General features: G+C 43.4%; 1 protein-coding gene across 1 annotated transcript; it reads right to left on the reverse strand.

Annotated features, from left to right (window-relative positions):
- Positions 1 to 20,004: 20,004 nt before the first annotated feature.
- On the reverse strand, positions 20,005 to 25,476 carry LOC112111483 (homeobox protein Hox-A1-like). Its single transcript, XM_024206917.3, has 2 exons — positions 24,573 to 25,476; positions 20,005 to 20,889 (listed from the first exon to the last, which is right to left on the reverse strand). The coding sequence occupies exons 1-2, from the start codon at positions 25,144 to 25,146 to the stop codon at positions 20,546 to 20,548; spliced, it is 918 nt and encodes a 305-aa protein (XP_024062685.2). The 5' UTR covers positions 25,147 to 25,476; the 3' UTR covers positions 20,005 to 20,545.
- Positions 25,477 to 72,089: the final 46,613 nt, after the last annotated feature.

Here is a 72,089-nt window from a genome sequence, read left to right on the forward strand (position 1 = left end):
AGGCCCTGCTTGGAATTTCTGTTCAAAGGCAAAGGGAATGTGCTACCCTGAATAGCCAATAGCTCAGTGACTAGGACATTCAGCTGAGATGAAGGAGAGTGTGATGGGGCGTCTGCCCCACACTGGCAGAAAAAGGGTTAAAAGCAGCCCTAGGGAGGCTGCACAGGAGGCAGCCAATCACAGAAGGGCTTCTAGGAGCAGCCAATCAGGGCCAGGCTGGCCCATATAAGAAGGACAGCAGAATAGAGGAGTTTCAATCACTCCTTGGAGCTAGAGAAGGGAGGAGGACTGGCTGCCTTGCAGGCGGAGGGCAGCAAGCACCCTGGACCGAGCAGTGCTGCAGGAAGAGACCCAGAGAGCTAAAGGCAGCTCCTGGTAGGCTGCAGGGATCTGCAGACTGAGGCCCCGATGCAAGGGCAAAGAGGGTGCTGGAGCCACTGAAGGAAGTGGCTAGACAGTGGACTGCAGTTTGCCATTGAAGGGAGTGGCCGGACAGTGGCCTGCAGGTCCCCCTAGAAGGGGGGAACATAGAGTGTGGCACAGCCAGAGGGCAGTGTTACTGGAGAGGATGCTGTGGTCCTGGGAGTAACGTGGGTCCAGGAACAGAGGTGACAGCGGGCGAAACTCCACCAGAAGAGGGCGCAGTGCTAATTCCCCGGACAGCCAGCAGGAGGTGCCGCAGTGGTGAGTTGCACCCTGTCACAGAGAGCTATGTTCAAGGCCCAGCTCTGAATCAGACAGAGCAGGGATTTGAACTTGGGTCTTCTGCTTGCTAGATAAGTTGTCCTGACTACCAGGCACTTGGCTCTCTGGGGACGGCAGCTTTTCTCTCTCTGGTTTTTCATGCAAAAGGTCTTGGTTTTGTCCTCATGCGGAACTGGACATTTTTACTTACATGGGATGGGAAAATCATTTTGCGCCCAGCTCTAGTTACGGGTTTGATGCAAGAATCCCTGGGCGAAATTCTCTGGCCTGTGTTACATAGGGCGTCATAATGCTTCCTTCTGGCCTTAAAATCGGTGGGTGAAATTCCAACCCCATTGAATTCAACTACAAAACTCCTACTGACTTAAATAGGGCCAGGATTTCACCCTATGACTGTCGGTAGTGGTTGGGTACCTAGCTCCCAGAGATCTGTCTGAAAATGCCAGCCGATAATATTTACAGATTCTGTGTGGCTCTGAGGATATCCAGGGCGGAAATCAGCACCATTTGGCATCAGTAACAACATTTGGCACCACTCAGGGGGTGCGCCACACCTCCCAGGATTGGGCCCATGCGGTATTTGCCGTTTTCAAAGGCCTTTATGCGCACCAAATTCCTGACTACTCTGGTGCCACTGATGTCAATGGAGTAGAACACCTCTGCAAGGCAAATATTCCTGTCCCCCTTTAAAAATGAGGTGAGTGACTTGCCCGAGGGACACAGGAGGTCAATTCCTGAGCTGGGATTGGAAGTCAGGAATGGAGCTTTTGGTTTGTTGGCAATTTTGACACTTAAAAAGTTGGACCAAAAATAAAAATGTTTGAAATTTTAGGTGAATTGAAAAGACCCCCACCCCAATCAGGTCCAATGAAATGTTTTATTTCGATTTTGACTTTTCATTTTTTTCCCCAATGAAACTAAAGGACATTTTGAAACAAAGTCGTTTCAAACCTCAAATGCAAATGTTTCATTTCAAACATGTTGAAATGTTTCAATGTAGGGAGGGGAATCCCTCCCTCTCCCCTTTCCCCCCGAAATGACCAGCTTGGCAAAACCAACAGAAATGTGGGAAACGGTTCGGTGCTGCTGAATCTTCATTTTTCATTAAAAATAAAAGTTTTGTCTGGGTCTAATCGGCAGGGCCGGCTCGAGCTTTTTTGCCGCTCCAAGCAAAAAAATAAAAAAAGGCGGCCGGACTGCCGAAGCAAAACAAACAAACAAAAACGGCAGCTGCAGGAGCGCGTGGAGGGCGGCCAAGGCGGCTCGCAGGGGGGTGAAGGGCGGCGCCCGCCCATTCCCTCTGCCCGTGGGCAGCCAGGCGCTGCAGCCCACTCGCAGCCGGGCGAGAGGGGCTCCCCCCTCCGGCCTTGGGGTGCCTCTCCCGGCCGGGAGGTGGAGCCCCCAGGGGCTGCAGGAGGTTCTGGCTCAGCCACTCCTTTAAAGGCAGCTCGGCCAGGCCGGGCTCAGAGCGGCATGGGAGCAGAGGCCGGTGCAGGCGGCGGGGAGTGGCGCATCCCGGGCAGCCCGGCGGCACGGTGAGCAGCAGGGATCGCTAGTTCCTGCCCCCCCGGGCCGGGGTCCATGCCCCTGCAGGGCTGGGCTGGGACTGGCGGAGCGCGGGGAGCTGGCCGGGGGTCGGGGGGCTGCCAAAGCAAAAAAAAAAAAGAACCACAGCAGGGTGGCCAGAATGTGCCACCCCAAGATTGGCCGGAATGCCGCCCCTTACAATGTGCTGCCCCAGGCACGGGCTTTCTCGTCTGGTGCCTGGAGCCGGCCCTGCTAATCGAGAAGCCCCCGGCTCTCAGGCCTGAGCCGAGACTGAAGGCCCAGAACATTGCCGTTCCCACCTCCTTTCAACAAAACCACTTCTGTTCCCACTTCTTACTGCAACATCACCCCTGGGGAGGCTATGGAGAGGGCTTGAACTTGGGAACTCTGGAGCCAGAAGCAAGAGCTCTCCGGATTCAGTTCTGTTAGCTAAACCATAGCTACGACTCCTAACCCTCTATGCAAGGTGGCCACTAGAAGTGGACAAAGAGCCACACTGTGATAGCCCTGGGTTGTGCAAGCTTTATCACTTACTTTGTTGCAATTGGGCTTGGCCCACTTGCCATCTCAGATTCTCACCACCTCGTATCCTCCAGCTTTGACAAACTCCCTTCCCTGTCCCACCCACCTTGCTTGTGAGGGTCCTTGGCCTCTGGTAGTGTTGCCAACCCTTCAGGATTGTCCTGGAGTCTCCAGGAATTAAAGATTAGTCTTTAATTAAAGACCATGTCCTGTGATGAAACCTCCAGGAATATGTCCAACAAAAATTGGCAACCCTAACCTCTGATGACTGGCCAGAAAATAGAGCCAACCAATTTCTAGTTAAAGCCCAGGGTCAACAATGATTCCAAATGCTCGTGAAGACACAGACACCGTGCCTCCGTGAGGACAGCGATGCTGAACAACCTCACGGGGGGTCTCAGGCTAAATTAATTCATGTTTGCAAAGCGCGCTGAGATCCAAGCCTTTATGGATAATGTATTTTGAAGGAGGTCTGCTGTCGGAGAAAGGCTGGTCTCGTAGCAGGTTGAAATTTTTTCAGCAGAATATTTTTCCATTGAACAAGGCAGCTTTGATGAACTTGAAACATTTAACAGCAATGTGCTTGTTTTGATGACATTTTCGATAATGTCAAAAAGTTCCGATTCAATACTATAAAATCATTTCATGTCGATGCTGTTGTTTCAACTTTAATATTGTATTAAAATAATAATTTGAATCACATATATTTATATATTGCATTTAATATGTTATATACTATTATTGAATATTTTACACTATACTAGTAGCTGTCACTTGGGTAGAGTTCGTAAATTCATGCATGTAAAAAAGCCAAAAATGGCTGAGAACTTAAAATTCAACGGTAGCAGACCGTGAATCCCAGTGATGATTGAATCTGGTGATATTCTGAACCAATGTAGCTCTCAGCCGTCGCACTGATTCAACAGACATTCTAGGCTTTAGAGTGCTGCATGGAGTTGATAATTCTGGAATCTTATTATATAGATTTTTATTGTTTCATCATTATTTAAATGAAATGGTTCCATGATCTGGAATCAAACATTTTCAGAATCTTCATTCCACAAGAAATGTTGACAGTTCAGCTCTTCATTCCAGTTTGGAACTAAAACCAAATTCAAAATATCAGAATTTCCCACAGAACTGAAATTTCTTTTCCAGATCAACTTTAGCCTGATGATCTGGTCACAGGCCATTTAGCCTGATGATTACAGGGCAGAAAATCTGCATTCAGCTCCCAGTTCTGACAGAAACTCTTGTGTTGCCAGCTCTCACCATTTTATCATGAGTTTCACAATAGCTGATCTTTTTCTTAAAGCCCCAGCTTCTGGAGTGATTACCTGAGAATCTCAGCTTTCACGTAAAAAAACAAATGTCTCGTCCTCATGGGTGCAGAGACAAGCTTGAAAACATGATCCCAGTACATCCTCAAGGCAAAGAAAAAGAACCCCACCTATATTATTTTTAAATAAAATGTCATGATTTTTAACCCAATCTCATGATTGTTTGGAGCCTGACTTGTGCAGACTTGCTGTGTGATCTTGGGCCAGTCGTGTCACTGCTTCGTGCCTCAGTTTCCCAAAGGAGGATAATAGTATCTCATGAGTTTCTCATGAGAATGAATTAGTGAATGTGAACTTCAGTTCATGTTAATAAGAGCTGGGCATCCGTATCTCTTTCAGAATCTCAGCCCAAGTGTTTGTCTTGAATGCTCAGATATTCACCCAAAGCAAAGTCCATGTGGTATTTTTGGTTGCAATAGTCAGTGTTGAGAGTGGCATTGTGTGGTTAGTTACATGCAGCCTACAGTCAAGGAATCATAGACAGTTCCCATCCCCACATGATTTATGTGTCTAGTGTGCACGGTGTTCATTGCAAGTGGCAAATACTCTCCCCAAACTCTTTACGCATGACCTGAGGACTACGGCTTTGATTCTGATTGTGCCACTGCAGCTTAAATCAGGCCCATTGGCTTCAATCCTCTGAGATCCTGGGATCACTTTGGCCTCTGGTGTAAGACAGAGCAGCCCCAGAGGCTGATCTAACTGATGCTTTGGTTGCCACAGTGCCCATGGGACCATCCAGAAACCAGACTAGCTGGAGTGCAGTGTGCTCTGTGGCCACACCCTCTTCAGCCCCTGCACCATGGAGTGTCTGGGATACAGAGGCCTGTTGGTAGTTCACAGCTGTGTCAGCCACTCTTGTCAGGCCTGACACACTCAGTGTGCCTCGCACACTGTTGTCATGATATTTATCGAAAAGGCAGCCTGTAATATATCATTGGCAATGGATAACTCCGTAATCATTAATATGCTTGCACATAGGCACCGACTTCTACTGGCGCCAGTGGGTGCTCGACCCTCCTCTACCCCCGGCCCCGCCCCGACTCCACCCCTGCCCCACCCTCTCCCGCCCCCATTCCAACCCCTTCCCCAAAGTCCCCGCCCCAACTCCGCCCCCTCTGCCCCTATTCCGACTCCTTCCCCAAATCCCCGCTATGGCCCCGCCTTTTCCCCGCCTCCTCCCCTGAGTGCGCCACGTTCCCGCTCCTCCCCCTTCCCTCCTGGAGCTTGCTACAGCTGTTTGGCAGCTGGGAGGTAGGCAGAGGAGCGGGGACGTGGTGCACTCAGGGGAGGAGGCGGAGGTGAGGTGGGGTGGGAGGGCGGGGAGCTTGGCCGCCAGTGGGTGCAGAGCACCCACTAATTTTTTGGATCAGAGAGGTAGCCGTGTTAGTCTGGATCTGTAAAAAATGACAGAGTCCTGTGGCACCTTATAGACTAACAGATGTATTGGAGCATAAGCTTTCGTGGGTGGAAATTTCCAGAGGCAGGTATAAATATGCAGGCCAGAATCAGTCTAGAGATAACGAGGTTAGTTCAATCAGGGAGGATGAGGCCCTCTTCTAGCAGTTGAGGTGTGAACACCAAGGGAGGAGAAACTGTTTTTGTAGTAGTAATTTTTTGGAGCACCCATGGAGTTGGCGCCTATGTTCTTGCATGACGTATGTACTGTTAACCTACAAAGAATTGTATAGAAGTGCCGGAAATACGTGACTAAATCTTGTTTGTGTAAACAGGGCACGTATGGAGAAGCTGATAAACAGCTTTTTCCAGACAAAGGAAAGGAGCTGACACCTCAAGCGAGGTGTGGCCAAGGACAGTTGCCTAATCATTTGTGATGGAGATTGCAGGAAGATCATTTGCATTGTAATAAAAGCACAATTGGGGGAGGAGCCAGCAGGACGTCTACACCAGACAGCATGGAGTCAGCACCAGACAGTATGGCGTTCACACCCAGCAGAGGAAAGGAACTGTACCTGCAGATACACTGCAGAAGAATACATTTCAAGGGTTTATTGGACTATAAAGAGACGGGGAGAGAATCCCAAAGTTACCCTTCACTTGTTGAGACAAAGAAAACCAAATGCGTTGTGCTCTGTGATTGGATCCTGGGTAAGGGCGAGCCAGGCATGCTGGAAGAAGGGCTATAGTGAGGAAATGTCGACCAAAAGACTTGAGTTTGTTAAGTTGAGTTTCAGGCTTAGTAGTGTATTTTCACTTTAGTTTGTAACCACTTCTACCCCTATTCCTTCTACTTGGGATCACCTAAACCTATGTCTCTTTGTTAATAAACGTGTTTTACTTTTACTATAAACCCAGTCAGTGCTGTGAGTGACGGGAAGGGTGCGTTAACCCCAGTTAAGCTAACAGGCTGCTGTGTACTGTCTCTTTAAAGGAGCAGCGAACTTGTAAGGTGTTGTGAGTGCTACAGTGTTGGGGGCGGGCTGAGCACTGCAGAAAGACCCTTTTAGGAGACAACTGGGGCTGGAAGGGTTGTCGAGGTCCCCCTGCGAAGAGTGGCTGGATGGTGGAAGCCAGGGGGTGATCTGCATACTTGTATGCTGGCTGTTGAGGTCAGAGCTGTGAGCCATGACAACATAGCATTTTAGCATCCACAATTGCAAGGCAGGTGGTGACTGAACTCCATACAGATCTGGGTGAACCCCAAAGCACCCCAGTTTCCACATAGGAAGATGACGCTGCTTTGGCCAAAACGACACTACAGACCTTATGCTAGCATAGCACTCAAGTGTAGACATAGCGGAAGCTGACAGAAGCTCTGCCAACATAGAACCACCTCCTCAAATGACATTAACCTCTGTCAGCATAGCTGCGTCTACACTGTGGTTTCCGTCGGCGTAGCTATGTGGGCTGGGTGCAGGTTTTCACACCTCTTGCTGACATAGCTAGGCTGGCATAACTTCATAGTATAGACCAAGCCTTTCCGACCCATAGAAGCGGCATTAAGGAGTTTATCACCACTATCCCTGAGCTGATCAAATCAAAAATGGCTTTTAAGCCGCACAGCCAGCCGTGTATTATCGCCTAGGCCGACAAGGGCCTAGGGCGGCAAATTTGCAGGGGCGGCAAATTTATAATAGCAGCATTTTTGTAATCGCGGCATCAGTGACACTGCGATTCTACCAATCATAGCGCGTATTGAAACCACCAATGACGGCGCGACGCCATTTAGTAAACATACTCGCGAGAATCCTAAACGTTAATAATATGACCGGAAGGAAGAAATTAAGCGGTTCTCAGTTTTGGATCCATGTGCGGTCCCGCGCTATAAGCGAAATTGCGCTATACAGATGCGCGTTCAAGCGAGGGTCTGCTGTACTTTGATATTTAGATTCATTTTAGTTCAAACGAATTTGTAAAAAAACTAAAACAAGTTCATATGGGGCCGGGGGCGGCAATTATTTCAGGGCCTGGGGCGGCAAAATCATCAGTCTGCCACTGCGCACAGCACACATATAAAATAGGGATGTTGTAGGAATGCATGGCCATCAGTCTCGGAGGGAGGCCACGCCCACTTGCTACAGAGGTATCACCCCCATTTTACTGGCACACAATCCCGAACGCAGGCAGGAACCGGGGCCTGAGAACTTCACAAAGTGTGTCAATAACAAATACAGTGGAGAACCTCAGGATCTGCTGGTGGGCAGTTCTCAAAGGGAGGACCAGGAGGAAAGTTAATCAAATCAAGGATTTCTTGTGAAAGATCCCCATGTTCTAGCAATGAAGTTGCCCAGGTGAGGACACTGCACTGGGAATCATTTCCCACCCTCCACTTTTTTTTGGTAGAAAATCTGTTACTCCTCGTTCAGGCCGGATTGGTGAGACTTCAGTGGGATTACCCATGTGAGTAAATGTTCTTTGTTAGCAGCAAGGGGTTCACAATTTGGCCCTTAGAACGAGGAGCTAGATTCTCCTCTTACTTTACACCTGATTCACATTTACAAGAAGGCCACTTTGCACGACTCTGGACGTGTAAAGGGGCTTTGAAGTGCCCTGAATAACTCTTGTGTAGCTCAAAAGCGGGTCTCTTTCACCAACAGAAATTGGTCCAATAAAAGATGTTACCTCACCCACCTTGTCTCTCTCATACCCTGGGACTGACATGGCTACACCACCCCTGCAAACAACCTTTACATGAGTGTTAGTTACATTTGCCCACTTTAAAACCCCGTTACTCCTGCCAAAATAGTGCAAAGAGGCAAAATGAGAATGAAGCCCAGGTAACTCCATTGATATCAACAGTTACTCCTGATTTACATAGGTGTGAGAGCACAATCAGGCCTACTAACTCCAAGTGGAGTCACTCCTGATTTACATCGGTCTAAAAGGGGAATTCGTTCTACCAGCTGCCGTGGAGCTACTGCTGATTTACACAGGCGCAAGTGAGATCCGAGTCAGTGCTACTGACTCCAGTGGTGTTACTTTTGATTTACACTGGTGTGAATTATATGGGAATTAGCCCCACTGACGACAGTGGAGCTGATCCTGATTTATGCTGGGATGAAATCAGAAGCAGCTGCACAGACGCCGCTTGGGTTACTCCTGGTTTACACTGGGAAGTTATTCCAGATTTGCTCCGGAATCAGGCCCACTGTTTATAGTCTAGTTACTCCTGATTTACACCAGGGCAAATGAAGTGAGAATGTTGTCCACATTTTTCAACAGCCCTAACTAAGAGTGTAAAATTTCCCAACCAAATTTTGGCAAGGCATTTATTTATCCCTCTCTATATTTTTATGTTTCTGTTAATTAGATAATTAATCTTTATGGGTTCCTTTTATTTTTTTATTGCTTGCCTCCCACCCCGTCCCAGATTCACGCCTATCCCCCTCTCTGCGCCTGCATCCCAGCTGCTAAGCAATATTTTTCTAATAGAGTGTTTAAAAAGGCAATGTAGCTATGCAAAAAAAAGAGATCTCTTTGGAAAATAATTTCACTTCTGTTACCAGCTAAAATAAAGCTGGAGCTGGATTATAATAAAAAAAGGAAATAGCATAATACAAGAGACAATAAAAATGTCATCTTTTACAATAAAAAACATCTCTTTCTCCCCCCACCCCCTAGCTACCTAGTTTACATGAGATGTTCCCATTCCCTGATCTTGGCATGGAAAGAAAGAAAGAAAGAAAGAAAGAAAGAAAGAAAGAAAGATCCTTTAAAGGAAAAAGCCTCTTGCTTTTTAGCACAGGATGAAGTCATTATGATTCCCCATAGCCCTAGCTGTTCCTCATTAGTAACCCCTGTTTATAATGTGGTATTGAGGAAGTGCATTTGAATACATTAGAGATATTTGTGTGGTTAATCCCAGGCGTGACTCAATGCTGTTTACCCTCCAGTGGAGGGATTAGAAACCTGTTTGAATTGGAAAGGCAGGGAGCTGTTGGCTGCACCTGCCTTCCCTGGGCCTGGCAGGGAATGGAAGGAGTGCTGAGCCAGCAATACAGAGTGATAGAAATGTGTCTCCAATCTGTCTCTTTCTATTGATCTCCTCCTCACAATCCGCTGAAGCAAGGACCTTTCGCTATCCCCACCCGCCCCCACTGACACACTTAGACAAAATGAGAACGCAAGCCAACTTGCTTGGGGTCTGTCCCGCGGAGAGGGCACTTCGGGCCTGATTCTCATCTCCCTTGTGCTGGAGTTGTTTCGCAGAAGCCGGTGGAGATCAGACGTCTAGGAGCGGTAAGGCTGGTGGCTAGGGCACTGGCATGAGGAGATCTCGGCTCGGTTCCTGGCTCAGCTGCAGAGGTCGTGCGTGACCTCGGGCCAGATGTGAAAGTCAGAGACTATGGTGATGAACACGGTATAAGAACCTGTGCAGAATAGAATAGCTGAGCCAGGCATGAGATGCAAGCGCTCATTCAGCATTATGTGGGAGGGTAATGTGGTGAGCTCTACATATTGTGGGAATGATGCTCCCATGGTTTGGCCATGGACCAGGAGTTCAGCACGCCTAGTTTCAACTCCCAGATCAGCTGGGCTCCCTCTGTGACCTTGGACAAGATACCCAGGAGGGTGTTGTGAGGGTAAAATCCATGAATGAGTGTGACGTTCTCAGATGCTATGGTGATTCGGACTAAGTAAACACCTACATGGCCTCTTCGCGGGAGAGAACTATCTCAGACTCTTCCATGGAGACGGGGGATGTGAGCAGATGGAGGGGTAGGGGGCAAAAGGACCCTTCAGCTGGGTAAGGGCAGTTGTATTCCAAGGTCAGCAGCAGCAGCAGCAGAGGCTCGGCCCACAAGTTTATAACGAAATGATGCGAGGCCAAAAAAATAAGTGGATCCAGAGGTGCTGACCTTTGAACATGCTGGGGGGTGTTTGACCCCTGCTCTACCCCACGCCCCACCCCTTCTCCCAAGACCCCAGCTCCACCCTGCCCCCTCTCCTGAGCATGCCTTGCCCTTGCTCCTGCCCCCTCCCAGGGCCCCCTGCTGAACACCTACTCGTGAGAGATGCTGATTGGGGGCTGCTAGGAGCTGCCCTGGAGCTCCCACAGAGTTGGTGCCCATGGATGGATCTATCCTAGAATCATAGAATATCAGGGTTGGAAGAGACCTCAGAAGGTCATCTAGTCCAACCCCCTGCTTAAATCCCCAGACAGATTTTTGCCCCAGATCCCTAAGTGGCCCCCTCAAGGATTGAGCTCACAACCCTGGGTTTAGCAGGCCAATGCTCAAACCACTGAGCTATCCCTCCCCCTGTCCTAGACCCAGTCAACATTTAAAACTAGGTTGATGTGAAAAATCGACACCCCTGAGTGGCACAGCTATGGTGAACTAACCCGCTGGTGTAGACAGAGGTAGGTCAATTGAAGAATCCTAAAGCGACAGGGAAACCTCTTCCATTGCTGTAGTCTGCACCTACACTGCAGGGTAACAGTGGCAGAGCTACAGGGGCTGTGCCCCTGTTGTGCAGACAAACCCGCAAGTACTTATCCGGCGCCCCATTGCCATGACATCTACAGACCTCACCGTCGTTAGCATATTAATCTTCACACACACACACACACACACACACACACACACACACACACGGTGAGGTTAGGAAATACTATTAGCCCCATTGTACAGAAGCAATTAAATGATTTGCCCAAGGCCAGAGAGGAAGTCTTTGGCAGAGTTGGGGATTGAGCTTGTGTCTCACTTTTACTCCTTAACCACCACGGCGATCCATTCTCTCGATGCAGCAATGCCCTGAGCACCACCAGCCTGAGCTGATCACAGCAAAATTACTTTTAATGCCCACAGCACACTTTGGTAAAATAGGGCTGTATTGTCCCCCTCCCCCCTTTACAGACGGGGAACTGAGGCACGGAGAGATGAAGAGACCTGCCCCAGTCACACATGGAGTCTGTCTGAGCTAGGAATTGATCCTGGCATTCCAAAATTCCAGTTTAACATCCTACCTACTAAGCCAGCTTTCCCAGAGCCTGCGGGGCTCATAACGTTACATCTCCCACCTACCATTCCATTTAACACTAAGCTACAATGCAGCCCAGTTCTTCCCGCTTTACTCACGCTGAATAGGGCCAATCCTGCAAGTTGTCCCACTGAAATGAATGGGATTTCTCACAGAGTAAACTACTACTCAAAGTGACTAAGAGGGGCAGAAATGGAGCCCTAGGGTTAGGTGACTGAGAAAGCAGGGTGTGGGGGGGTCTCATTATAGCAGTGTAAATCCAGAGTAATCCCACTGACTTCAGTGGAGTTACCCCAAATTTAGCTGAGAGCAGAATCTGGTTCTTCGTAACACTGAAGTTAATGGAGACTCTGTGCTAGGGTGTCTGATCACAGTGGGGAATTGGAATATGCCATTTATATATTTCTTTCCCTGTTAATAGCAGGCATGAAATAATAGAACTGATCTGAATGGAAACTCAGCTCAGATGTTTTGGTATAAAGCCGAGGTGTAACAAGTTGTTTAGTTTGGAAAAAAGAAGACTGAGAGGGGACATGATAGCAGTTTTCAGGTATCTAAAAGGGTGTCATAAGGAGGAGGGAGAAAACTTGTTCACCTTAGCCTCTAAGGATAGAACAAGAAGCAATGGGCTTAAACTGCAGCAAGGGAGGTTTAGGTTGGACATTAGGAAAAAGTTCCTAACTGTCAGGGTGGTTAAACACTGGAATAAATTGCCTACGGAGGTTGTGGAATCTCCATCTCTGGAGATATTTAAGAGTAGGTTAGATAAATGTCTATCAGGGATGGTCTAGACAGTATTTGGTCCTGCCATGAGGGCGGGGACTGGACTCGATGACCTCTCGAGGTCCCTTCCAGTCCTACAATCTATGAAGCTATGAAAATGTGGAATCAAATTCATCCCTGGTGTAAGTGCATGGAAGTCACTGAGACCTCTGTGGGAAGACACTCACTCAATCACAAGCGCCACTCACATACACCCTCACTCACACCCTCACACGGAGAAAATAAGAGAGAATAGTATCCTAAATTCCTTCTACTAGTACCTGTCCCTGACACAAAATGTTCAAATTTATTTTACACATGCATGCACTAGAATATGCCCACACTAGAATACACCTACACAGAGAGCCTAGAATACACTAACACACACACACAAACACTAGACTAGACTTACAACTGCATAGCCCCCTTTCTTATGTTCAAATTTAGGTCCCAATTCAGCAAAAAAATTAAGCCCATGCCTAACTTCATGCACGTCAATGGGTCTACTCACATGTTTCCGATTAGGTATATGCTTAAACCCCCTTGCTGAGTGTCGGAGCCTTATGGAAAAATGTGCTTGATAAAAAGAAATGAAAACTCAAGGTGAATTTTAGAGGGTACATTTTAATTGTAATAGACAATTGAAACATTTCCAACACCGCTTGGATAACTGAAAGTGGAGGGGGTTTCCCCCCAAATATACAAACTGAAACTTCTAAAATCAACTGAAAAAAATTGATCAATTTCAGCAGAAGAATATTGCTATGCAGTATCTAATAATCACGTAAAAAAAGATGAGAAGGAAAAGTTATTTAATTATCCTGAGATCACCAGAGAAGTTTCCTTTCTTCTATCTATCTATCTATCTATCTATCTATCTATCTATCTATCTATCTATCCCCATACACACCCATCTATCTATCGCTCTATATGTATATAATCCTTCAGACTTCCTTGACTTTCACAGAATTACACCAGAGATAAATTTGAGCTTATATATTTTATAATGATTAGATAGATAGATAGGCTCCTAGGCACTATGGTAATAGAAATAATAATAAATAATGGAAATATACATAAGAATTTTTCTTTGGAGTCTATATGAGTATTTATGGTAATAGGCACTGATAATATTTAAATTAGTGGCTAATGTGCACATACTCACACATTCACACATACACAACCATATATTCTTACATGGGTATCTATTTAAATTTCTTATTCTCTTTGTTTTGAAAACCGAGGTGTCTGCACCTGTTTTTCTGTTTAAACTAAAAATAATCAGATGCAGGTGTTTACATTTCTGCATAGTGCAGAGGAAAGAAAGTCTGGCTTGATTTATAGGAAGCATCCTCAGTCATAAATCTCGGTGCAGTGTATATTTTTAAATGAGTGCTCGTGTGGTGTTTCATGTTAACTTTGCCTTTTTTCTTTCTTTCTTCCTTCCTTTCTTTTTATTTGAAACAATAAAATGTAATTAGAGGGTGAAATGTTCTTGCTCGGGAATTTGGGAGGGGGGATCGTGTCTGTCAGCACAACTGCCTGAGAAATAAAGGACCTTATTCTTTGCTGGTGCAAATCGATGTCGTTCCATTGACTGCAATGGAGCTGCCGCTGATTTCTGCCAGCTGGGAATCTGTCCCCCTTGACTCCAGTGGAGCTACTGCCCATTTACACCAGCTGGGGATCTGTTTCCAATGGAGCTACATTGATTTACACCATCTGGGGACCTGGCCCCATTGACTTCAATCGAGCTATGGCTGTTGAGAATCTGGCCCCAAATTGAGATTTATGATAGAGAAATTTGCACCACTGGAAACCAGTGTCTCTGAGGTCAGGACAAGCCATTTGCCCTAGGGTTAATGGGTAATTTTAGGGCCAGGTGTTTATTTCAAGGCTGGTTTAAAGGACGTATTTATTGAAACGGCAGACGGGAGAGAAATATCAGGCATTTTACAATTCTGCAATCAGCCTTAGAGATTAGCCTTCATTTTTAAAGGCAAACTCTGCTTTGGTTTGTACTGGTGTCAAACTGGAATAACTGCAGTGGAGTCAATGAGGGCTATTGTGTATTTACATCAGTGCACGGGACAATAGAATTGATCCTCACAGAACAGGAAATTGAACCTGGCTTAATCCACACAAGACTTGATCTTTGATTTCTCTTTTTCACTTATACGCTTCTTTCCGTCAGATGCTTTCTTGCTCTTTACTGTCCTCCCCTTCTCTGGGTGAGTGTGTCTTTCCCTCCTGGTTTTAAACCTTCCACTACCCCCTTGAAGTCAGTAGCATCGCAAGGAGCTAGGCCAGAATTGTGGCCTATTGTCTGCACACCATCCTGCCAGAGAGAATAGGCCTGGGACCATACACAAAGCAAAGCAGGAAGCAGACTGGTTCTCCTATGTGGACCCCTCTGTCTCCAGCTTGCAGTTTTGTTAAAATTCTAGTTCCCTTTGGAAAATGAACAAAGCCGGAGAAGAGACTTGTTCTGGAGCGTGCAATGGGTGATAATGCTTTATCCCCAGCTCAGTGACCAAGGATTGCATGAACCGTGGAGGGGCTGCAGGATGCCACATCAGTGAACACTGCTGACATCAATTTCAACAGTTCAGCAGCGGCAAAGGCAGCTTGGCTCATACCTGGAGGTATGGATTAGACCCTCTGTGGGCCCTGATCCTGCTGGAAAAAGCTTCTGTTCCCTTCTATGTCAATTCCTCAGCTAGGGCAGTGGATCAGCAAAGCAGCACGCTGGGGAAAAGGAGAAATTTGGTGAGGAGGAGGAGGAGAAAGCTAGAAAAATGGGAGTGTCTGAAGATGGGAGATGGAAAGAAAGAAAGTAGAGGAGAGAAGAGTAGGAGAGAGAATGATGAATAGAAAGAAAGAATGGGACAGATAAAAAGAGAAATAGAGACAAAGAGAAAGCGGAAAAGGACAAAAGAGACAAAGAGAAGGCGAGATTTGCAAAGAGAGGATGACAAAGGAAAAGAAAAATTAGATGGAGGGACAAAGAGGGAATGAGTAAAAGAAAGAGACAGACACAGAGGAAAGAAAGAAAGATCTGGGAAGAGAGAGAACAGAATCCTTGCTTCATGACCATTTTCATGTTTTGGGGCAAGGCTTTGTCTTTAACCATCCTGTCGCAAAGAATTCTTTCTTTCTTTCTCTTTTTTTTTATACCCAAATAATTGAGTCATCTAGATTCCTATGATTTACCATTTCCAATGATAAATAGTCGTTACAGGAGTTAGCTAGTTGGCAGATCTTTAGCTTGAAGTTATAATTTGTCAAGCTGCCACTAGATTCATGTTTTATGCTAATGAAGGCAGACTTATTGACTCAGGGTTAGTCAATGACCGGGTCAACTCTGTCCTCAGGCAAGGAAGAGGTCAAAAGGTCAGAGGTGAAAGGAAGAGTAGGCCTGTATGGATTTTCTGTAAGACAGCTGTAATTTTAGAATAAAGCCTGTACAACACAGAGAAAATATGAAATGTTCTAACAGGCCCAAATGCAGTAGACACAATCTGGGGTGTACAATGCTGAGACGAAAGAAATTGATTCAGCAAAGTACCTTCTTATTAAGGGATTCCCCAAACATGCTTGTACCCCATACACAGTGTTGCCAAAATCTGGTGATTTCATCGTGAGTTTGGTGTTTTTCTTAAAGCCCCAGCTCCTGGAATCATGGGATTTGTGTGAGCCTCTCAGCTATCATTTTTATAAAATAGCAAGTTTCTGGCCTCATGGTTGCAGGAAAAAAACCTGAAAAGGTGACACCGAAAGGCTCAGAAACAAGAAGGGAACTAAAGGGATTCCCCCCAATTTATTATTATTGCTTTAAATCATCTGATTTTTAAGCCAGTTTTGTGCTGGGGTGGGCAGGCTTGTAATTTTTGAACGCTTGTGGTTGCCAATGCTTCACTGCTTTATGCAGACATGAGCATGAGCCATGGGATACACATACACTGAAGCTGGATCTGTAACTTCCAGCTCGGGTAGACGTACATGTGCTAGCTTTGATTAAGCCCGCACACTAAAAATAGCTACGGCAGCAAGGGCTAGCCTCCTGAGGATGGACCTAGGGACATGGATGGGATTGTACTCTGGTGGCTAGCCTGTGCCAGTGCTCTTGCCATCCCGGGCTACACTGCTATTTTTAGCATGCTAGCTCAGTTAAAACTAGCGCACCTACGTCTACCCAAGATCGGAATCACACTTCCAGCTGCAGTGTAGATGTACCCTTAGGGTTCCAGAAGTTAGAGGTGATGTACACCTAAAGACCTCACCTACAACCATGTGACCGCACATTGTGGACAATCAATCGCAAGCTGTTGGTTCAACTGTACGTTATGGGACCTAGTGAAGGAATCACTCGGTGAAATTCTCTGGCGTGTGCTGAGCAGGAAATCAGATGAGATGATCATAATGGTCCCTTCTGGGCTTGGAATCTATGAGTCTAGACCAGGGGTTCCCCAGCTGTAGTACATGTACCACTCATGCTACCTAAGCTTGATGTTCCAGCAATTCACGTCACAACAATTTTAAGAAGGTGGTGCATGAACCGATACAAGTTTGGAAGCCACAGTCGGTGCCTCAAGGGTTTTATCCCTACAGTAGGTATGAAATATCTCACACTTGCAACCTATTTACTTACAGCAAAAAGAGATCAGGGGTTTTATTTCAAGCTGATTGGTGTATATATTTTTAATTTTGAAATTTCGTCAATTTTTTTATCGAAATGTGAATGATATCTTTGCAGATCCCTACTTGTTTCCCAAAATGCTGTATCAGTTTTGCTTCTTTGGAGCAAATTTGCTCCAGAGAGATCCATTTTCAAAGCAGGGGAGAAAGTTAGATTCACAATGCAATATTGCAAAGACTTTGGGGCAGGAACTGTCTATTACAATGTGTGTGTAATGCGCCCAGTCACACTGTAACATAGAGATTCCAACTCACTGGAGCCGAGGTGCCATCTTAACATAGATGGTAAATAAAAGAAAGAACAACAATAAGGTAACACAAATAGAATCAAACCAAGACAATTTTTAATGTTATCCTTTCACGTGTCCATTTCCCCTCCCCACCACAACACACGTTCCACTTCATATTGAAAGAAAATAAATAAATCAATAAATAAATCCATATCTTCCTTCCGATAGTCCTGAGGGACAAGGTGGGTCAGGGAATATCTTTTACTGGACCAACTTCAGCTGGCGAGAGAGACAAGCTTTCGAGCTATACAGAAGTCCTGAAGAAGAGCTCTGTAGCTCAAAATGTGTCTCTCTCACCAACAGAAGTTGCTCCAAAAAAAGATACTACTTCACCCACCTTGTCTCTCTAATACCCGGGACCAACACTGCTACAACAACACTGCATACATTCTGATAGTCCTGGCAAATAAGAGGTAGACATTTTGCAATAGCTCCCTTCATTTTCACGTGCCTTTTAAATATTCCCCAGTGTCAAAAGAAGTCTCATGTTCCATGAATTTAGCTGGATTCACTATACATCTTTGGTTTAAAGGAAGATGTGCCAGTTTTAGATTGCGGTCATAACTAAACCTTGCAATCCCCAAACATTTTAAATTAAACTTTTTCTTTCTTTCCTGTGTTGATTCTAGACATTTTGCGGTTTCACCAAAATGTCTGAATTTACCTTTTCTTTCCACATGGAGTAATTTAAGATAACAAATTAGGAGAATTTTTAAACAGGCAAGAAGATAAAAATTTAGTTACATAGCAGCGCGAGGAAAAATCATTTAAAACACAGCAGCAACCCTAATTCAAAATGAGTACTTTAGTGAACAACTCACAGCTCATTTCCAAAGTGTGATTAGAATTTTGCAACAGGGAAAGACAAAATAATAGCGTTGGTGGCAAATTAGCATATTTGGTTTCCTAGCTATTGTTTCATGTGTGTTTTCTTTTTTTGCCAGCAAAATGGAGTGAACTGCAAATTTAAAGATCAGATTAAAAAGGCAACAGTTTCTGGGGATTGTCCTGCCTGAAATTCCACTGATGAGTGTATTATTTAGAGGTGTTGAAACCCCACCACCACCCCATTAATCCTTTCAGTGACGAGTGGCAAGGAAGACCGAGGGAAATTTGGTTAGCAGACCATTTGGTATAAATCCAGCGGCTGTTGAAGAAGAATGCTGTGTATATTTTTTAATCAAATGTACTTTTAAGCCACCTAAGTCCTTTCATTGGGTTAGTCTCTTGTAATATATGATCCGAGTGAAAATAAACCAGTATTCTCCATGCACAAAAGGCATTTCTCAAATATGTTTGGATAGTAAAACATCAATAATAATAATAATAATAATTAATAAAACACGGTGATTAAAATGAACCAATTATTTCTCGAAAGTGAGGCACTGTGTGCAAACTTTGTCTCAGCATAAGTGGCTGTAACGTTACCTAGGGTTATTATAACACTTATTATTGATTGTTCTTGATAAAATGTTGGCCTCCATTTAACCCTTTATTAAGGTTTTAAAAGGCAACTATTCCCGTCTCTCCATCCCATCACCACTGTCCTGTCAAAGTTCTGTGACAAACCCCCTGATTTTTGCATTTTCTTTGTTGCTTTCACTCAACTACTCCTTGCTATAAATTAAATCCACTTTTAATATGAAGAGTGCGTTTCTTCCCAGCTGTTAGGAGATTTAAATGTTAATGAAGAACCTCGGAAATGTGAAAATAAATAATACACTTCTAAGCTTTTACTGACTGAAGGGGTTATTTATAGCACAATTACCATGTCTCTTGTATTTCTAAGCCTGATTTTGAACTCACATTTCCTCTCCTATCCATTTGTGCTGAAGGTGCATTTAGCCTAGGAAAGCACATTTAAAAGATGGGGGAAACATCATATTTGCTTTATCAAATATCTGTGTCAGCCCACTGATTATACTGCATATAACTTGTTTCATATGGATTAGATCCAAAGTCCATTAAAGACCACTAGATTCTTTCCATTGACTTCAATGGGCTTGAGACGAGGCTCTTTCTGCCCCTTTAGTATCACATCAGAGGGAGGGTTAACTCACCCACTAGGGTATCGTTTAGATGTGTGGGCACAAGAGTAGAGAGACGGCATTCAAGAAAATGTGATAACCATCCTTGGCCAGAATGGCTGTCTGTGGCCAGAATGCTGAGTTCAGGAAAAATGTCCTGGTCTTAAAAATACTTCTGAAGAGCATTATTCTCCCTAGAAATTTCACCAAAATGGTATGTAACTGTATTACATATCTCTAAAATAATTACTCCCAGGAGATAATGGCTCTAGTTCCTTCTAAAACTTGAAAACTAGTGAAATAGGAACATTTGGAATTAGAGCTAAAATATGAAAATTATTCCCCAAATTGTTGTCAGAACTTTTTGTGGAAAACATGTCACTGAACTATTTGGTGGGGAAAAAATGGTGAAACTTTTCGTGAAAAAAATGCATCGAAAACAACTTTGTCAAGAATTTTTGTGGAAAAAAAAATTCATCAAAAATTGTGAATAAAGCACATGTCAAAACTTTTGGGGGGAAATAATTTGTCAACACTTCTAGCAAAAACTGTTCATCAAACCCTTCCAAGAAAAATGAGCCTTTTTGTGGAAAAAATGAATGTAATCTTTTTAAAAAGAACAGGAGTACTTGTGGCACTTTAGAGACTAACAAATTTAGTAATCTTTTTGTGACTAAAGATGTTGTAGAAACTTTTTGTGGAAAAAGTAGAACTGTATTGTGAATAAAAATGTAATTGAAACTTTTAGTGGAAAAAATGTCACAACTACTCACAAAGAATCAAGAGTGTGTGAAAACTTTTTGTTGGCTGCATTTTTTGTAAAAAGTTCATGTTTTTGAAAAAAAATATTTGACCCTCTCTATTCACCTCTGCTCTAGGAATTTTGAGGGGAAAGTGGCTTTTTTTAAGCACAGCATTTATTAATATACCACCTGCATCTATTGGAAGGACACCGATTTAACAGCACAATGCTGGCACCTGTGCTATTGGTGGTGGTAATGGTGGTGAGTCTGGAAGTCTCTGCACATGTTTTTGGTGTGCGCTTTCATCCCCAAGTCCATTGCAAAGTTTGCCAGGAGCACTGCACCCTTCTCTCTTCCCCAGCAAGATGAATGCAGGGGGCTGAGTGGATCTTTTCTGATGGGAAAGTCTCTCTTCTGTTTCTCTGTCCGAGATCAGAACAGAAGTTCTAACAAAGCAAGAGCCTCGGTCAGATTGGAGGCGTGGTAGCCTCGTTACTTCTGCTAGGAGAGGTAGCTGGGGAGGTGATGTCTGATTTGTCAGAGGAGGACTCCGGTCCATTGCAGCCAGCCGATCCCTCAGGGAAACTCGCCCTCTCCCTCTTCTTCTGCTTCATCCTGCGGTTCTGGAACCAGATCTTCACCTGGGTTTCGTTGAGCTGCAAGGCACAGGCGATCTCAACCCGCCTGGCCCGGGTCAGGTACTTGTTGAAGTGGAATTCTTTCTCCAGTTCGGTCAGTTGCTTGGTGCTGAAGTTTGTCCTGGGAGAGACTGCGTTTGTCTCCCCAGCAAAGCCACAGTCTCCTGATTTCACTGGAGACAAAGGGAAGGGAGGTGGGGAGGAGATGGTTATTAAAACACATGAGGTTAGTAACTAGCAGGCTCCCTTTCCACTAACTTTTTCTTTTTCTTTCTTTCTTTCTTTCTTTCTTTCTTTCTTTCTTTCTTTCAGAACCCCCCCAATACAAATACACCTTTTTCGTGAGTAATATCCCCCCCAACACCCACACATATACTTTCCATTATCTTTCTTTATTATATGCATAGATCCCTATTGCAAAATATACTCCTATTGCAATAGGTATTTATTCTGCAAAATAATCATATACATGTGCCTCTTTCCCACTATATATATATATGTGAGTGTATTTAGCAATAGGTATATATGTAGATGCCTCTTGCAATGTAAATATTGAAAAATAGTGACATGTATGTATATAGGTTTATTTTGCAGCATGAATATGTATTGTAATATGCATATATTTTGGACTATATATTAATTATGCATATATGTGTATATATGTGTGTTTATATAGATGTGTGTGTGTGTATGTTATAAAATATGTGCGTGTGTACGTGTGTATTTATCAATTCATTATGTATATATTCATTATATAAAACACAAGTAACAAACAGTTTAGACTCTCGTGGGCTTCAGTCCTTAGCGCTCTGTAGTTCATAGAAAGTCACCAGCCGGCCCTGGGGTTTTTGAAGGAGCAGTGAATAAAGAGTCAGAGATGTGCACTTTACACCCCATGGTGGGGTACCGTACAATGCCCTGCTTTGGGGCTCTGGGGTTTTCTGCCTTAAAAGACACACACAGGCTGACCCAATGGTCCTGGCGGCGGAACACCCGCAGGATGCGGGAGCCGAAGGGTTAAGTGGAAAGGAAAGGTGGTTATAATGGGAAACATGCCAGAGATGGGTAGAAAGGGCCCGGGTCTTTCTTTCTTTCTTTCTTTCTCTCTCTCTCTCTCTCCCTCTCCCCAGAAACATTCAGATTGAGGGAAACACGTGTGTGTGTGTGTGGGGGGGGGTGAATAACCCTTAACAGCTCTTTTCACTAATGCCGATCACGAAGGTTTCACAGACAGTCAGGGCAGAGAGGGGTGGGGAAGCGGGGGGGGGGGGAGAGGAGTGCAGCAGATTCACTCTCTTGCCTCGGTCCCCACACACCAGAGTCGCCTGCCCTACAAGCCATTAGCTTCTCTGGTGCCATAACTCAACCCCCAGGTAGTTTCACTTTCAACTCTTCCCCTGGAGTGGCCAACTGCCTTGTTAGGGCCCCAATGGGTCCCCCACTCCCTGAGGGGATAAAGTCTCGTGCTCCAGGCCGCAGCAGAAGTTCGCATCTCCATTTACAGCTTTCTTTCTACATTTTCAAACACTGCTATTAAAGCGATGCACTAAATGAAGGGAGATAATCTGCAGCGTTGAGTCAGAGATTTAGCAGATAATCTGTTTTTGCAGAGTTGAGTCTGACGTCTAAGTTTTTGCGTTTACATACCAGCGTAATCTTAACTTTCGAATCAAAGAACAAATCTCTCTCACTCCATCTCTCTCTGTCTCTAATCTATCTTCTTCCCTTCCTGTGTGTCTGCTTCTGTCTTTCTAATTTTCACCTTCTCTCTCTCACACACTTCTTATTAGACTTTAGCATAAAGAATAGCCCCCTGCCTTTGTATCTAGCTGAAAAATGAGCATACATTAAAAAAAATTCTTTTCAATGTATGTGAAACCCACTAAAAACATCTGAAACCATTTGACTCTTATTTGCTTTTTTCCTTCGTTTTGCAAATGCTTTCAAATTCATCCTTGTTCTTTGATTGATATATATATGGCCAGTATCAGCAAAATACAAAGAAGAACTTTCCCCAGCTTGTTATATTTTTGCTCTCGGTGAATGACAGTTAACCGACTCCTCTCCTTCCCCTCTTGAAGGTGAAACAATGAGATAAGGCACGAAACAAAGAGAAAGCTTTTAGCTGTTCTTTAAAAAAAACATATTAACCCCACGCGGCCGCTTTCTTGGTTATTTGAATAACTTTTCCCCTTTGCTCGGAAGACGGGAGCCGTTTCTAGACCCAGATCATCAGAAGAGAAAACTGCACAAACACTGCCTTCAGCCCACACCAGAAAAGTTACAGGAGAGAAGCAAACATCAATTGGCACACGTAAAATCTGTTCCCCTTCACTCAAACTCCAAGAAACTGGAAAATCACACTGTCTATTGCCGTCAAAAGAACTTTAAACTCAAACGACGGAGGAAATCCCTTGAAGGCAGTGAACTCGGTTTGATTATTTTTAAAAAAAACATTAAAATCTCAGGTTGTTCCTCTGGATTGCCTTTGAAAATATCAATTCCTTTCGAAACCCCAAACGATCTCCTTTTTCAAGGTTAAAACCGGGACGAAATGTGCATTTCCCACCCCTCCCACTTGAGAAAATACATCATTTCACATCCAGTTAGTTAGAGATACTGTGTAACAACATTTAACTTAAAAAAAATATATATGTCACCCAGACATTTGCAAAAGCTTGGAATAAACTTTCCAGGACAACGGTTGAAGCAAATGCGAATCTGTTTGCATAGATGGTTCTACTATGGTAATTTTAAAGAAAGTTGTGATTTTTTTTAAAAAGATCCCTCAAGTTATACAATATTTAGCAAAATGTCAGAGATAAATCTCTTGGAAGATATTTATGATGAAAGGAGCCAGATATAGTTGGAAGTAAACAAACTTTTAATTATCTATTAAGACACCGATTTTATCGATGAGTTCAGAAAATGGTTTCATTACAAGGCTTACTATTTGGAGAAAGTTTTTTCCGCCTCTCAGTTTGAAAAAGGTAATACATGTACTTTCCTCTGGGGAGTAATCTAAACGAATATAACTGCTACCCTTTGAATTTTGCAATGCATTGAGCGTTTTCAAGATCAGATTTTTTATAGAATAATTTTGAAGCTAAATTCCAAGCGCACAGAACTAAAAATCAGACCTGTTAATTACCAACCTGCTAAAATTATACAAAAGTAGGACGCTGTTTCATCTCTTTTATTTTGCGCTAAATTACTTTTACAGGTGTTGTTGTCGCGCCTAAATTAAAACGAGACAAAAGTCAGATTCCTGTAAAAGGCATTTTAAAATATTGAAAAACGGTTCATTTTTCAAGGAAACAATAACCCAATTCAAAAACACACATTCCCAATCCCCATGTTCAAAATTTATTTCAAACTATATATGTATACGTATATATATTACAGATCAAATAAATATTTGATATATGTTTAAGATTATAGCTATCCATCTATGAGATCAAACAATTATTTTGGGACCATTCTGGCCAATTGTAGACAAACTTGTCAGTTTCCTCTTAACTCGTGTTTTCTAAAAAATAAAAGTTTGTTTCCCCTTGAATGATTTTTTTAAAAAAAGAAAGCAGTAATCTTAGACACAAGACGATTTTAATTGGAAAAAAAAGTTCTGAAAGTCACAATCAGATCGGGAGAACAAATGTAGTTTGGAGGTAATCATAACAAACATCATGACAGAGAGAAAATTTAAGGCAAATAGACCTGCTTAGAGACGGGCATGCGCCTATGGGGGGGGGGGCACCTGAATATCTTGCACTTTTATTACCTAGTGACGTTACTTGGTCTCTCCAAGTGATCTGCCACCCACAGTTAAATGCACTGGCCTCTATCTCAGACTCACCTGTTCTGGGAAGGTTCCTTTTGACTCTCATCCACTCAAAAGTTTTCGTGTCACCGTAAACATCCTGAGAGAGGTCCCCTCTATCTTCTGGCACCACCAGAGAGTTACAGCTGGGGGGGTCCTGGCTACAGGCGTGGTACCGATCCACTCCCCGACCCCCGGAGCGGGGTCCAATAAGGCAAGCTGGGTAGGCGGAGGAGGAGAGGGGCAGGCCCCCCCCGGGAAAGTCGGGGTCAGGAGAGCTGGGTGGGTAGGGACTGCAGCAGGATGAGTTATAACTTGGGGAGAAAGCGGCGCTGGGAGGTTGGCTGGGGGTGTAAAGGGGCCTGGGCCCAGCCGCGGGATAACGAGAGGGAGCGGGGAAAGGATGGGGCTGGCCGGGCGGGGAGGGGATATGCGGCGGGTGGGGCCCTGCAATTGGGAGCTCCCTTCCCGGCACGCAGCGATCTTCCCCAGCACAGCGGATGTTGCGCGGCCTCTGCTGCAAATGCCGGAGTCTCTGCTCCCCAGGGCAGATCCCCGCAGAGCCAGCCCTGCTCTCTCCCCCCCAGCCCAGCTCCGGCTGAGGGTTCATCCTCCTCTCATGGGCCTGGCCCCCACCCGCGCTAGCCCCCTTGTCCCGCGCCCTGGGCCGCCTTGCACCATGTCAAATGGGGCACTTCCCCGTCCAGGAGCCCGAGGAAAAGCCAGCTGAAATTCGATACATTGGCAGGAGGGATCACGTGGCCGGCTCTTGGCCAATGGCCAAGGTTCACTGGGAGAGGGACTGTTTGATGAGTTAATGGCAGCAATTTGTAACTTTCAGTCTCTCTCTGGGCAAACACACAAGAGGGATGATAGGAAACAGTTTCTACAGCAGATCTCTCTCTGGGCTGCGAGAAATGGACATGACTTCATCCCTCCCCCCAACCCAGCCCAACCCCAGCCCACCCCACCAGACCCTCCTGGAATATCTGCTGGGCTGCTCAAGGTAAGTCCCTTTTTATTCTCACACTCCCAAGTTCGCTTGCATGCATCTTCTTGCTGTGGGGTTTTTTTTTAATGGAACATCCCTCCCTCCCCTTCTTTCCCCCTCCCCTTCTCCTGTATCCAACCATAATACATCGTTTTATCTTCATTTAGCCGATGAAGTTTGAAATTACTTTTGCAATGAAAATGGATGAACATGCTTGTTTGTGTGTGTGTGTATGAGAGTGAGAGTTTAGTAATGAAACGCAACAAACTTTCTGTATAGATCAGGTGGACACTAGTTAATAGAAATCCCAAAGTGGCTTTACTGATACCTATAAGGCAACTTTTCAATCTAAAATGTCTTTTCTTTCTTTCTTTCTCTTAAAGCCCTTGGCAAATTGCCTTGGTTAATTCCCCCCCCCCCCCTTCACCTTCTCCAGCAATAACATTTAATTTCAGATGTCTGGGTTTTCTTTCTTCTCTCCCAAGTTAAGTCTCATTTGGAAGAATCAGTGGGTAAGAAAATTTATTATTAATTATACTCTAGTTTCATCAGCCAGACCTTATAGGAAGGTGGATCCTGTAGAATAGTTTTAATTTAATTGTATTTTGATCTATTGGCCTATTTTAATTGAAATAAGAAGGTACTAGGAATGTAGAGAATATGTTACGCTTCTTGATTGTTAGCATTCTTCTAAAGGTGGTTATCTATCTATATATCAATATAATGACCCTGAAACTGGAGGCTTTGGAGAAATCATGAAATCTAATTTTTATGGGATAGTTTTTAAGCCTCTTTAATATGATCCTCTTGTCTTTTTAAACTAGCAACCTTTAGAGACAGTCACCCATTAAAAAGATGTACTTTTTGAGTTTTGACTGAAAAAACAAGGGCTCAGATGAAGAAGGAAAAAAAGAAAGCGCTCAACTCCTCATGACTCAAAGTGATGTTTTCTTCTCCAGTTGATATTCCAAGCACGTAACACTGAGCCCAATGTTCCTGCTTCCAAGAAATATTAATCTAAATTACTATTAATAAGGGACAGCTACAAGTTAATTGGCATTAAAATAATTCATTTCAATTTGTTAATATTAAATTAACAGATAAGACTTTTGCTTAAAATGTACTCATGTTCTGCCTTTCTTATTAGTTATGGAGAAGAAAATTCTCTGAAGAAACCATTCTCTAAAAAAGGGTGTTTTTTTTTTTTTTTTTTTTTTTAACCAAAGGCAGGGTGCAAAATGAAATGCACTTTTTCCCCCAATGGAAAAATCTGTGTGTAATGATTTATTACGAAACCATCTATTGGAAAGAACCACACAAGACATCAGTGAATTAGTGAAACACCTGAATGACTAGAAACTTGAGTAGAATTTAAGTGAGCCAATTTATTTCCAACTGTTAATTATGGAATGCAATTCTTCCATTCATTCTTCTTTCCCAATCTCCAAGGGCCCTTGTCCCATCTTGAAAGCCACCCTCTTTCATGACACAAGATCTGGGACATTTGCACAAAACTAGCAAAGACTTGGGTGCGTTTATCCACTTTTAGACATTTCTGACCACTTGAAGGTCTAATAAAATATTTAAACCTCGTATCCAGCCATTGATTTTATGTAAAAATGTTCTGCTGGTGGAATTCATTAGGCGGACGTTATCCCCACTCTTCAGCTGGGTAAAAGGGCCGTCCCATTCCCCATCTGCTTACTTCCTGCAGAGCCAAACAGAGAAAAAAGCATCTTGATTAATATTTACAAGGTCCTGTCTCTTTAATTCATTCAGCAGCACTCTCCCCTTGTTTGTCAACTGAAATCTGGATGCAGATGGCACCTAGGAAAGCTTGCACTAGAAAGGGAAGGGGGAAAAAAAGAGGCTTTGTATGTGTGAATAAAACAAGAGTCTATATGGGCTTCCGTCTGAAGCACTCCAGGGCTGTATTAATTGAATCAGAGAAGTTACTCAGCCAGGCCTACTCCATGCCAATGCACCTGCTCTATTTCACATGTGGTCTCCATGTTTTTTTGGACACAGCCAATCCAAACAGGTAGCAGCATTCATTTCTTCAAGGAGCAGGCTTTATGTTAGGAGCCAAGCCACATCTGCCATCTACCTGCACAGTGGCTCATCATGATCAAATTTTAGGGCCACTGTGAGTTTAGCAAGCTCAGTGAAACCTGAATTCCACCCTCCGCTCTTCTTGAATGCAAATAAACAGTGTATGTTGTGTGTGTGTGTGTGTGTGTGTGTGTGTGTAGGAAAAGTGAAATAGCAAGTTTCCAGTGTCCACAATCAACATAAACTCTTAGGAGAATTCCAAATATTTAAATTGCTAATAATCCCAAGAGCAGCCACATTCAAGCTTTGTGTTTGTCTCTAACTAAAGACACGGGATGGCAGGGGGTGGGGGATATATTGTGAAAGAAAGAAATATCTTTATCAAATACTTTCAGTGGGACCTTCCTTTGCAACCTTAATCCCCGGCCAATTACATATTAAAGATGGCAGATGTTAAGAAGCTGGGTGTGTTTGCTATTGTCCTTGGCTTCCAGAGAAACAAGGGCAGTTTTGCAATGAAATATAAACTTGCAGCCAAATTAATAGAAGGGAAAATTAATAGAAGCTTAAAATCGCCATCTCTCCTGAAACTGTAGAGGAATAGAGCCTTTCCCTCACGAACACAGAGCGCATGTAGCAAAGTTTGTATAAGGCCCCACCATAATTTTTAATATTAAGCTCAATATTTTATATGGGGTTGGGTGGTGATTGAGGGGGAAGGGAAGAAACCACAATGGATTAACATAGACAATTGATGTTTCACAATATAAGATAATATTTACAAGGCAAAACAGTTACTTGTCAAGGCCCTGCAGAGGAGGGTTGGGGGGAGTGCATGATGTGTGATGTGTAGGATTCTGCTTTGTTTTTTAAGCAAAAATGTGTGGTGGGTGTTTTTCCCTCCATTCCTGATTCTAATGAGCTTTCCTGTTTTCATTAATAAGTCATTTTAAAAATCAGGACCCCCATTGTGCTAGGTGCTGTACAAACAGTTGACAAAAAAGATGGCTCCTCCCACAAATTTTGCAGTCTAAAATCCCAACGCTACAAACGTGCTTAACTTTACTACTGTGGCTGGTTCTTTCAATGGGGACTACCTATGGCAGTGAAGTTAAGCATGAGGGTAAGGCTATCTACACTACAGAGCTTATGCCGGCGTAGCCCTCCATGTACACCAACAGAAAAAGGGTTTTCTTCCCACACTGCCGCCCTGAATGACATTAGCTATGTCAACAGAAGCCCTATACTGATGGTTTGTTGGCATATCTATGTCACCGGGAGTCTGTTTTTTTCACACTTCTGACCAATACTCCAGTATAAGTTTGAAGTGTAGACCAAGCCGTGGTCAACACTTAAAATTTAGATTGTCCTAGCTACGTCGCTCAGGGGTGTAAAAAACATTCATGCCCATGAGCGCTGTTAGTAAACTGACCTAACCCCTGACATAAGTGCTGCTAGGTCGGGGAGGTGGATTCCCTGCATTGATGGAAAAACCTATTCCGTCACAGTAGGAAGCATCTACGCTACGACACTACTGCGCCACAACTGCAGCAGCACTCATAGTGTAGACATAACCCAAGCCTAAGTGTTTGCAGATATAAGGTAAAAGTGTGGCTGCTTGTAGAGTTAAAGAGACCACGTCCCCTCCTAATGTGGACAGAATAAGCTATATTCTGTTTTGGGAGGCAAAATAAGCTACCATGGTATAAGGCATCTTTATACTGAGATAAATGGGTTACCTAGGGAGGTGGTGGAATCTCCATCCTTAGAGGTTTTTAAGGTCTGGCTTGACAAAGCCCTGGCTGGGATGATTTAGTGGGTGTTGGTCCTGCTTTGAGCAGGGGGTTGGACTAGATGACCTCCTGAGGTCTCTTCCAACCCTAATCTTCTATGATTCTAACTGCATCTGCACAAGGGCTTATATCTATATAACTATACCCATAAAACATCACACCCCTCTCCTATGCTGTTATACTGGTACAACTTCTGTAGCATAGACCAGGCCTTTCACAAGTATTTAACTTACTACCATGAGTACTGTAGCTTTAATGGGGTTACTCATGGCCGGATCTACACTACAGACTTCTGCTGACATAGCTGTCAGTCAGGGCATGAAGAGGAGTGACCCCAGAGCGGTAGCGGTGCCAATAGAACCCCCTAATGAAGCTGTGTCTTTTCTGGTATAGCTTGTTACACTCATGGCGGGCGGTTTTACTATAGTGTACAAAACACAGCCTTGTTGGTTATAGCTGCGTCCCCATTAGGAGCACTTTGCCTGTATAGTATGCTGGTATTCCTATCCTAGTAAAGGGCTCCTAGTGTAGACATGGTAGAAGTGTTTGCAGGATTGGGGCCTAGCAGCTTGGGGAAATTGACCAGAATAGGATACCGTGGAATAATCTATTCCAGAATACCTCTCCTGGTGGACTCTCTATTTCAGAATAAAAGTCACTTGTATTCGGGAATAACATTTCTTTCATTCCAGAAGAGAGGGTCCACATGGGCAGCTATTCCAGAACAGCCATTTTGGGCAGTTTCCCCTTTGTAGACAAGCCCAGGGTAAGATGGGGAATAACATGTGGACACATCAGACTGAGGGGGATCCCAAGGTATTAATGAGATGCTATGGTCAGCACAATAGATAGTGGTTGCAGCACACCAGCTGCCTACCCTTATTGTGAGGTTTTTATATGCATCACTGCAGAGGTGAGTTTTATAGAGGGACTTGAAGGAGGATCATGTGATGGTGTTGCCGATTTTTACAGGAGCATCGGTGAGGCAGGAGAGAAAGAGTGACTGTGCATGGAATAGTGCATGGAATAGTAGAAGGGGCTGTTGAGTCTCGCACTAAGAATTTTAAAAGCCACAGTCCAAAAGTTTAAAGAGAGCATTGCATGGTGTGATTCATAACGCTACACATGCGCACACACATACATATTTTGTGCCACAACTATCATTTTTTATGTCATCTTCAATTTTCATTAAGGTGCCTCCACAACTCCAAGTATATAGCACAATCTGATTTGAGATCTGCCGGAAAGAAGAATGAGGAACATGAAGAAGTCTTCAGTCCCCCAGTGGATTGGAAGAAGGAAGATGTGCAATGTCCAACATGATGTTCTGATTGTCTAGTGGGTGCATGGAGGTGTCAGAAGAGGCTGGTGGAAAATGCAATGAGGAACTGACAAAGTTCTCTTCATTTTTTCCCCCTCACTGGGTAAATGAGTCTGCACTGAAAAAAAATTGGTCTTTCTGGAGACTTTTAGTATCACTCAGGATTTCTGTCATTTCCTCTAAATGCAATTTTTGCTGTAAATTGAGCTTCCCACTTCAATATAAGAAGCAGCATAGATTGGGAAGGATAGACATGGCTTACAGTTAGCACAGGGAGACAAAAATTGTGGGAGTCTCTCTCTTTTTGTGTAAACACACAAAATATAGGTTATTTATAGCCTTCCCTGTTATATATATCACACATGTGAGATAGAGACATGAGTAGGGGGATGAATGGATGGATAAAGATTCTCAGGTGCAACAGCAATGGATGCCAATCTTAGAACCTGGGTGGATAGAGGGATAGGCCCTGATCTGACATTGCCCTGCACCATGTCTCACCATTTACACGAGTGCAAAGTGTTTGTAAAACTGACTTCCATTTACCCTAAGGCCATGCGGTGCTCAGACACTGTGATAGGGTGACCGGATGTCCCGATTTTATAGGGACAGTCCCAATTTTGGGGGCTTTTGCTTATATAGGTACCTATTTCCCTCCACCCCGTTCCGATTTTTCACACTTGCTGTCTGGTCATCCTACACTGTGGTGATGAGCACGGTATGATCAGTCATAAATTCATAGATTCCAAGGCCAGAAGGGACCATTGTGATCACCTAGTTTGATTTCCTGTATGGCACAGGCCACAGAGTTTCCCCAAAAAACTTCCTAGAGCAGATCTTTCAGAAAAACATCCAATCTTGATTTTGATCCAATGCTTAATTACTCTCACTGTTTAAACTTTATGCCTTATTTCTGGTTGGAATTTGTCTAGCTTCAACTTCCAGCCACTGGATGGTGTTATACCTTCCTCTGCTAAATTGATGAGCCCATTAATAAATATTTGTTCCTCACGTAGCTACTTATGGACTGTAATCAAGTCACGTCTTAACCTTCTCTTTGTTAAGCTAAATAGATGGAGCTCCTTGAGTTTCTCACTGAGAGGCATGTTGTCTAATCCTTTAATCATTCTCATGGCTCTTCTCTGAACTCTCTCCAATTTATCAACATCTTGAATTGTGTACACCAGAACTGGACACAGGATTACGGTAACGGTCGTACCAGTCCCAAATATAGAGGTAAAATAACCTTCCTGCTCCTATTTGATCCCCCTATTTATGCACCACAGATTGCATTAGCACTTTTGGCCACAGCATCACACTAGGAGCTCATGTTCAGCTGATTATCTGCCACAGCCCTCAAATCTTTTTCAGAGCCATTGCTTCCCAGAATAGAGTCCCCCAGCATATGAATGTGACTTACATTCCTTGTTCCCAGGTGTAGCCATTTACATGTAGCCATATTAAAACACATACTGTTTGCTTGTGCCCAGCTTACCAAGCGATCCAGATCGCTCTGTCTCAGTGACCTGTCTTCTTCGCAGGGGCGGCTCTATGGTTTTTGCCGCCCCAAGCAAGGCAGTCAGGCGGTTTTCAGCGGCACACCTGCGGGCGGTCCGCTGGTCACGCGGATTTGGCAGCATGCCTGCAGGAGGTCCGCCGGTGCCGCGCCTTCAGCGTCCCTGCAGCCGAATTACCGCCGAAGCTTGCCGCTTGCCGCCCCAGGCACGCGCTTGCTGCGCTGGTGCCTGGAGCCGCCCCTGCCTCTTTGTTATTGACCACTTCCCCCAATTTTTTTGTCATCTGCAAACTTTGCCGGGGATGATTTTCGATTTTATTCCAGGTCATTATTAAAAATGTTAAATAGCCTAGGAGCAAGATCACAAGATGACAGTGAGCCACCAATGGGATGCGGCTGTGTTAAAAATAAAATAAATAAAAGGCAAATGTGACCCCAGAGTGTATCTGGGGTATTTCCAGTAGAGCTAGGGAAGTATTAATGCCCTTCTACAAGGCCTCATCTAGTAAGACCTCATCTGGAATACTGTGTGCAATTCTGGTCAACCATGTTCAAGAAAGATGAATTCAGCCTGGGAGTCGGGACAGGTGCAACGAAGGGCTGCTAGGGGAACGGAGAGCCGATCTTACAAGAGGAGACTAAAAGAGCTGGGCTTTGTTATCCCAGCAATAAATAAATAAATAAATAAAATAAAAAGGAGTGTGAGCGGATGTCATTGCTACCTATAAATACATCAGAGGGGTAAACACCAGGGATCAAGAAGACCTCTTGAAGCTAAAGGACAGCATTGGCACCAGAACAAATGGGAATAAATTGGCCAGGGGTAAATTTAGGCTAGAAATGAGAAGGTTTCTAATCATTAGAGGAGGGAGATGCTGGAACAGCCTCCCCATCGGAGTAGTGGGGGGCAAACAACCTAACTAGTTTTAAGATGGAACTTGGTAAGTTTATGAGTGGGGTCCTAAGACAGGGTTGCCTCTGGTAACAGGGACTGGACTCGACAACCCAGGTGGTCCCTTCCAGTCCTATGTTCCTATAGACTAAGAACCTTTATAGAACAGAGCAGAACTTCGCACCACTTTGGCCGTGGGCAGGGGCCTTCCAGTGAGTGTGTGCGTCATTTCCATGTGCACTGCCGGAATGGCGTCAAGTGCCTGCAGTGTCAATGACAACCAGGCTGCGCTCTTTAGTGGCCTGTTGCACCTGCTCTGTGCGCCATTGGTACTGGTGCACGTGACGACAAAAAGGTTCAGGCTGACGCTGACCCAAGCTTTAAGCATACCCACACGTAAGCAAGCGGACGGCAGAGCTTGCTGTGTGGTCTCCAGCTTTCATGGTAGCAAACTCTGCTCTAGTTTGGGTGATATTTGCAGCACAGGCCTCTGTTTCCACATGCTCACATCTTGGGGGAAACACATTTTCCCTTTGGGCAGAAATTTCCCAGGAGTCAGTGCAGCCCGGAGGCAAATTATTATGGAAGTTTGCGGGCAGTTACTCAGCTATTTCTGTGCAGCAAAATAGTCTTTCACCTTACATGAACAACCCCCCAGAAATGACTGAATTAAAAGGCTCCAAATTTGCTAGGCTGTTGGTCCGGGAGGAAAGCAGAAGAGATCATTATGATCATCCAGCCTGACTCTCCTGCATAACGCAGGCCAGAGAGTTCACCACCATCTAGCCTATAACTTTGTAAGCCAGGATGACAAGAGTCCACCTGCAGGGGGAGGAATTGAAAGAGAAATGTCAAAGTGATAGGCACCTTAGAAACACCATAGCTGTGTGGTACAGGTCAATAGATAGATGGACAAACCATCTGTAGTGTGTAATAATAGGATATTATCCCTTTAGATAGTTTGTGAGCCCTCAAGAGGCGCTCACTGTGTTTTAGAAGCCACCAGAACCCAATCACAGCAACCACACGCAAGTAGCTAGGTCACATGTAAAATATATACACGTGTGTATATATTTAGCAAAGCTTATTCCGAAACAACGTGGCTTTTTCCATATTCTTGCGCAAAGAGCAAAAGGTACTACACTCTGCCTACAAGGAGCAAACATTACACCCACCATCTCCTCTAGATGGGTTCTCCCACCCACCAGCATCACTTCCATGTTGTCCAGGTTGTCCCTACCACAGATAGGTACCTCGAATACAAAGTCATCATGCTCTGGGTCTAATTAAATATGAGTTATAGGACTGCTATAGGGAGAGAGAGGTGTATCCATCCTTCCACCTTGCAGTTATACCGTTATAAGGGAAGCTGATAGCAACCCCTATATTTAGGTTGCATAACGGAGAAGCTCAGCTGGATGTGTCCATGGTTTGCAGCAGGCCTTTGAAATTCCCAGAGGCGAAACCCTCAGGTTAGAGAAGAGCCTTTTCTTTGTCCTGCAAAATTCGCATTTCCTAACTTTGGAGCACTTGACTTTGCAATCAAAACGATGCTCTTTTAACATATGGTTTGTTGTGGGGTTTTTGTATTGTATATCATTCTATGTCAACGTGTATTATATGTTCAGAGAGAAAGAAAGAAAATCAGTCATTTGTATAAATAATAACTTGCAGCCAAACTAGCTAGAAAGGTTAATAATCGTGTTTATTGCATTAGTGCCTAAGGACTAACCACTGTGCTAGGAACTGAACAGAGCAATAGACAGTTCCTGCCTAGGTTGACCAGACAGCAAATGTGAAAAATCGGGACGGGGGTGGGAGGTAATAGGAGCCTATATAAGAAAAAGGCCCCAAAATTGGGACTCTCCCTATAAAATCAGGACATCTGGTCACCCTATTCCTGCCCCTTATCTAAATGGATAAGAGAGACACAGGGGTAGTACACACAAGCAGAGTGAACAAATCAAACAACTGGGAATTTTAAATGGGCTTAGATTTGTGCCCCTGACTCTCCTAGCACCTTTGAAAACCCAGCTGCTCTCCTTTGGCGGCACAGTCAGAGTCCAACTTGAAACTTTCAGCACAACACCCGACTGAGGCATGAATTAATGCAACGATTCCACCGCAGCCCCTTTCCCTGTCTCTGCATATGCTTCATTCACCCGACATTGGCCCTTTAAGAGAAGAGTTATAAGGCCAGAAACAATAATAAATAAATAAAACATCAGAAAGTCTCAGCCTGGCTGCTTAAATACATTTTATGGGGGCGATTAGAGCAAGAAACATCACCAATTGGCGTGCTGGATTGTCATCTCAGCTTTGCTCCCGCTCACGTTGTTAGCACTTCCTGTCCTCATTAGGAACTGAGTGTTAGATAGAGGTACCATTCTCATGGTCTAGATAGGTTACAGTCCCCTCTGCAAGCACTTTCTTCCCAGCCCCTAACTGCTTTGTTTCCCATATTATGAGCCTCGAGCCGGCTGGTTGTCTGTTTCATGGTCACTGGGGTGTGCTAGTAGTTCAGTGTGAGAAGAAAATAAAAGCAAGCTAAAGTGGAAATGTTTTATAGCAAAGCCTTGCCCCCCTCAGGAAAAAGCCCTTCCCTCGGAGCAGAGGTGTTGCTGTGACCGGGATGGAAATGGACATATTACAAATGCATTGAGATGATTTGGGGACTTTTATTCTGCTCCTGGAAATGGAGTTTTGTTCTATGCACATTCGCTGTAATGTACCAGAGTTCAGCTCCTCTCTGTGGTGTTTTAAAGGACTCCCTAATAATAATAATACCTGCCTCTTAGACAGTGCTTTGCATCATTAGCTCTCAAAGCGCTTCATAAAGGAGGTCAGTATCATTGTTCCCATTTCACATATAGGGAAACTGAGGCACAGAGAGGGGAAGTGACTTGCCCAAGGTCACCCACCAGGCCAGTGGCAGAGACAGGAACAGAATCCGTGTTTTCTGAGCCCTAGCCAAGCACTCTATCTACTAGGAAACACTGCCTCCCTATGTAAAGTCTAAGATTATTGTGGGTAGAGCTGGTTACAACGTTTCATTTTCCTGCAGAAAATTTTGATTTTCAGCAGAACTTCAAATGCCAAAATATTTAGGCTGAAAACTGAAATATTTCAGTTCTGAAATAGTGTCTCATTCTCTTCTAGAGGCCAGGTTACCTAGTCAGACTACATCTCCCCTGATACACCATAGTCTCCCCTCTGGGAAAGGGGAAGCAGTGCATCATGGGAGACCCTGGACATGGTGATTCAGGAGAGCCATAGTCTGGCCAGGAACCCATCTCACAGAGGAAAATGGGGTCCTGAGGCAACCAAACAACAATTCCCACAAGGCACTTCCAAATTGAAATATTTCAGTTTTGAGGTATTCATTTTTCGGATGAAAAACAAAAACTTCCTGCAGAAAGCAAACACTTTATCCCAAAAAATTAATTTAGTCAAGACTCTGTTTTTTGATTAAAAATCTGTTTAGTTGAAAAAATTTTGACCAGCCCTAATTGTCCCTGAAAGTCCCAATCCTTCCTGGTGCTATATCAGACAATCTAAATGGCACAACGTACTCTCGATGCAAACCTGCCATTAGCAATAGAGATTGTACTGAAACAAAATTGTGGAAGTCATTACTGGAGAAGTTTGAATTTGGATCTGAACTTTGTGGCTTGGGTCTGTGTCTGATTTCTATCCCTGCCCAGCTGCATGGAAAACCATAGACCCCATCATTACAAACCTCAGTTCTTCAGCAGGGAAAGTAATACGGTCTCATTGTGCATGTATTGGACTAGATGACCTCCTGAGGTCCCTTCCAACCCTAATATATTCTGTGATAACAGCTAGACTCCCCAGCTAAGATCAGGGCCCCTCTATTATTATTTATTTGTTTTGCAGTCAAGGACCAGAAACACACTGCTCTAGGTGCTGTACTTTATTATTAGGGGTACTATGGTAGCATAGGAGCCCCAGTCATGGAGCAGTACCTCATTGTGCTAGACATTGTGAAATAGCCTAGGAGTATTTATTAGGTGTATTACAGTAGAACTTAGGTGCCTCAGTCATGGGCCAGGACCCCAGCGTGCTAAGTAGTGTACAAACACAGAACAAAGAGACAGCCGGATACCTAATAAGAGACAGTCCCAGCTCAGAAGAGTGTAGTTTAAATAGACAAGGGAAGGGGAATGGACACAAGAATTGATTTGCTCAAGGTCATACGAGAGGCAGAACTAGGAATCGAACCTCAGTGCCTCTATCCCATAGGCCACACTACCTCTCCTGTAGTCTTTAGTCGTGCAAGTAGTTCTTAGTCATGAACAGAGAACTGCTGAGCCATTTTGGGTTGAAAAAGACCCCTTAGTGATCAGCTTATCCCATCATGACAGGAATCACTTCATTATTCCTAAGCCATCCTCAACAAATGGGTCTCTAGCCGCGAGCATCTCCAGTAAAAGCAACCCCCCAGCCACTCTTGGCAGCATGTTCCACTGTCCTAACTGTTCTTAGAGTGATAAACTTTCTCCTAATGTTTAGCTTAATTTTTCCCTGCTGCATCATAAGCCCCGCTCCTTGCTCTCTTCCCATTTACTAATGAGAATAATTGGTCGCTATCCTCTTTGTAGCAACCTTTTGCATATTTGCAGTCAGCAATCATGTCTCTGCTCTGTTATCTTTGCTCTAGTCTGAACATGCCCATCTCTCTCACTCAACCTTCCCTCTTAACAAGGCCATGTTTGGCAGACCTTTCATCATCTTTTGTTTCTCTTCTCTGAAGTCCCTCCAGGATGTCTTTAGCTTGTGGGGTGGGTGGAACTGGGAGCCAATCTTGCATATCTTATGTAGGCAAAACTTGCAGAGTTCATAGGCCAGGAGTAAAATTTTCAAAAGATCTAAGGCACTTATTAAAGGTTTTTAGGCACCGATCTGCATATTTAAGCGCCTACATGCCTTAAAAAATCTGTCCCTAAATGATTTAGGCTCCTAAGTCACTTTTGAAAATGGGACTTAGGCACCTCTGAAAATTTTGCCCTAAGTGATTGAGAGTCAAATTTTCAAGTACCTATGTGACTTAGGAGCATCCTACATCTCACTGACTACCAATAAGACATAGATAGACTTAGTGCCTAAGCCACTTTTGAAAATATGATTTAGGCTCCTAAGTCCTTTAGGTGCCTTTGAAAATTTACCCCAGATCTTCAGCTAGCATAAATCAGCAACAGTGGAGCCACATGGATTTCCAACAGCTGAGGAACTAGCTCAATGTGTAAGGTCTACAGGATCCTCTATTGACCCCCCACCCCCCCACCCCCGCCTCAAAAAACCCCAAAACAAAATCAGGAATTGCTAGTGGTAGAGAAGCTTGGCTTTAATTAAGGACAAAAATATTTAGGCTGTACTTGTCCATGAGAGTTCAGCACCTAACTCCCTTCGGCCTTGTCTACATGGGAAAGTTTTACTGGTTTAATTTTCCTGGTTTTTTTAATTGATTGAGTTAAACTGGCGCAGACCCCTGCATGGACACTACTCTTCTGGTTTAGGAGTGGTTGATTTCAGTTTAACTTTAACCTATTCCCAGTGGATTTAATATAAACTGAAATCAGCCACTCTTAAACTGAATTAAGAATTTTCATACAGATGTTTACAACGGTTTCACTGTATCACCAATGCACACCTTAGTTTTTACGGATAAAACTTTCCCATATAGAAAAGGCCCTAGGTTCTTTTAAAATTCCTAGCCTTAATACAGTGACAAAATATGTAACCAAATTCATGTAGTTATTGGTGCTGAGGTGTGTCAGTTGTAATGCTCGGATCTTGCCTCTCTAAAGTTTCATTTAAAGGGGCAGCACGCAGCTAACTTTGAGGTTATAAATCTTCCCTGCTGATGTCATCTCCCTTCTATTGGTAAAAAAATTGACATCATAGATTTCATATGGGACCATTGTGATCATCTAGACTGATCTCTTGCCTAACACAGGCCATAGAAATGAAGAATCCTGAAACTGAGATTAACGTAAGAGCAATTTGCACTGCAGTGTGGTCAGAGTCTTGCATGAATCACTTCTTGGGTGCCTCCCTCATTTCGGGGCTTTGCCACACAGTGCATTCCACATTTTGGCTTTGACAGGTTGAGCACTGATACCTGGAGCTGGCTGAAAATTTTCTGACGGAGCAGTTTTCCATGGGAAAATGCTGAGTTGAGGTAATTGAGATTAGGGGGAGGGATAGCTCAGTGGTTTGAGCACTGGCCTGCTAAACCTAGGGTTGGGACTTCAATCCTTGAGAGGGCCACTTAGGGATCTGGGGCAAAAATCAGTACTTGGTCCTGCTAGTGAAGGCAGGGGGCTGGACTCAATGACCTTTCAAGGTCCCTTCCAGTTCTAGGAGATGGGATATCTCCATTAATTTATTTTTATTTAAACATTTTGCAGGAATGCGTCGATTATGACGAAATTTTTAGTAGAAAATGATCAGACCATTTCATTTTGACTTTACTGTTTTGACGTTTATGCTATATTACTATTAATATAATACTGGAAATGGTAAAAGTCAAAATGAAATATTTTGGCCTTATCGAAATGAAACGTTTCAATAAGGTCAAAAGGAAATACCTCCAGAATATTTCATTTCTTGACAAATTTTGAGATTTCATCTTTTCATCCCAGTTTGGGATTAAACCAAATTTCAAACTCTCCGAATTTCCCATACAGTGAAAATTCCAGATTTTGTGCAGTTATTGAAATAATAGCAACAACAGGGTCCTTTAAAGGGTTCTTCATCTCTAGATCTCAAAGGAGAGCTAAGTATCGCCACCCCTAATTTTACAGATGAGGAAATGAAAGCACAGAGAAATAAGATGACTTGTCCAAGGTCACATTAGACAGGCACTGGGACTTCTGAGTCCTAGCACACTGCCTTATCTGTTGGACCACATTACAAAAAAACCCTCCAATTTAGATAACATTACATGAGATAATAATACTTGAAATGTTTGTCCAGCACTTACCGCGATGGGGCCCAATCTGTTAATAAATCAGTCCTGCAAAATAATCACAGAATCATAGAAATGTAGGACTGGAAGGGACCTCGAGAGTTCATTAAGTCCAGCCCCTTGAGCTGAGGCAGGACCAAGTAAACTTAGACCATCCCTGACAGGTGTTTGTCCAACCTGTTCTTTAACACCTCCAATGGTGGGGATTCCACAATTTTACTTGGTAGTTTATTCCAGAGTTTCACCATCCTTATAGTTAGAAAGTTTTTCCTAATTGCTGCAAATTAAGCCCATTACTTCTTGTCCTACCTTCAGTGGACATGGAGAACAATTGATCACCGTCCTCTTTATAAGAGCCCTTAATATATTTAAAGACTGTTATCAGGTCCCTCCTCAGTCTTCTTTTCTCAAGACTAAATATGCCCAGTTTTTTAAACTTTGCCTCATAGGTCAGGTTTTCTAAACATTTTAGCATTTTTGTTGTTTTCCTCTGGACTCTTTCCAGTTTGTCCACATCTTTCTTAAAGTGTGGTGCCCAGAAATGGTCACAGTTCTCCATCTGAAGCCTCACAAGAGTCATAGATACATAGATTTTAAGGCCAGAAGGAATGATTGTGATCATCTAATCTGACCTCCTGTATGGCACAGGCCATAGAACTTCCCCAAAATAATTCCTAGAACAGATCTTTTAGAAAAACATCCAATCTTGTTTTTAAAATTGTTGGTGATGGAGAACCCACCATGACCCTTGGTAAACTGTTTCAATGGTTTATTACTCTCACAATTAAAAATGTATGCCTTATTTCTAGTCTGAATTTGCTAGCTTCAACTTCCATCCATTGGATGGGGTTAGACCTTTCTCTGCTAGATTGAAGAGCCCATTATTAAATATTTGTTCCCCATGTAGGTACTTATAGACTGTGGTCAAGTCACCCCTTAACCTTTACTTTTTCAAGCTAAATAGATTGAGCTCCTTGAGTCTATCACTAAGGCAGGTTTTCTAATCTTTTAACCATTCTCGTCACTCTTCACTGAACCCTCTCCTTCTTGAATTGTGGTCCTCAGAATGGGACAGAGGATTCCAGCAGCAGTCACACCACCAGTTCCAAATACAGATATCAAATAACCTCTCTGCTCCTACTTGACATTCCCCTGTTTATGCAGCCCAGGATCGCATTACCTCTTTTGGCCATGGTGTCACACTGGGAGCTTGAGTAGAGTGGGACAATTACCTCCTGTGTCTTACATATGACCCTCCTGTTAATACACCTCAGAATGATACTAGTCTTTTTTGCATCACATTGTTGTCTCATATTCAGTTTGTAATCCACTATAACCCCCAGGTCCTTGAGGACATCCTATGAGAATCTGAACACCCTCAGCCCCTATTGAGCTCAGTGGAAACTGAGGACACTGAATTTCGCCCCCTAGGTCAGATTGGCAGGTGCCTTGGGTTTGTTTTTTTCCACCTTTCTCTGCAGGGTGGGGTGCAGTTCGCCTGCTGGCATCATCTGAGCATGTCTGACCTAAGCAATTCCCTACCATGTCAGGGTCATTGAGCATTGGTGGCACCTTGCCTCCTCCTGTTCTCTGCCTATGGCACACTCCAGTTTAGTATCTTGAGGACTGAAACGCTTTGGTCTACCTAAAATCATTGGGCTCAATATAGGGGTAACTGTGTGATACTTAATGGCCTGCGATATACAGGAGGTCAGACTTGATAATCTAATGGTCCCTTCTGGCCTTATACACGATGAAACTATGAGTTATTCACAGGATCTAGATATAGGTTGAAATCAAAACCCTAGGCCCAAAGATCTCTGAACTGTAGGCGAGGGCTACACTTATGACCATGTGTAGAGTACAGGGACTACATGTGTAGCTACACATCACCATGAAAGGCTCCGGAAGTGGGGAAGCAATGGGGAAAGGCTCCAGCAGTGGGGCCGCAGTGGGTAAAGCTCCCCAGCAGGGAGGCAGCGGAACACAACACTGATAAAAACAGCAGTGTAGATGTGCAAGGACTGCTTGGGTGCATAGAGTACTTACCCTGGGGGAGTCAGGCATGTAGAACACACTACAGTAACTCCTTGCCTAACGTAGTTATGTTCCTGAAAAAAGCTTGGTTGAGGTGGTGAAGTTAGAGGGTGGAAGAGGGAGGGATATTTCCCAGGGAATGCCTTACTGCTAAATGATGAACTAGCACTCGGCTGAGCCCTCAAAGGTTAACACATTGTATTTAATGTAGCCTCTCACACAAGGCAGCACGAACATGAGGGAGGGAAGACAGCATAGCAGACAGAGACAGACACACACCTTGTGTGTGGGAGAGAGAGAGAGATGCACACTGCCCCTTTAAGTAAGCTGACCCACTCTTAAGTGCATTGTCTTTTTAAGTGGATCAGGAAGTTGAGACAGCAGCTGCTGCCCCAAGCTCTCTCTGTCCGCTCCCTGCTCTATATGGAGAAGGGGTAAGTGGGGAGCAGGAGCAGGGGGAAGGGGGACACCCTGACATTAGCCTCCCCCTTCCCTCCTGCACAGCAAGCAGGAGTCTCTGGGAGCAGCTCCAAGGCAGAGGGCAGGAGCAGAACATGGCAGTCGGGGGAGGGACAGCTGAACTGCCGATAGATAGCCTGCTGGGTGGCTGCAGCACAGGGAACTTAGGGGAGCAGAGAGCTGATAAGGGGAGCTGATACGGGGGCTGTTGGTCCACCCTGGTTACCAGCCCCCAGCAGCTAGCTGCAACTCTTCCTGCAAGCAGTGGACAAAGCAGGTGGCTGCCAAATGATGTTAGAAGGGAGCATTGCACAACTTTAAACGAGCATGTTCCCTAATTGATCAGCAATGTAACAACGAAACAACGTTAACCAGGACGACTTTACGTGAGGAGTTACTGTACTCTACTCCCCTAAGCCATGTTTCACCACCTGTTTAGCTATGTTAGCTGGGCATGCAGTGTCTGTACTCTACACACAGCCTGAAGGGCTTGTCTACATTCCCGCTGGATCGACGGGCAGCGATCTATCCAGCAGGGATCAATTTATCGTGTCTAGTCTAGACGCGATAAATCAACTGCCGAGCACTCTCCCGTCGACTCCAGTACTCCACTGGGGCGAGAGGTGCAGGCGGAGTCGACGGGAGAGTGTCAGCTGTTGACTTACCACAATGAAGACACCACGGTAAGTAGATCTAAGTATGTCGACTTCAGTTACGTTATTCACATAGCTGAAGTTGCGTAACTTAGATCAATCCCCCCCACCAGTGTAGAGCAGGCCTTTGTGTTTTAAATCCAGATTCAGATTTAAGAGCTGTGATTTCAGCCAATTTCTATTAATAATGAACAAGAAGGGACATAGGTGAGACATTTTATACATTTATTATTCTTATTTATTAAACATTGGAAATCCATCTCAGAAGTAAATCCTGCATATGCATGTTTTTCTGGTTTACAGGCAAACACCTTTTCCTTTTAAAATGCTCTCCTAGACACTAGGAAAATGCCACAGCAGAATCCTGTATGCAAATGCAGGCACCAAATCTTGCACCTTTCCCCAAGCTTTTGAAAATGTGTTTTCTGTTTATTTTAGATGAGGGTAGCTTTTAACCAAGTCACTGATAGAACAAGCCCAGACATTGACCCTGAGCTAACCATGGGATGTTTTTCAAGTCCAGGAAAAGAATTTTTCTTATTTATTTCTTTGAACACTGAAAATAGAAAGAATGCAAAGGAAGAAAGATCCAGCTCTAACGATCCAGCACGTTGCAATGAAAAACCTGTTCTCTTGTGTTTAGGAAGGTCAGTAAACTTTGAATCACCTTCTGTATCTATTCCTGGAGTTCCCCAGGATGTACAAAGAGGCAGGCAAAATACAGCACAGAGAGAGGGGGAAATTGCCATAAATTTCCATTATTTATATAAGAAGATGGAGTGTATGGCTGGCCAAAAGGCACACAGTAATGCATTTTGCATAGTGCCATAATATCCCCTTTGTGTTTCGAAAGCTATCCATTGCAATCTGCCCTCCCTTCGGTGCACTTCGTCAATTTGCCTTTTTATTTATTTATTTTGTGTTCGAAAGTTAGAATGACAAAATATGAAATAGTCTGAGCTCCATCAGGTACATCTGATATCTTTTTTTACAGTCCCCTCTGCGTTTTATTGTTCATAGCAGCTCCGAGGAATGTGCCTTGGCAAAGCATAAACGTAGTTGTACTTTCCTCCTTCTCTACAGGATGCGATTTAAGAATAATAAAATTGGTGTTGTCTACTCTCCGGGTTTCATTGAGAGCCTTGTAATATTTGGTGGGTGGGTTTTTCCCCCCCAGACTCAACTTCATGTGAATATGTCAGAATCCCAGCTTTAATTTTTTTTAATTTGATTTTATATTTAAAAAGGGCATAGCTAGGCCTAGTAGTTGCAGAGAAAAGCTTGAAAACGCAACACAAGCATACCTTAAAGGCTCAAAAAACAGAAGGCAAATAAAAAGAACCCAGAATGTGTGTGTGTGTGTATAAATCTATATCATGATTTTAAAGCCATGATTTGAACAACTGGCATTGGCCACACTGAAATGTACATACCTCTGCAATCTATAAGGCTCAACAATAATAACATCAGTATATACAGGGATTTGATTTCCTCTCTGTAGAAAGTCATGCACATTGTGGCACTAAATTCAAATAGTAATTATTAACCTGAAGAGTGGTAGCACTTACAGGTCTCTATTGAGATCACAGCCTCAGAGTGCTGGGTGCTGCATAGACATTCTGTGCCCCCAAAAGCTGACAGTCTAAATAGACAATACTGAGAAGAAGGGACTTGCCAAAGGTCACACATCAGGTGAGAGGAGCTGGGAATAGAACCCAGATCTTTTCATTTCCCTGCTGGGGGAGGGGGGCTACTCACCCACACTTCCTCTGTAAATAGCAGTCATGATAATCATAAAGTACTTCCTGAGGTCCTGACTAAGGGTTTACTTCACTGCTTACTTTGGCAAACTTCCATTTGAATTCAGTGGGAGTTTGCTTGAGTCAATACCGAGACGAAACAGAGTAAAGGCGTCAGGACTTGGAACAATAACACTAATCAGAGAAAAAGATGAGATCTCAAACCACTTTCCAAACTTCAATTAATCCATTCCAGCCTCATAATTGGCCTCCCCCACAATGAGGTAGATACCTAGAATTATAGCCCATTTTACAACGGGCTAAATAAGGATGCAGCAAGGTTAAGTGGCTTGCACCAGGTCACACAACAAGTCAGTGATAGAACTGAGAGAGAACCCAGGAGTCCTGCTGTAGCCCCCTGGTAAGATAATAACAAGGTTATATGGAAGGCAGGTAGGCCGGGGTCCAAAATAAATGCCAGACCTTGTAATGCGATGCAGTCAAGAGATGATATTTTTGTTGACAAGTGCTGATCAAAAAGAACTTAAGCTTGTGTTTAATTTTGACACGAGTAATCCTATTGAAGTCAATGGTACTGCTAATGTTTAGTATTAAGTGCTCTGCTAGATCAGGACTTTAAGCAGGGAAATTGGGAAAAGGAAGAAAACAAGGCACATCCCCTTTTCTTTCCAGTATAAAGTGGTCTAGTATATACAGATGTCTAGCTGAGAGACACCAAGCTATACATAATTTGTTTTGTTTTAGGCCATTAGAATACAGTACAAGAAATCCTCCGTGCAGAAATTCTGGGATGTTCATAGTACACAGCATTCTATGGTCTATTAGAAAACACAATACAGCGACATTTTCCTATTACAATAATCAGTCAAACGTTACTTCAAGAGGCTGACTCTCCAGTTGAATATACAGCAAAAGATTGTCCTGGACTATGCATCCTGATCCCACAGAAATACATTTGATGAATGAAGCCACAGAACTCAGAGATAGGAAATTGCACCACGCAAGAGGGTTTGCATAAAAAGAAACCACAAAGAAATGAAATGCAAGAGGGTATTTAAATAAAGTGAAGGCCCTAATTTCAAACCAAGCAAACTCAGGAGATGCAAAATAAAGGCTGGGGCATTTTCCTTAAATATAGAGAAGATTGACTTAAGCATCGCTTTGCTAATTTAATATGTATTGAGGACTGGCTGTCCCTGAAGATTGCTTATGGCGTATAAAATCTTTCAGTTCCAGTCATTGATTCAATTCAAGCCCAAACTGATAGTGACGGCCTGTCTGGGAAGGCAGCGTGGTCTAGTGAAGAAAGTACTAGAGTGGGAGTCATGGTTTAGGTGCTATTTTCAATCCACAAAACCCCGTCTCAGCTGCCATCTAACCCTGTAGGCACCTCAACTCACCTAAACTCTTGCTGTAAAAGCCCCCTAGGCACATAAGTTTCTGCCTTGGGACATGCGCACTGTGCCTCAGGCAGGCACCCAGACACCTATCTTACGCCTAGACCCCAGCCTGATGCTCACATCAGGAGAAGCTAGGTGTTGCCCCTAGGGTGACCAGACAGCAAGTGTGAAAAGTTGGGACAGGAGGTGGGGGGTAATAGGAGCCTATATAAGAAAAAGACCCCAAAATCAGGACTGGCCCTATAAAATTGGGACATCTGGTCACCCTAGTTGCCCCTCCACCACCAGTCTCACTTGTGGGACTTGATCTGGTAGGCATGTGCAGAGCATACCTAACTCCACATACATTGGCTGGATGGGCGAAGCCACCAGCCTTGTAACCTTTAGTCTAGTGGTTAGGGTTCATATACAGACTGTAGGAGAGCTCAGTTCAATTCCTTTCTCTGTCTGTGGGGGAGAAGGAGTTTCCCACCTCATAGATGAGTGTCCTGACCACAGAGTCATTCTCGTGCTCTTTCTTGCCCACTGCATGTTTAACACAAAGTGGAACAGCTTCAACAAGAGAGATTGAGAGAGCCCTGCACCAGAATATCCCATAGTCTAGTGGGTTTGGTAATTTGTTAATTATGTGAGGTAAAATGTGCCCTGTAAAGAAGGATAATCTCTCTCTCTCTGAAGTTAGATTGGGATATTAGGCATGGAGTTTTCCAGTGAGTTGTTACATTCCTACTGAATGGGAGTTCCTGTCCATTGACTTTCACTGAGAAATTGGTGCATCTAGTGATTTTGGGTCCCTCCATTTTTGGCTGCGACACCTTAAAGGGGCCTGATTTTCAGAAAGGATGTCCCTTAAAAGGAGGTCTCAAGTTGGGCACCCAAAAAGGCATTTCCAATCGTAGTGGGGCAAGTCTCTTATGAAAATGTGGACCTTGATGTGGGTCATGGAGTGGCGTGGGGAAAACGAAAGCGGGAGTTATTTGATTCAGGGTCCGATTCTGATCACCCATGGTTGTAAACCAGGAGTTTATTTGGATCATACACAAGTTATTGGGCTGAATACAGGGGTAAGTAACTGGGTGGAATTCTATGGCTTGTGTGGTACAGGAGGTCAGAACTGATGGTCCGTTCTGATCTTAAAATCCTTGCATCTATTAAACTCCACTGAAGCCAAGGTAGTTATCGTGGTCTAAAACTGGATGAAATCAGAATCAATCCCCAAATGACCAAGTCCCTCTCATTCTTTTCCTTTCACTCTGTCGAGTTCTGTTCCAAAGATGGATGTGCCAGTGAAAGTTGAATTTGTAAGCTTTCAGTTGCCCTTTGACCCTAGGTGGGTTGACATTTCTCACCTGTTTCTTTCCCTGTTTCCATCAATTATTCCCTCCAAATGAAATACGAGCAAGCCGCATGGAGACCGTAACACCTAAAAATGTCCTGTTTCTACATAACAATTTATGAATGTGCTAATTTATGGGGGGATGAAATTTACGGCCAGGGCTTTTAGAAGTGAACCGGTGGTTTAAAATTCCAGATCGGTGACAGAATCCTCAGGCAGGGTTCAGATTACAAAGAATAGCACTGGGAAATGCAAAACAGTGGAAATCCCGCTCTGCTCACTTTGGTATAAACGAATGAACAAGGTGCAGGATTATGGAGAATCTCCCCCTTGGCTTTTAAAAGCTAAGAAGAGCTAAGCAGGGTGAAAACATCACTCCTTGAAATTGTTTTAGGTGATTCTGAGTTCATCCTCTCCTGTAGGCGAATAATAGAAAACAGAGCACGGACCGGAGTACGAAGCCAAGAGAAGAATTGTGTGTGTGTGTGTGTGTGTGTGTATTAGGGTTGGTTGAAAACTGCCAAGTATGTGTCTCTCTGAGTGAGGGTGGGTGGGTGCTTAATAGAGATGGTTGACACCTGCTAAATACTTTTAATGGGAAATTTTTTAATAAATGTATTTACTTCCCCCTCCCCTTCAGAATATTTCTCAGTTTTTCAACAAAAAAAAAAACAGTCAAAATCATTTTTGGTAAAAATATTCAGTTTTCTGAAATTTGTTATTTTTACTTAAAACTTGGAAAACATGCTGAAAATGTGGGGGTTCTGGTTTTTGATCAAAAACACTAACACTGTCTAATTGTTTTTCATCTAAACATCTTGTCATTGAAACACATGGAAAATGTGGACTAAAATGAAAATTTTTGGTTTGGGCCAAAAGCTATTTTCTGTCAAAAATCTCTTTTTGGCCAAAAGAAATGGTTCCTACTGGCTCTAGAGTTGAGTCTAGGCTTTTTTAAAGGGAGTTAGTTAAAAGGGAATTTTAGTGGGATTTAGGTACGTAAGCCTGGTCCACACTAACCCCCCACTTCGGACTAAGGTACGCAAATTCAGCTACGTTATTCGAAGTACCTTAGTCCGAACTTACCGTGGGTCCAGACGCGGCAGGCAGGCTCCCCCGTCGATGCCGCGTACTCCTCTCACCGAGCTGGAGTACCAGCGTCGACGGCGAGCACTTCCGGGATCGATCCGGGATCGATTTATCGCTTCTAGACAAGATGTGATAAATTGATCCCAGAAGATCGATTGCCTGCCGCCGAACCAGGAAGTAAGTGTAGACGTACCCTACGTAGGCTCAGAACCTCAAAGGCTGCCTTTGAGGAGCCAATAGGAACTCTGTATGACTGTCTCCAGCCCTGTCCTCAGAGCAATTTACAGCAGCCTGGGGGCTGCTCTGCTCTTACTGATCCAGCTATCTATGATCTCCTAGGGACCATGCATCAGCTGGGGATTGCTGGAGCAGTTTGTGCTCTGGCTACCTTCCCTTATCACCCCTTATATGCCTCCTGTGCCAAAGGCTGTGGAAGGGAGGAATCGGAACAGGCTCTTTCTGCTGTCTTCACACCTGTTGGGGGTCCCACACCAGGGGCATCCTTAGCAGAAGATTTAAGGGGATTTCACCTAAGAGCTTGAAAAGGGGGCTGAGAATCTAGCCTACTCAGTGAAAAGTAGACTGATAATTTTCAATCAGTACAACAACAAGAGGTGGGAGTGCGAAGTGAAAGCTGAAGCAGCTCAGAAGATCTCAGCTGATGCTCAGCACCCTACAGGGATAGACCATTGTTAAGGCCAACTTCGTTCCAAAAATGACGTGCCCGTCATCCCATGGGAAAGCTGGCATTGCAGCTGCAACAGGTCAGACCATTTCCATCAAAATGATTTTTTTTTTCAGCCAAACCTGCCATTTTCGTCTAAATTGAAACACTTTGAAATGTGTGTCAATTTTGATGAAAATTAAAAAAAATTGAAAACTGTTTAATTCACAACAGAGAAAGGAGAGACTTTGATCTAGAAAAGCAGGTAAGCTGTTTCAGTTAGTACTAAGTAGCAGCCAGCTTTAATCTTCTTAAAATAAAATAAAATAAAATAAACTCTCCACTGTTGTATGATGTCATATTATAGCACGACATAATGTAAAAATAATAATAAAAAATATAAAAACGAAAACATTCATAAAATAAAATTTCAAAATTCCCAAACAAACTTTTTCCACAGCTGAATTTTTTTTTTTGGAAATTCTGGTTTGCAGGAAACTTCAAATATTTGTTTTCATGCCAATTTGGAAAACCAAATTCTGAAATGTTTGGACCAGCTCCAATTGCAGTACCCCCTGAGCCCTGTCTGCAATAAGGCGTTTGTTCTTAAAGTTTTCCAGCTCCAGCAGAAACTGCAGAAGTGGAGGGTCAGGCACCTGCCTGTCAAGAACAATGTCACCGAAACCTGCTCTGAATAGGTTTAGACACCATCCCAACAGCTAGTCTACGCTCATCCTCTCATAGACCTACACTGATAAGACAGTGTGGTCTAGTAGGTAGGACACTAGATGAGGGTTCAAATCCCATCTCTGCCACTGACCTTCTGTGTGACCTTGAGCAAGTCATTTTAACCCTGGCACTGTTTGCCTGACTTGTCTGTTTAGATTGTAAATTCTGTGGGGCAGGGACTCTCCTGCTGTGTGTCTATGAAATTCCAGCACAATCGGGCCCTGATCTCAGTGCTACTGTAATATAGTATTAACTAGTGGCGGGAAATCATAAGAACACAAATCTAGTGTAGACAGAACCATAGTGTTGGGAAGTAGAAAGGCTGGAATCAATGTATTTATGGTAGGTAGTTTATCTAGGAAAGTCTTATAAGAATTCCTAGCAATCACCTGAAAGCACCATTGCTTGTTAATGCATTATTACCTGTGATCTCTTAATTTATGCCTGGTTCCCCACAGGATTACCTAATCTTTAAAAATCAATATGGGGAGAACTTGAATCCTGGCCAAATTGTGCCATTGATCTTTAAGCCCTGAGAGGTTTAAAATCAATAGTTAAATACGCCCACAACACACATGGTCCCTCTTCCCCCACACTAGTTAGGTTAGATGGAAGGGCATTTGGAGGCAAGTTGTTGTTGTTGTTGTTAATAATAATAATAATTAATAATAAACAATTAATAATACTAAATAATTTATTTTATTTATTAACATCACTTGTAACTGGGAACAGTTTTCTTAATGAAAAAAGAAAAGTTTTTAAAAAGTGGATGGAAGGAAGAAGAGTAAACATAATGTACTCTATACACCCACACACACACACACACACACACACACACACACACACACACAGAGTATTACATTTTCTAAAGCGCCTTAATGATTTAGAAGCCAGTTACCCAATTTCAAATGTGACTTAGGCACTTAGGACCAGATTTTCAAAGATGCTAACAGATGTACATAGATGTCTAGTGAAATTTTCAAAACTGTCTAAGCAGGTTAGGTGCCTAAATCCTATTGATTTTAGCTCCACTGGTGCCTATCTGCATCTTTAGCTGACTAAATACCTTTGTAAATCTGGCTTGTGGGGTGCCAAAATCTGAATGACTTTCAGTGAGACTTAGGCTCCTAAGGCTCTGGTGGTATTTTGATGCCTAACTCCTGTTGTAATCAAAGGCAGTTAGGTCCCTCAGTACCCTTGGTGTTCTAGGCCCCAAATGCCTACGCCACTTTTGAAAATGGGCCTTGGGCTCCTAAGTCACTTAGGTGCTATTGAGAATGTTACATAGGCCTTGATTCTGCAGTGCACTAAGGCACATTCTTAAGTTGCATTAAAGTTAGTGACTCTTAGACTAGGTCTACACTGGGGAGGGGGCGGGGTCAACCTAAGATACACAACTTCAGCTACGCGAATAGCGTAGCTGAAGTCAGCGTATCTTAGGTTGATTTACCTGACCATGAGGATGGTGGCGAGTCGACCGCTGCTGCTCCCCTGTTGACTTCGCTCCGCCTCTCGCCGCGGTGGAGTTCTGGAGTCGACGGCAAAGCGATCGGGGATCGATTTTATTGCGTCTACACTAGATCGATCCCCGATAGATCGATCACTACCCGCCGATCTGGCGGGTAGTGTAGATGTACCCTTAGACCCGTGGCCAAGACTCTGCTGAACTAGGGACAGAAAAAGAGCGAGAGAATGAAAATAAACTCTTTCCACGTGTGACACTATTTCTGCAGGGTTACTGGTTGTAATATAAGCCAGGAGGGTGAAGCTGGAATCACTAAAATACCCAATGGGAAATTTAATTCTTATCATCTGTACAGTTAGGGTACCAGACATTATCACATAATAGTAATATTCAGGTTCCAGGTAAGGAAAACTAAATGAAACATCTTTTTCCCTTCAGGCAGCTGATTCCCCATTGTCTCTGCATTGGATGTTTCTCTAAAAGATCTGCTCTAGGAATGATTTTGGGGACGTTCTATGGCCTGTGTTATACAGGAGGTCAGACCAGATGATCACAATGTTCCCTGCTGGCCTTGGAATCTATGAATCTCTTTCTTTGTGCATTGAGATTGGTTTGATCCTCTGTACAATTTCCCCCTTTGTTCAGCGAGGAGAACAGATCCTTGTGGATGCTGCACGGCAGGAGAAGCCACTGAAGCATCTCGAAATATAATTAGAATCTAAATATGACACTGCTGATACAGTTGGAGACCTCGCACCATAAAACACCAGGCCTGTGATTTGTAAAATTGTACCAGGCAGCCCTATGTCATACAGAGTAGGAGATGCTCCCAGACATACAGACGTATGCAAGTGCATGATTGCTTAAAGATTGCCCATGAGTTTTCAATTACCTCCTATTAATGTATTTACTCTGTGTATCTTTCATCAAGCTACGAGTCGTTTTATTTTTTGTACAGGGATGGGTTGAGTTTAGTAAATGGCACATATTTCAATATTAAAGCCGTTTACTATCATCACAAGCATGAAAGATGCTTCAAATAAGATGCAGCTGCACGTGAAGTTGTTAGTGTCTGCGTCCCAGGCAGTATATCTCCTGTATTTTAATTAAGTGGGTGTTCTCTCTCGCTGTGCATCGTACATTACCGGCGGTCATCCCAGATGTCAGCGAGGAGTTGCCAGAGAAACTAAATCCAAATCAAACCAACAAAAGAGTCTCTGCCAACCAGGACCAACCTGCCCCTTTTGAAGGGGAGGTTTCTATCACTTCATGAATGCCTCTTTTCTTAGGCCTAAATTGCAGTTCTGCTAGCCCAGTGGCTGTATGACCCTAGGAGAAGGCTGGGAACCAGTTTGGGACTCAGGTATGTCTACATTGGAGGTGTGATTTCCAGCTGGAGTAGACATATCCGCACAAGCTCTGAGCAACCTAGTGCTAAAAGTAGAGAGTATAGCTAGGCGGCATGAATGGTGGGAGGGGCTAGCTGCCCCAAGAGTAATCCTGTCCAAGTCCTTAAGCATGTATTCAGACAGCTAGCCTCTCTTGACTGCCCACTTCCAGGGTTATGCTTTTATTTTTAGCCCATGAGCTTGATCAGTGCTAACCCAGGTATGTCTCCCCCAGCTGGAAATTACACTGTTCAGCTCCAGGGTAGACATACGCTCAGAATCATGGTCTAGTTCCCAGTTTACTCCTGATCTAAGGGCTGGTCAACAAGGGGATATCTAGGAAAGTTAATCCGATTTAACTAAAGGTGGGAATTTGAAGTAGATTAGTTAACCCGCCCTATGTGAACACCTTCATTCAGAATTAAAGTGAACTTAATTCAGTTTAATATAATTCACTTTGGAAGCGAATTAAATTAAAGGAAATTCAGGCCACTTTAATTCTGAATGAAGGTGTTCACAATTTCCTGCTAACGGATGCCAGCCCTGAGGTCTGGTTGCAAGTTGCTTGGCCTTAATGCGGGTTAACTAATCCACTTCAAATTCACACCTTTAGTTAATTCAGATTAATTTTCCTGCTGGATGTCCCCATGTAGACAAGCCTTTTAAATAGGTGTAGGGAGGAAGTACACTTCACTAGCCCTATACCCAGTGCAGTATGCTTAGTTTTCACTGACTACTGCATGGGGAAATGGGCAGGAGTGCCGCCAGCTTTTCTGCCACCCTACGTGCCGAAATACTGCCGCGGTCGCCGCCCCCCGAATTGTAGTGCCCTAGGCGACCGCCTAGGTCACCTAATGGGTTGCGCCGGCCCTGGAAATGGGGGTGAGCCAAATGTGACACTGGCAGACCAGGTGCCAGCTCATGCCACGTCTCCAGGGCCTCAGTGGACACTGACAAATGCAGAGCTGGAAACCAGTCTGGCTCACCAGTGTGCTAGTATAGTTAAAATAGGTATTAGAGTTATAAGAATGTGTTTAGTGTTTAGGCTTTATGAAATGCTTGTGGGATGCTGCATGTATTACTCTTACATATAATATCTGTACCCCATGTTATAAGATAATAGTTAAGTGTTTGCTCTGTAACTATAAAAGTGTTTGCTACAACTGTTAAACGCCACAGGAAAACCAAGTGGGAAATGTTAGTTTACCACAAGAAGTGTCCTCTTCTTCGCAACAAAAGAAGGCCTACAGACACCAGCCAAGCCACTATGGAACATCAGTGGACAAAAGACTTTGTTGATTGCTCCCCACACACCCATGAAGAGGATTCTAGATCAAGCCCTCATCCCATCACAGTTTGAATGCTGAGGGAAGGACATAAAAATCCCTGCAAAGGAGTTATTACTACTGTGCTGCTTGGAATTCAGAGAGGGGAAGATTTCTAAGCATAAGCAAGGGATCCCCAGCTGCATGGCTTGGGTTAGCACTAAAGGACAGACAGCACTTGCATATTAGAAAAGGACCTAGGGATTACAGTGGACGAGAAGCTGGATATGAGTCAATAGTGTGCCCTTGTTGCCAAGAAGGCTAACGGCATTTTAGACTGTATAAGCAGGAGCATTGCCAGCAGATCGAGGGACGTGATAATTCCCCTCTAGATTCAGCATTGGTGAGGCCTCATCTGGAGTACTGTGTCCAGTTTTGGGCCCCACACTACAAGAAGGATGTGGAAAAATTAGAAAAAGTCCAGCGGAGGGCAACAAAAACGATTAGGGGACTGGAGCACATGACTTATGAGAAGAGGCTGAGGGAAGTGGGATTATTTAGTCTGCAGAACAGAAGAATGAGGGGGGATTTGATAGCTGCTTTCAACTATCTGAAAGGGGGTTCTAAAGAGGATGGAGCTCGGCTGTTCTCAGTGGTGGCAGTTGACAGAACAAGGAGTAATGGTCTCAAGTTGCTGTGGGGGAGGTTTAGGTTGGATATTAGGAAAAACTTTTTCACTAGGAGGGTGGTGAAGCACTGGAATGGGTTACCTAGGGAGGTGGTGGAATCTCCTTCCTTAGAGGTTTTTAAGGTCAGGCTTGACAAAGCCCTGGCTGGGATGATTTAGTTGGGGTTGGTCCTGCTTTGAGCAGGGGTTGGACTAGATGACCTCCTGAGGTCCCTTCCAACCCTGATATTCTATGATTCTATGATTATAGCAACTACTATTACCGTTTGGAACTTAAGACTGTATCTCATTTGTGTATGTATGTATGTATACCTGCTTTAACCTTGTGAATTACTTTCATTTCTTTTTCTTGGTTAATAAATCTTTAGCTAGTGTTATAGGATTGGCTACAAGTGTTGTCTGTGGTTTGAGATCTGAGGTACAATTGACACTCAGTAAGTGACTGGTCAGGGAGTAACCTGAATATTGCTGCGATTTTTGGTGTAAGGGACCATCTATCACAGTGGTTTTGTACTTTTGTACTGGTGACCCCTTTCACATAGCAAGCCTCTGAGTGCGACCCCCCCCCAAATTAAAATCACATTTTTATATTTTTAACACCATTATAAATGCTGGAGGCAAAGCGGGGTTTGGGGTGGAAGCTGACAGCTCGCGACCCCCCATGTAATAACCTCGCGACCCCCTGAGGGGTCCCGACCCCCAGTTTGAGAACCCCTGATCTATCACAAAGGCAGGCTTGCCTGGGTGGCACGATAGACCAGAGTAGACCAGGTTAGACTGTTATAGCGCTTTTGCAATTCACACTCATTAGCTGGTTGGTGAAATCTAATTACAGAACGTACAACCAATATGGGATTTAAACCCTGCTCCTTGACAGTCTGCCTTGAGGTTGGCACGCACAGTCATAAGCCACATCAGACAACATGACACCAAGAATGCCCCCATTCTCCACTCCTTCTCATCTTCTTCCTGCTCACATGTGGAGAAGGGGCTGTAGTCATTAGCGCATTAGGAAAATTTCCAGCAGAATGTTTATCCTTTGGAAAATGCCGATTGGTTGAAAGTGAAATGTTTTGTGGAAACGTGATGATTTCAATAAAAGTTCATTTAGATAGAAAACTTGAAAAAGGTGTTTTGATATGGTCGAAACATTCTGCAAGGCGACATGTATGCTGCAGCTAGTGGCGTAATGTCCAGCTCAGGCAGGCATACATGTGCTAGCTTTGCTTGAGGTAGCATGTTAAAAATAGCAGTCTAACCACAGTGGCATGGACACCTAGGTATCCGCCGCAGTACATACCTAGGATCTTGGATGGGATTGTACTCGGGTGGCCAGACTATTCTGCCACAGCTACACTGCACTTTTAAGTGATCAAAACAAGTATGTGTGCATATCCAGCTGCAGTGGAGGTGTACCCTAGGTTGGACCTTTTCAGAATGGAACATTTTGATTTTCCCTTCCAAGAGGATTTTTCATTTAATTTTTTTTTAATTTTATACTGTTGAATATAATATAAAATATAAAATAAAAGTTGAAATTGGAATGAAATGTTTCCATTTTATCGAAACAAAATGTTTTGATTGGTCAGAAATATTTCTGGGGAGGGAATTTTGTACAATGGGAAATTTTGAATTTTTTTGTTTCCATTCCAGTTCGGAACAGCATATATTTTTTTAAATCATGGAATTCCCCACAAAATGAAAACTCTGATTCCCACTCAACCCCAGTAGTGACCCCATTGAGGCTGTTTTGTGTACACACACACACACACACACACACACACACGCAGGTCTGGGAAACCTGTGGAGTGTTGCAATAGAGAAGTTGCTTCCTTGCTCAGGAATACAGGACAGGCCGTAATCTGGCCCTCATCTGCAAGTATAATTACGACAAAGCCTGTCTAATAAAACAAAAGGGTCAGGATCAGGGTGGGGACCCAGACTGGAAAAGTTGTGTTGCCTTGGAATGACTTCCACTCCAACAACTTGTGCAGTGTTGGGTGACCCATTTGCCAAGTGAATGAGAAAAAATTGTCCTTCCTCATGAAGCTAAGAGGTTTTTTCCCTTGGAAACTTAACATAAACTGTACAGCTCCCCTTACTCTCTGGGCCACCTGCCTTCAAAATATTGAGCTGGGCTAGTGCCCAAATAACCTGTCAGTCCCACCTTGTCTCTGATGTGCTCTTCTTCCATGTAAGGTTTTCATGGGAGAAATAGCTGAATGAATTAGATGTCAATTTCACAACCTCATTGATCTTCCCATATTACTAAATAGGAAGGAAGGAGAGGGGCTAAATCTCAGAGAGATGGGAGGGGTCCTGGGGTGATCCTGGAATGGAAAGGGGTGTTTAATGCAGAATGGGAAAGGTTGAGAGCCATTGATTTAGATGGTTTCCAATGGTTTGACCCTGTGGTTATACAAATAACAGCTCTTATCTAACATTTTTCATCTGTAGCTCTCAAAGCCTGTTGCAAAGAGCGTCTGTATTCGCGCTTGTCGTAAAATGGATTTTCTGCCCCATGGAATTTCAATCATTTTTTCAATCCGAAAATGGAAGGGAAAGCCAGAATTTCAAAAATTTTCACCCTACAAAATTTCAAAAAATAAATAAATAAAACTGTTTTGATGAACCTAAAATGTTTCATTGCAGCCTCAATCGTTTCGAGTTTTTAAATATACAACGAAGTCCATTTCTAAATAAAAAGTCAATTTGAAATGAAAAATTGAAACGTTTCATTCATTTTGACATTTTCAAAACTTTTTTTCCTTTTCCCCCTAAGTGAAGTTAATCAAAACAGCATTTTCCAGTGGAAAACTGTTTTAATGAAAATGCTCTAACAGCTCCAGTCAGCATCATTGTCCGCATTTACAGTTTTCAAAGCTGCCATAGGGATTGAGATGCACATGGGAGATGTGCATCTAAATCCCATAGCCAACGTTGAAAATCTCTGTCTTTAATGTCTAAACATCCAAATGTCAGTTGCCTACTCCCTCCTTCCTACTTCACCAGCTCCAGAACAGCAAATCCAGAATCATTCGTGGTGTATAACTCCATGAAACTCAGTGGGAAAGGACCGGGGATGAATTTATGCCATTCCATAGAAAAAAATTGTATGAAAGGCCTGGCAACGATTCCCCTTGTCACTGATTGGACTATAAAGTTATTGAGGAAATTGGATGGCTCCCAGGAAGTGTCTCTGATCTATGGACAGTCACAAGCCGTTGGGCAGGATAGCTGCCTTCCATTCAGACTAAATGAGGGAGCAATTAAATACCCCCTTTGTTTAGTGATCACTGAAGCAATAGGAGGCAACTCGGCAAGGCTGGATTATTGGAGTTGAGTCCTGTGATCTCAGGGGTGAGGGGTTGCCCCTGGGGTCTGAATGCAAAAGCAGAGGTTGGGTACTGTTTGGTGGGACTTTGTGTGTCTGTGAGAGAGAAGCAGTCTACAGAGAAGACAGCAGGAAAGCCAAAAAGGAGACAGAAAGGGTAGCACTGGTAGCATGACTCTGAGAGAAAGCCAAAAGAGAGAGCATTCTGGGCAGAGTGCTAGCTAGAAAGAGGCTTGCAATTATGAGCAAAGAAACTGTCTCCTGTTGTTGGATTCCTGTTGTGCTCAGGGAAGTAGGACTGTGTGAATATTCATTGGATTTAAAGAAGATTGCACCAAAGAAATACCAGACTCTATTGTCAATTTCTCATCCTAACAGAAACAACCTGCAAGACTCACAATTTTGGCTAACAGCATGGCCCAAAAGAGGGGTAACACTAATCAGGGCCAGCACAACCCATTAAGCGACCTAGGTGGTCGCCTAGGGCACTACAGTTTGGAGGGCGGCGACCGTGGTGGTATTTCGGCGGCAGGACCTTCCACCGCCTCTGTGGGGGGCAGCATTTCGGGGCGGGACCTTCCGCCACCTAGGGCAGCAGAAAAGCTGGCGGCACTCCTGACACTAATGTAGGCTAACAAGGATACAGCGGATCCCCAGCTGCTGTGAATCAGTGTAGCTCCATTAACATCAGTGAAGATGATGATTTACACCAGCTGAGCAAAGCCAGATTAAGACAATCTTGGTACGTGTAAACTGCAGCTGGGAGCATGCCTCCCAACCCGGGTAGACAGACTCGGGCTAGTGCATAAAAATAGCAGTGTGGGTATTGTGGTTTTGGCAGCAGTTCAAACTCACCTAACCCCCTGGAACCCAAGTCTCCACTGGAGCTGCAATAGCCACCCTGCTATTTTTAGCGCACTAGCTCAAGCTAAGCTAATGTGAGTCTGTGTAGCCGGGCTCTCCCAGCTGCAGTGTATACATACTCCCTGAGGCCTTATGCACATCTCTCATGAGGCCCCACGATCACACCTCCCTGCCGTAGCCCCACTCCTACGCTGTGGCCTCAACCCTACTTGGGATGGCAGCAGGTTTCAGAGTTAAGATCAATGGGGCTGTCCGCACTTCACAGAGCTATTGCTTCAGGCTGTCTGCAGACTCAGGCAGACAGCAAGTTCTACTTTGCTCTTTTTTCAAGCTTTTCTTTGCATCCATGAGAGCTAGAAACTTGCTTTTATCTTCTGCCAAGGAAAGCCGAGATTCTGATCTCATTGTAAAAAGCAACAGAGAGTCCTGTGGCACCTTTAAGACTAACAGATGTATTGCAGTATAAGCTTTCGTGGGTGAATACCCACTTTGTCAGACGCAGTGGGTATTCACCCACCAAAGCTTATGCTCCAATACATCTGTTAGTCTTAAAGGTGCCACAGGACCCTCTGTTACTTTTTACAGATCCAGACTAACACGGCTACCCCTCTGATACTTGATCTCATTGTCAGACTCCAGGAGCCGGGGGCCCTAGGCATGGGCCTCTGGTGCCTGTGCCTAAATCTGGCTCTGAGGATGGAGGATCATCTGGCCCACTATGATGTTTTTGTGATGGACAGCCAGATGGACTTCTAGCTATGACATGGCAATCATGAAAAATCAACTCAAAGGGCCATATTTTATTCCACTGCAACCCGCATTGAAGTTAGTTTTTAAGGTCAGGCTATCCCCCTTGAGTGACTCAGTTTAGAGAGTTCTAGTGATTGGGGGATAAATCCTAAAGGCTTTGCTCACTTGCGTTTTGTCTACTAATCCATCTCCAATGTGGCTACTTGGAACATTCCAAACCTCTGAGCAGTTTCAAACAGCTGCCATTTTTTAACAACCCCCTCCCCCCCAACCTGTCAGGGAAATGTTTCCTGCCTTCCCCAAAATGTGGAATCCTCCCACAACATAGGACTGGCTCCAGGCCCAGGATAACCAACATTCAATCCTCGACCAGTGACAGGTTTAAGGTCCCCGTGTCTCATAACCCATTCCTGTTGGAAATGAAAAGTCAGTGGAAGTTTTATTCTGAATGACTTAGGCATGACTTTAAGATTTTGACCCATAATGAAGAACAGCTGAGAATACTGGAGAGAACAGAGCTCAGAATCTATTTTGTGAGACATCCTCTGTACTTTTAAATAGAATAAGAAAGAAAGAAAGAAAGAAAGAAAGAACCATTTACTGTTATATAAATAGGTTTGGCAGAATTTGATTATTTTTAAATGATTTTTACGGATAATATCAATGTTTATTTTTGAGCATTTTTTCCATTTAAATTTTCACAATTGTGCAAAATTATGGATTTTAAGCTTTATTTTAATTTTTATCATTTTAAATGTTCACAGGTGTAGGAAATTAGATGGGGTCATACAGTAATTATTTAATGACAATACATGTTGAGATACAAAAAGTTAAAGCTTTATACCGTCAAAATACAAACTGTCAACCTCATATGTCAACATTTTAGCCTTAAATTAAACTCTAATAAGTTCTCAAGCAGCATTTTCCCTACTTTCCCTATCTGTAAATTTTGGTTACTGGCGACGCAAATATTTTTTGTGTAAATGGGGAAATGTATTTAAATGGTGTGTGTAAGTGGTGTGTAAACGGGTTGTGTGTAAATGGTGAAATCAACATAAAAATCTAATCCTTCCAAGCCTTTATATGAATAAGACTAGCTAGAATATAACTGCTGCCCTGGATTCCCAAGGGATTTAAACACTTAACTCCCAACTAGACCTGGTTGCATATAAGAATTTCTCCCACAAGGATTTCATAGGAAAAATTCCCCATTAAAATTTTTAAGTCATATTTTGATTTCCGTGGACTTTTTTGTTTTGAAACAACATTTTGAAATGAATCCTCTTATGTGTGTGTGTTTGCTTTGAAACGTTTAGAAATGAAACAAAAAAGTTTCATTTTGTATTGATTTTGACAAATGAAAAATTCCAGTTTTTCATTTTTTTTTCTTTCCTTTTTGGGGTTTCTCTATTTTTTTATCCACCTTTTTTTCTCCATTGGAAAAAGAGGAAGAATGGTGAAAAAGGTGGGATAATGTAAGAAACCCCTCATTTTTCACATTTCTTTGATGTTTCCAAAAGTCTGATAAAATGTGGGTGGGGGGACACTATTTTGAAATGAAACTTTCCAGGGTTTTTTCGCCAACATTTAGAGAAAACAAACAAAAAAAATCAAAAAAATTCTAATGATGCACATTTTCTTTGGAAGATTTTCAACCAATTCTATTCCCAGTTGAACTTCAAAGATATTTAGGGGCTAGAGTTTTAAAGGAATTTAGGTGCCTAGAGTTACAGATGGGCACCTAGTGAGATTTTCAAAATCACCTAGGTGCCTAACTCCCATTGATTACAGTTTTAAATCTGCCTCAGAAGGCTCCAACTGTGGCTTCTGTCTGAAACAGGATATCAAACTGTAAGAGGAAATAATGGCAACTTAATAATGTGTGCAAGTGAGTGGCTCTTTCACTGGCCTGCTGGGTAGCTGTGAGCTAGTCAGGTCCTTGCCCTGTGCCTCAGTTTACGCATCTGTAACATGGAGATAATAACACTGACCTCCTTTGTAAAGCACTTTGAATTTTACAGATGAATAAGTAAGAGCTAGGTATTATTGTTAGTAGTAGTAGTAGTAGTAGTGGTATTATGGAGTTGCAAACACCAATAAGGACAATGAAATAACAGAAAAGAAGACAGAAAAATGGTAAAGTAGGCAGGAGATTTTAAATAATCATATTTGATTTTTTAAAAGTACACCTGCAGGAAAAATAAATACAGATATTCAATGACATCCCAATAGCCAAAAGAAGCTTAAATCTGAGAGTAGTCACTGAAGTAGACATGGGTTTGCAATGCAATAGTGTCCTGATGTGCTACCTCTAGGGGGGAGGGATAGCTCAGTGGTTTGAGCATTGGCCTGCTAAACCCAGGGTTATGAGTTCAATCGTTGTAGGGGGCCACTTAGAGATCTGGGGCAAAAATCAGTACTTGGTCCTGCCTAGTGAAGGCAGGGGGCTAGACTCAATGACATTTCAGGGTCCCTTCCAGTTCTATGCAATAGGTGCCTATCTCCATATTTTTTTATTTTTACAAATGGTCAAAAACCACGACTGGCTTAAAAATGGGCTAGAAACTTTATTTTTTAAATGAAAGCTGTGAGTCTCTTGTAATCACCTAACTTTAGGAGTTGGGGCTTTTAGACTTGGTCTACACTAAAAAGTTATGTTGATCCAGCTATGCCACTGAGGGGTGGGAAAAATCCAGAGTCGCTAAATCGACCTAACCCCAGTGTAGACAGCGCTAGGTCTTCCATCAACCTAGCTACCACTTCTTAGGGAGGTGGATTACCTATGCCAATGGGAGAACCGCTTCCGTCGGTATAGATAGTGTCTCTGCGGAAGCCCTGCATTTCAAGTGTAGACAAGCCCTTAGAAAAACGCCAAATGTCACGAGACTCATAAAATTGCTAAAATTGGCAACTCTGTGCCTATGAAATGCAATTATAGATTCATAGAATCATAGAAATGTAGGGCTTGAAGGGATCTCAAGAGATCAGTTAGTCCATCCCCCTGCACTGAGGCAGGACCAAGTATAGAGAATTATAAGGCCGAGGGACCATTAAATCATCTATTCCTGACCCCTGTATAACACAAGCCATAGAATTTCACCAAGACTAAAGCCTGTCTTCCATTTAGTCTTGCTTTGAAGCCTTCAAATCAATGATGAATCCACCACTTCCTTTGGTAGCTTGTTCTAATAGTTAAACCCTCTGATTATAATACTGGTCAGTAGAGCTCATCTGAAAAAGGGGGAGGGAGGCGTGTTCCACAGAAAATTTTGACTTTTCGTCAAAAAAAAGTAAAATATTTTCCAATTTTTGGCCAAAAACTTCTGACAACTGAAAAAAAAAATTAGTGTTCTGCCAAAAATGTTTGGTTTGGGGATTTCCAATGAAAAATCAAAACTGTTCAAGGAAAGCAGACACTTTCCGAGGAAATTTTCATTTAGCCAAGCCTCCAATTCTCCACCGGAAAAGAAGTTGTGATGGATTTTTTTTTTACCAGCTATATTACCGAGGTCAGAGCTGATACATCATGGACAGTTTTCGAGACAGCAGGAGAAATTCTAAAGTCTTTAGTCAGTTGTAGTATTCTGTCCGGAAAGAATGTGCCTAAAATGGTGTGGGAGGGCGGGGCGGGGAGGGGGGAGGAATTGGCAAAAACAAACCATTAAAAATCAAGCCAGGTTGCTGAGGGGCTCATTTGAAATAACTGTTTTACAGAAACTGCTAATCCCAGATTAGGATAGATGTTCCCTCCCATACACACACTTTTCCAGACCACTTTAAAAATTGCAGGAAGACACTGATGATGGATGGGTGAGGGGAGGGGGGGGGAGGGGAAGTGACGTTTCTGTGGATGTCTGAGGCTGAGATCCTGCTGGGATGATCTCTGTGGTGCTGCTGGGATGTCACTGTATGTATGCATTGTTAATGATTTGTTAGGGCACTTGGGATATCATTTTCAAAAGGGCCTAAGGATTTAGGAGCCTAAATCACATTAACTTTCAAGGAGATTTAGGCTCCTAAATGCCTAAAAATTACTTCTGAGAATGAGATTAAGGCCTGGTCTGCACTACAGAGTTAGGTCAACATAAGGCAGTTCATGTCACCCTAACTCTGTAAGGGTATGTCTACACTACCCGCCGGATGGGCGGGTAGCAATCGCTCTATCGGGGATCGATTTATCGCGTGTAGTGTAGACATGATAAATCGATCCCCGATCGCTCTCCCGTCGACTGCTGAACTCCAGCAGTGAGAGAGGCGGAAGCAAAGTCAACGGGGGAGCGGCGGCCATCGATCCAGCGCCGCGAGGATGCGAAGTAAGTAATTTTAATTCAATCTAAGATGCGTTAGCTACTCTATTCTCGTAGCTGAAGTTGCGTATCTTAGATCAATCGCCCCCGAGTGTAGATCAGGCCTAAGTGTCTACACTAAAATTTAGCTCCCACCGATGTAACTGGCCCACAACACCGAACGAATAACTCCACCTGCACGAGAGGCATAGCACTTAGGTCAAAGGGGTTAGGTCATTGCCGTCTCAGTGTGGACACTTACATGGACTGTTGTTGCCGTTCAGAAGCTGTCCCACAATGCCCCACACTGACAGATCAATTAGTGCAAGCACTCCCAGTAAGGATGCACACCGCCGACAAAGGAGCGTAGTGTGGACATGCAAAAGCGATTTCATTACTGAGGTGGCTGTACGTCAATGTAATTTAGGTTGACTTAATTTTGTAGTGCAGACTTGCCCTAAGTCTATTAAGGGATTTAAGGCCAGGTTTCCAAGAGTATTTGCTCACCTATAGATGCAGCTAGGTGTCTAGTGGGATTTTCAAAAGCACCTAAACAGATTAAGCACTTAGGGCCAGATTTTTAAAGGTATTTAGGTACCTAACTCCCATGGAAATCAATGGGAGTAAGCTTGCTTTAGTGCTTTAGAAAATTCCAGTAGCCACCTGGCTGCATCTTTAGGCACCTAAATACCTTTGAAAATCTTGCCCATAGGCACTTTTGAAAATGTTACCTTTGAGCTTTGGACAGGCCTCTCTTTATGAGTTTACATCTAAATAAATAAGAAGCGTGGGCCTTTCAGTGCTCAGGGTAGATAATCCAAGTTACCACAAGACAATCCTTTTTCAAAGGTTCCACCAGGCAATATTTTATAAATGGTGACAGGCGATTCTATAGTCCCATTGCCTGCTGATTAAAATTACAGCAGGAAAGAAAATCTCTCCCTTTTTCCCTCTGCAGAAAAGTCTTAGGCTGGGAAGTTATGAAGATAAAGCGTATCAGTTTCATGTCCCTGCTCCATATTGAAAGAAAAGCAATTCAGGCCCCTCCATGCTCATTCACAGATGACTGAGTCGCTGCTGTCCCTCTTATTGAAACATTGAAACAGTCATGGTTTTTTTTTCTTTCCCTGTGAAAATGTTTCCTCATTACCGGCCTGTGAGTTGCCAGAATGAAGCAGTTAGCCTGCTTTTTTATATTGCCGTAATATGTGTACCAAAGAAAATCTATTAGCACCTCAAAGAAAAGCACTCCGGGATCATAAAGGAACTGTCAAAGTTTCACAATCCCCAACTTTCACTCACATTTCATATTCATCAAGAAGATGGAATAAGAGGGGGGCTCGGAAGCACTTTGGAGGGAGCTATTGTGAGCCCAATTCAATAAGGCAGTGTTCAAACGGCCTTGAGGAATGTAAAGTATTATTCATTTGCAGAAGTTCGTAAATTGTGTGCTGCTTATGTACCTTCTATAATAAACGGCTTTCTCTCCTCTCTCAGCTGTTAATGCAAACGGCCAAGTAACTTCAGAGGACTTCAAATTCGGAGAACTCATGGCTAGAAGTGAAACCCCGCTGGTTTATGTTTGTTAGCCTTTGGGGCCAGCTGCAAAGTTGACCTTTTCTCCATTGTTCTTGAAGGGACAGGTATTGGGTGGGGATGGATAGTTGTGAAGGAGGAGGTCCTTAGCTCTTATCTGCATGTATCTGCTAGGTTATGTAGTTGATCAGGGTAATTGAAGAGACAGTTTATTGATATATTTTTAAAGGGCTGGCTAGGGATCCCAGAATCTTATACTTTCTGATATTCTTTTACTGTAGCTTGTAGAAATCCAACTGAATAAGTAAATTAAATAAATAAAACTAGACCTTCAATTTGTCACATTACGATCTCATAGATTCTGTAGATTTTTATGGTCAGAAAGGAATATTGTGGTCATCTAGTCCAGTGGTTCTCAACCTTTCCAGATTACTGTCCCCCTTTCAGGAGTTTGATTTGTCTTGCGTACCTCATTTCACCTCACTTAAAAACTCCGGCTGCAGCCCCGCCCAGCGGCCCTGGGCCCCATCAAGTCTAATGGTGGCCCTGGTGACTCCATTAAAACCAGCTCACCCACAGTTGGGGAACCGCTGATACAATATATAGAGCAGTAGAAACAAGTCATTGACTGTATGAAATTTTAGTTTGTACTGACTTCACTGGTGCTTTTTATGTAGCCTGTTGTAAAACTAGGCAAATATCTAGATGAGTTGATGTACCCCCAGGGCTACACGTACCCCTGGTTGAGAACCACTGAACTAGTCTGACCTCCTGCATGACACAAGCCAAAGAACATCCCCCAGTGATTCGTGCAATGGAGCCCCAACAACGAACCCCACCCCTGTAAGCTAGCCATGTATTATTGTCCTGCTTTTACAGATGGAGAGGCCTAGAGAGGGGAAGTGATTTGCTCCAGAATGAGTCCGTGACAGAACCTAGAATTCGTTAGTCTCCTACTCTAACTACTAGACAATGCTTCCTCATGCACAGATCACTCAGACTGAACTCCTCAACACTGCCTAATGGATTTGAGTGTCCGGTTTCCATGGGTGGTTTTTAAAAAATCTCAGCTTCAGTCTCAAACTCTTTTGGTCCAATGAATTGGGCATTGGGCTGGGACTCAGGAGACTTAGGTTCTGTTGCCAGATCTGTCACTTCCCTGCTGGCTGACCCGGGGCATGTCACTTCCTCTCTTTGTGCCTCATTTCGCCATTTGTAAAAATTGTGGTCATGATACTAACCTCCTTTGCAAAGAGTTTTGAGATCTGCAGATGAACAGCACCGTACAAGAGTTAAGTATCCTTATTATTATTTAAGGGACATAACACAGCAGGAAAAAATGCTATCCGGATGTTGTATTTTTTCTAAAATGCATTATGTGTACCATGCAATTGTGTTGACTTTTCAGCCAGAGACTAACTTGGAGGCTTTCATTTTTAAATGATACCATTCCTTCTTATGGCCACAATTATGCTAATGATAGTATTATTAAGTGGCATGGGAATGACCCTTAAATCAAATCAGAATATTTCCCCTTCAAGAAAATTGCAGTCCATCGGATAATTCAGCACTCGAAAATACACTTGGAGGAAATTGATCAGCTGGGGAAGTCAGATACCCCCCACCCCCAGTGACTGTGAATTCGGTGAACATATTTTTTAAGAAGATTATTTATGGTTTATTTTAGACACCAGATCATTTGGTGCTTGTTTCATCAATTTGTCACTGTTTTTATTGTCACCAATTGCCCATAACTGGAGTGCATTTAAAATGTCATTGATCTTGATATTATGGTGTCATAATATGACAGTAATAGTTGTACCCTGTACAGGAAGCCCAGTTCCTAAGATTGATGGCTTTCACCGTACCAATTATATTCTGTCCATCTAAGTGATAAAGAGCATGTTAGAGGCATTCAATAGATAAATTAGATATCTTTTCCAATTATTCCCTTTATTTTATAGGGTCACGTGTCTGATTAACAACTTTTTACTTCTGTTATTAGCCAGCCAATTTTATATGTTCGCTCCATGTGTTTTAATTTTACGGATATAATGAAAGATATTGAAGCGTTCACACAGGGGTCTGTAATTGCCTCCAGTCTTTCTCGCTGTCTCTGGGTCTTTCACTGTTTTAGGAACATGTCCATTTCATTCCTTTTTTGCATGATTAAGGCCAGTGAAGACAACTTATACTCAGCTTTAACATGATTTCTGTTAAACATTATGAAAAATAGGGACGAGATACAAACAGACCAGTTTTTTGTAGAGTCCTCACTTGGTGTTATCATAATTAATTATAACAAAAGTTTGGGAAGGAACATTAAACCTCCTGCTCTGGGGTTTTAGCCAGTCTCTGATTCTTAGGGTATGTCTACACTGCAATATAAACCCGGGTTCAAACTCAGGCTCAAGTCTAACCTCCCCTCCCTTTCCATCTAGACACAAATTGTGCTAACCCAGGGCTCGGAACCAGAGTCCCAGGAACCCACGGGGGTGATGGGTCTGAGCCTGAGTCAAGCCAAGACCCAGGGTTCAAGTCCTATTGCTTTGCAGTGTAGACACAGCTCCACTGGACTTGTGCTTCGGGAGTCTGCCAAAAGCATCCCCCAATCCCAAGGGCCAACTTTCTTTGTCCTCTGGACCGTCAAGTTTGGTGAAGAATCAAGTTTTCCCACACTGCACCATGAACAAAAGGCTAGAGAGGCCACATTTTGGGAGGACGCTTGGTGGTCTTAGGGTCTAGGTGGTTGGACTCAGGCCCACATAATGCAATATATACACTAGAGCCCCAGGTTGAGACCCAGGGTTCAACAATTTGTAGCCTGGGGTTACAAATGAGTGTAGATGCTCAAGCTCTAGATCAGGGTTTCTCAAACTTCATTGCATCGTGACCCCCTTCTGACAACAAAAATTACTACATGACTTTGGGAAGGGGGACTGAAGCCGAGCCCCACCACCCCAGGCTGGGGGTCCAAAGCCCAAGCCCTGCCATCCTGGGGGGCGCCGAGGCTTGAGGGCTTCAGCCCTTGGTGGTGAGACTTGGATTTTGGCTTCAGCCCTGAGCCCCAGCAAGTCTAACGCCAGCCCTAGCAACCCCATTAAAATGGGGTCGCAACCCACTCTGCTGTCTCGACCCACAGTTTGAGCACCGCTGCTCTAGGTTAACAAACCCCGCGTCTGCTAATTCGAATTCTACTAACCCTGGGTTCACACTGCAGTGTAAACATACCCACAGAGACCAGGATGAGACCTCAGGGGAGTGACAGATTATCCCACATATACTACTGCCAAGTTCTTACACCTTTCTCTGCAGCATCTGGTGATGACCACTGTCAGAGATGAGATACTGAGCTAGATGGACCTCAGGTACAGTCCCGTCTGGAAAGTCCCATGTTCCTATGATTACTGAAGACAATCTAAATCAGCAGGTGGATTTTAGAGAGCTTAGAAATATCGGCTGTGTCTCACCCTTAACTATGCAAGTGCTACCACCCCACTAGAGTTAGGACACAAACACACAAAGAAAATCTTACGTGGAGCTATTATAAATGAAATTTATTTTGCATAGGAAAGCACAGGTTAATTGATACGAAAGCATATGTCATAAGACAGCAACTTGAATGTTTTTGCAATCTGTACACGCCCTGTACTTATACATAGATGTAACAGAAAAAATAACACAGAACAACTGCGAACCATCTGAAGAAATAGTAAGGCTGTTGCTAGAAGGAGGGATCCTTTAAAAGGTGCGTGTGTATGATTGTGTATATGCTTCGTTAATGAATTAGATTTTTTCATAGATAGATTAATATATTACAAGGCCAGACAGGACCATTGTGATCGTGTAGCCTGATCTCCTGTATAACACAGGCCATAGGAATTCCTAGAGCAGATCTTTTACAAAAACATCCAATCCCTATTTAAAAATGGTCAGTGACAGAGAATCCACCACCACCCTTGGTAAGTTGTTCCAATTTACACCCTATTGCCAGTCAGAATTTGTCTAGCTTCAACTTCCAGCCATTGTATCATGTTAAACCTTTCTCTGCTAGATTGAACAGCACTCTATTATCATATTTCTTCTGTCAACCTGGCTGCATCGACAGTGGGGGTTAGGTCGACCTATCTCTGTTGCACAGAGCATGACATTTTTCACAATCCAGACCCATGAGACCATCCTCCCTCTTCACTTTATCCTGAAGTTCCATTTATAACCGGTTTACATAAGGCTGTAAGCTCTTTGTTACATGTTTGTACAGTGCCTAGCACAATAGGACCATGGGGTGAATTCCGAGCTCCACTCTAGTCAATGGGCGTTTTCCCATTCACTGCAATGGAGCCAGGATCTCACCCCCAAGAGCAGATCTGCAGCAGGAGTAAATGTTTGTAGCTCCATTGAACTCAATGGGTTCATGGATTCACAGGATTGACCCCGATCTGGAACTTCACTACATGATGTTTGGTGTGACATCATCAACTGTAGTCACTCTGGCTGGCACAGCAGTCAGTAGGGGACTATGCGTATTTGATTACATGTATTTACAGACTGGAGTAGTTTGCGTTACTGATGGTTATAAACACATCAGTAGAAGGTATTATAGATCTCATTACTAGCCATGATTATCGGTAGGCTTGGATGGATTCAATTTTTATCAGTAAATGTTGGTAAACATTGATTTCACCACACACACACACAAACTGACTAAAAAATATGTCCAATGTTAATAATCAAAATGTACAGGTAGGCAAAAGTGCTAATTGAGGATGTATTCAGGTTTGATTTGAGGATATTGACTTTGTATATGTGCCTTAGTGGGTATAAAGCTTTAACTTTTTGAATCTCTACATCGGTGCTACCATTACATAATTATTTTCTGACACCCCTCACAATTTCCTGCAACTGTTGAAATTTAAGTCAATAACAGTTGGGAAAAAATGATTTAAAATAAACACTGACATTATCTGTCAAAATTATATTAAAAAAAAACTCTGCCAAGCCTAATTATACACAACCTGGGCAGTATAACAATTGATTGAGATAGCTATGACCCATCGGTTAACCCTTTATGTACTGCTTATAAATGGAACTTTAATACAAGTGTGACTTCTATGAGATAGCTGCATTCCAGTAGATCTATATTTTATTTTACACATTTGAAGAAATAAATAATAATATGATCTTTTTAAAAAAACATAAGTCTGGCTTGTGGCCCATCTTACATGCCACCCTGTAGAGTAAGGAGGTGTAAGATTCTCCTTTAATCTCCTACGCTGGCTACCCAATGTGTGGAAGCAGCATGGGGCGGAGGAGAGCAGTTGCTTTGGGACTGCTGTGCTCTCCTGTGCCTCTGGGTGTGGACAGAAAAGCCCCTCTCCCCCTCCCCCCCGTGCCCTCCACATGTACCAGCAGAAGCAGCTATACTAGTGTGTCAGGGGATGGGCACTGCCACTGGGCACAGGGCAGGGGATATAGTGACTGGAACAGGTAGGGGTGGAATCAGGTGCTAGGTTGTGTGACTCTAGGGGTATGTCTGCACTGAAATGTATGTGGTTGTAGCATGGCTTGGCCTAGCTGCGGTAGTTTTAATCTAGCTAGTGCGGGTAACAAGAGTAGTGTAGACGTGATGGCACAGCTTCTACATGGGCTAGCCACCCCAGTATAAGCTCACCAGGGACCCTGAGTATGTACTTGGGTAGCTAACCTGCTCTGAAGTCCATGCCACCACATCTTCAATACTATGGTTATTTGCAATAGCTACATTAAAGCTAACATGAGTATACCTATGATCACCCCTTCATTTGCAGGATAGTTGTATCCTATGTCACAATCTCCTTCTCAATCTGCCCCATTCTCAGGACTAGAGGCTAACGCTGCACGGAGCCATGATTTAAAGAGACCATTCTCAATCTCCATCAATCTTTCCCGAAAGATATTTGCCACAGTTTCCCCTTTCCCCACTTGTGATGAATGAACTTTTAATGGAGAAGAATAGGCCGACTTTTTAAAGTGAAACGTTTATAAGGAAGCCGATGATTTAAACAACTTTAGCTCCATTACACAAAAAGGGAAACTGGATCTTAAACTCTCATTTATTTCAAGGAGCTTCTGGCCTGGGATAAACATGACATTAAGTAGCCATCTGAGCATTGCTAAAACATACATTTGCCCTAGTAATAAAATGTTTTTAAGAGATAGTAATGGTTACCTTGAGAGCGGTTCATATTATAACCATTTAAAATCCCACTGCTGAGTTACTTCAATAACTGTCCATCAACCAATGGCAGCAGCACA

The sequence above is a fragment of the Terrapene carolina genome, unplaced genomic scaffold (genome assembly GCF_002925995.2).
Source record: "Terrapene carolina triunguis isolate 2854851 unplaced genomic scaffold, T_m_triunguis-2.0 Scaffold836, whole genome shotgun sequence".
NCBI classification, from domain to species: domain Eukaryota; kingdom Metazoa; phylum Chordata; order Testudines; family Emydidae; genus Terrapene; species Terrapene triunguis.

What these genes read in the sequence shown, in the direction of transcription:
- LOC112111483 (XM_024206917.3), bottom strand. Translation starts at nt 25,146, where the DNA reads ATGAACCCTCAGCCGGAGCTGGGCTGGGGGGGAGAGAGCAGGGCTGGC. An exon ending in AAGGAACCTTCCCAGAACAG is followed by an intron (nt 20,890 to 24,572) that starts GTGAGTCTGAGA and finishes CTTTGTCTCCAG; the next exon opens with TGAAATCAGGAGACTGTGGC.